The following is a 72,089-nucleotide window of genomic DNA, read 5'->3' as shown; positions in this document are numbered from 1 at the left end:
CATTGGGTCAGGTGTTAGGAATGAATTATAGCTTTCAGGGGACAAAGATTCATTGTCTAGTTTATAGTTTACTACGACCATATCAGCCTATAATAATCTACACAATTTCACTTGTTTCTCACTCACCTCTATTGGATATTGGGGTCATAATATGTATGCCTACATAGGATAAGCAGTTTGAGTTTGCTATGTTAGTTTCATAATGAGTTTCACCTCGTTTTGCTAAGAAAACAGCAAACACGCATTAAAAATAAGATATCTTAAGCAGTAGGCAGGTAGGTCTGCTTGCTGTGACCGTGATGAACAGTGGCTTGCTCCTTTGCAAGGTTTCTTCAGGACAAAATATAATAAATACTTCAGTTCAGTCCAGTAATCTTCCACTATTATCTCAGGCAGGAGGAGAGATTCCATGAAGATGAGGCTGTGGACATTCAGGTTTAATGATATGTAACAGCAAAACAGAGGTTGGTTATGAAAATCTATGAAGAATCTGAAAAGCTAGAGGCAACGTGGAGTTTAAAGGTACATGGAGTTGTTGGATTTTTAAGATGCTGATGGGGTCTTTGGAAGGTCAGTGATTTTTAGAGACGAGAAATTCGACAGCTGGTTTTTCTTGAATCCTCACATCCAGACAGATATTGAACATTGATGCTGTCTCCCGTATCCATTCTACTCTTTCCTCCTTGGACATCCATTAATGGTTTATCTGGGCTGACTCCATTCTTTAGCCAACCGGATTAATCCAATACTGCTTTTCATAGTTATTAGCTTACTGGCAGCCAAAGAAGGTTGCTTAAAGAAGCACAATTGAGCATTGGAGAGAATGTCAATAACGGCAGAGACAATCACAGGGTTTAAAAAACAAAGAAACTTAATCCCAGCACTCGGGAGGCAGAGGCAGGCCTGGTCTACAAGAGCTAGTTCCAGGACAGGAACCAAAAGCTGCGGAGAAACCCTGTCTCAAAAATAAAAAAAAAAAAACAACAACAACAACAACAAAAAAAAAACAAAAAAAGAAACCAAAGAAACAAGAACATACAAAATTGACTCAAGGATTCTGAGCAAGTAATTTTTTAAACAAACAACAGCAAAAATATTGTACTGTTTTTATCTCCCAGGACTGACTTGGTGGTTAAATTCAATTCTTACATTCAACAAGCAATTATTGAACGATGTCTAGCAATGCACAAAGAAATAAACCATCTTCAAAGGAACTTCCTTTAGGTTGAAGGAAGTTTCCTATTGCAAAGATAAACCCATTGATTTTTGAAATAAGAGTTCCTTAGAAATAATCTAATACAAGGCATCCATTTTCAAAAGCATCAGCTGAAGCTGGTGCAGCTTAAGCAAAGGAAACTAGCAGTAGGTACAGGAAAAGGCACAGGTTGTGACAGTCATTTAAATCTTCATACTTTAAAACCTATCTCTACCAAAGTGGCAGTATTAGGAGGAGAAACTGCAGGTGGGATGCCTGGAAATTGTATATGGAAAGCCCCAGGCATATAACTGATGCTCAATAAATTTGGTTTTTGTGGTCTCACTCTGCTTTGTCAACAAGGAATTAGCAATTGTGTGGCAAAGTTAGAGGTAAGGATGTCTGCTCTACTTGTAGACCAGAACCTAGCATGGCCATCATCAGAGAGGCTTCATCCAGCAACTGATAGAAGCGGATGCAGAAATCCACAGCCAAACATTAGGCTGAACTCTGGGTATCCTGCTGAGGAGTGGGAGGAAGCATTGTAGGAACCAGAGGGGTCAAGGACACCACATGAACAAGGCTCACAGAATCAACTAAACAGCCTCACAGAGACTGAAGTGACAATTGGGGAGCCTGTGTGCATCTAAACTAGATCCTTTGTGTTATGTGTAATGGTGTGTAGCCTGGTATTCTTGAGGGACTCCTAACAGTAGGAGTGGGAGTTGTCTTTCTGACCATTTTGCCTGCTTTGGGTACCCTATTCCTCCTACTGGGGTGCCTGGCCCATCCTTGATGTCAGAGTTTGTACCTAGTCTCATAGTAACTTGTTATGCTGTGTTTGGTTGATGTCTCTAGGAGGCCTGCTTTTTTTCTGAAAGGAATCAGAGGACAGATGGATCTAGGGAAGAGGGGAGGTGAGAAAGAGAGACTGGGAAGAGTGGAGGAAGGAGAAACTATGGCTGGGATGGAATATATGAGAGATGAAGAAATTAGAAAAAAAAAAAGAAGTAAGAATGTGGCTAACCAATCCTAAACTATGCTTCTTAATTTTAGCATGCTCACAGTCGTGGAAATTCTAGTCTATCAGATCGTAGGCAGAGCCTGAGATCCTGGAATTTTAAGGCGGTTTCAGCTGCTGCAGCTCCTGCTGCTGACTTGAATCTCCTTTTCCAAGCGGCAGGAATCCTTAAACTTTTCTGCCTGCTTTAGCCACGTTCCAATCCTAGGGTTGTATGAACTGTGAAGCTGTCTCCAGAGCTTTCAGAAGTGGCCAGGCATCACTGGGAGACACGTCTCCTTGGCTGAGTACATATAGCTCCTCGGAGAATGGCTTTGAATGCAAAAGCACATTTTAATGCCCCCTGGATAGACATATTCTTTGCCTTTAAGGGAATTTCTGAAACTATTTCCCGATTTTCCTTGAACTCCTGTGTATTGAGCACCACCAGAAAATCCATTAGTAACAGCACAGTAGCTAATAGAACCGCGGATCAAGTCAAAGGGCTCTAAACACAGCGTGCTGCCAGTGTGGGATTTGTTTTGGACTATTTTTGAAAAGTCTCTTTTTTAGGAATTTTCAAGTTTGAAATTTGATTAGGAGGCAGTCTGTGAAGTCTTCGTATTTTCTCCTTTTCCTTTGTTCCATTCCATACACTTGTTACCATATATTAACAGTTTAAATATTCCTTGGGCGACACCAGATTGGGGAAATAGCCACATTGTCCGGGCTAAGTTTGTGGATTAATACTCTTCATGACTTTCAACACTGTTTGGTCTTCATTGTGAGGTTCCCTGATCTCTCTTGCAGATCTCAGGGAGGTTTGTCTCCATCCATGGTGCTAGTGTGGGTTGGTTGCAGCTCCGATTTCTCCATCACTCAGCAACAGACCGACATGGCTGCTCCATTATCATAAAGCTCCCCAACAACGGTGCCATTCTCTACACATCCACTTCCCGCGTGGTGTGGCCATCCATCCTTTCCATCTTACCTGTAAAATGAGAATCATTAGTGTTCTAGCATTACAAAGCCGGTGAGAAAATAAAGCGATTCATTTGAGCGTGTGGAACATAGAAAATGTTCAGAGAATGCTAACTACTCTGTACTGCATTTCTGTGTAACCACGAACAAACTTCACTTTAATTTCCCTGCAGCACAGCCGAGTGAAACATGACATGGCAGGCAGCTCAGGGATAATAAGGAGGAATTGAATTCAGAAGAGCGACTCCTGCTTAGCATGGATACTTTCAGACATAATGGCCTCAAATGTGTCTCTGGGGTCTCTTTTGAAGTGCTTTTAACCTCACTATAGGACTCTACCAGGAGACTTCTGCCTCACAAGTCAAGTGCCCTTAAACATGCATAGATTTCTCTGAGTCTAGACTCAAAGATGATACTGCCATTCTGGGCTCATTTCCTTCTCTGGTCCCATCCTTCGCAAGGATGCTGATACCAGGCTGTCTGCTGCTTTGAACAAACTTCCTATGGATCTACTCCCCAGGTCAAAGGACTTGTCACTGGCTTTACATCTCCCAAGAAGTCATGGTTTCCTTTGTGCATAGTAAATTACTGCTGAAATCCCTCTCAGTCCAAACAGTCTTCAATCTCCCATCAAATCAACGGTTACAGTAATACTAACTAATGTATTCATTGTGTTCATTACCCCCACAATCTATCAAGTCAAACTGCAGGGCTACTATTTTAGTTACTGTTGTATTGCTATAAAGAAACACCATGACTTAGGCCTTATAGGAGAACAGATTTAATTGAGGGCTTGCTTAAAATTTCGTAGGCTTATTCCTCCATTATCATCATGGAGAGAGACGTAATGGTCTGGTGGCTTTTGAAACCTCAAAGTCCACCCTTAGTGACACAGTTTCTCCAACAAAGCCACACTTCCTCCAACGAGGCCTCCCCTCCTAATCCTTCCCAAAAGTTTAACTGATTAGTGTCTAAGAATTCAAATATGTGAACCTATAGGGGCCATTTTCATTCAAACCATTGCAAACATATTTCCTATATCACTTCATATTTAATGCTAAATGTTGGACTCTAGCATTTATTAGACAAATTCCAATTAGCTTGAAAGGCTTTCTGAGTCTGTTTCATTCCTTTGTTTTGATACAGACTTACTTTGGCTATTTTCTTTGACAATGTTCATGAATCTTTGTATCCTCCTCTTATCTGAACTTGCTCTGTGGGTATTTCCAAGTAACCTGAGTGATACCCTGTATTCCAAGATCCTAACCAGTATCCTTCCTCAAGGCTGTACATGGCACTGTGGACATTGCTCTGTTAGCCTTGTAATATTGTGATCTTCCCATCCTGTAAAGACATGAGAGCTATGTGAGAAAGGATACTTTATGTTAGCAATCACAAGGTTTTAGACATTGAAATATGCATTCAGCTACTCTGATCCTGGTATAGGTAAAAAAAATAAATAAGGCAAGTATTAGTGAGATCCCCACTTCACATGTGAGATGAGGCAATTAAGAGAGTCCCATGAATGACCTGTAACCCCTGTCAGATAAAGAAAGGGGAAAATAAGTGTTGACTTTGCTCTTTGAATCTTAATGCCAATTCTATTTTTTTTATTGAAAAGAAAAAAATTTCCGCCTCCTCCGAGCCTCCCATTTCCCTCCCCCTCCTCCCACTCCTCTCCCCCTCCCCCCACTCTTCTCCCCCTCCCTCTCCAGTCTGAGGAGCAGTCAGGGTTCCCTGCCCTGTGGAAAGTCCAAAGTCCTCCCCCCTCCATCCTGGTCTAGGAAGGTGAACATCCAAACTGGCTAGGCTCCCACAAAGCCAGAACATGAAGTAGGATCAAAACCCAGTGCCATTGTCCTTGGCTTCTCAGCAGCCCTCATTCCGCCATATTCAGAGAGTCCGGTTTTATCCCATGCTTTTTCAGTCACAGTCCAGCTGGCCTTGGTGAGCTCCCAATAGATCAGCCCCACTGTCTCCGTGGGTGGGTACACCCCTTGTGATCCTGACTTCTTTGCTCATGTTCTCCCTCCTTCTGCTCCAGTTAGTTCCTGAGGCAGCTGAGGATAGGGAACCTGAAATGACCCTATCCTATAGCCATACTGATGAATATCTTGCATATCACCATAGAACCTTCATCTGGCGATGGATGGAGATAGAGACAGAGACCCATATTGGAGCACCGGCCTGAGCTCCCAATGTGCCAATGTCTATTTTGACAGGTTGTCTTTCTTCATTTTGACAGAAACTAAAGGGCAAACTCTCATCAAAGACAAAACATGGAGAAAGGGGGAGTTAGGAAAATCACATCTACAGAGCTCCTTAGATGTTCAAGCAAAGTGGTTTGGGTGCCCTGGGTTTATTGCCAACTGACAAAAGAGGAGAACAAACCATGTATGTGGGAATGGAGGCATTCAGGGAGAACCTCCACAAAACTGGTTGTTATGAAAACCAAGATTATACTCAACATCTAGTACCAAGCATCACCTCTCAGAACGCCATTCCTTTTAGCAGCCCTGTGGGATGCTGTAAGTGCCAGGAAATAATCTTATAGAAAGTTTCAAAGTGTTAAGAGTTCTCTTCAAAGCTTAAAGCAAAACAAACACAAAGTCCTATGGAGCTGAGAAAAGCTCTGAAGAGAGGGAGGGAAGGTGAAATAGTCACTGGGAAGGAGGAGAGCACAAGGTACCTTGGTTCAGGCCCCATGGGCAATGTCACCTCACCCATTTGCAAATCCTGTGGCTGTAGCAAGCTTAGCTAAAGCAGGACACAAAGGAGATGTCAGGGGAGGAGGGCTCAGAGCTATTTCAGGATCAAGGCCAACAGCCTGGAGACCTCGAGTTGCATCACTGAAGCTGTCTGAACTCTAATGCCTTCGTACCAAATGTGGTTTTCAGAAAAGGGATCTTGCCTGCTATTTGGAAGTCATTTGCTGCGAGTCATTTCATAGCTTTGTGCAGGGGAACTTTTTCATTTGTAAAAAGCTTATTATTTTGTTCAATTATGGGCTTGGAGGGGATGGAAGAGAGCAGTGGAAAAGGCATGACCTCTGGAGTCAGAGCATCCTAGGTCTGAGCATGGCTTTGCCATCCACAAACTGTAGGCCAGTGATGCTGGCCTGAGTTTCCTTATCCATGAGCACAGAGCATCTTGAAATCATGAACTGTGCGGTAGAGGAGGTACTAGGACTAGATGATGAGCGTATGTCAAGAATATTAAATAGTTTTGATAGTTAGGTATTTTATTTCTCACTAGTAGTTATAAAGTACCTGACTATTAACATGGTGACATTTGCTAAGTGGAACTCGACTGGAAGATTCCATGTTGTTATTGAGTCCAGCCTGTGTTGCCTAGCTGGTCTTAGGATTGAATTCTGTTCTTGTGCTTCATCAATCCACCTGGAGTCACTTCACTAAAACACAAAATAAAACCAAATGAGCAAATAATAACAACCCGACTCTCACTTTTCCAGCAGCTATTGAATACTAATAGTTTCTCACCTGGTGATTTGCTTATGTGTGCACCTCGTCCCCCTCTGTAGGATTTTGTCTGGATGGAACTTGCATAGACCTGTGCATGCTTTCACAACTGCTGCGAGCTTGCATTTTGTCTTCCTTTTTGTCCTTGGAAAACACTGTTTCCTTGAAGTCATCTGTCACTTCTGACTTTTACAGTCTTTCCTTCCCCTCTTCTTCCAAGATCCCTAAGCCTCAGAGGAGGGGTATGGTATGAACATCCCATTGAGAGCTGGCCACTCCATAGTCTTGTTATGCATTTAGGGGTCTCTGTGTTCCCTGCCAATTACTGCAAGTATCCAAAATGTGAGCAGTTGTACCTGTTTGGTCCCGATCTGAGTTTTCCCTTCCTACATATTGTAATTACCTGAACAGTCTAAAAATATATTTGTTTGCCAACTGAGTCATTATCTTTGTGGCAGGTGGATCCTACACTTGATTTCTTTTAAAGCATCAAGTGATTCTATTATGCATTCGTGCCGAATATATTCGGGAGGAAAAGAAGAAAACTACCCTAAAAATAAAATAAATGTGATATCTGGCTCAAAGGGCTGTAATTTTGTGGCTTGGCTATGCTTTGTGTTCTATTCATCAAATAGCAAGTGTGTTCTGAGAACCACAGAAATAAAAGAGTTGGTTATGTCTAGGTGCCTTTGAAGACAGGATGAATGGCCACAAAGATTTTAGAGATCATACTTGTTGAAACATTCTCTGAGACATGTGTGGTGCTGAACACTCTCACGCTCCATAACTTAACCAGTGAGGAAACAGAAGAATCAGGTGATTATTTGCTCCAGTGTAAGAGCTAGCTAGTACTCACATACGAAACTGGGATAGTTGAGAAAGAAGACTCCCTCTTTTAATCATTGTGGCACATCCTACTCTTTAAAATGACAGATAATATTAAAAAAAAACATATTAGAGCAATGCACCGATTGAGATATATGACTCTCAATCTTGGCTGCATAAAAGAATCATTGAGAGAAGTCTTTGAAAAATATAATTTGCTCAGGTTAAATATTTGAGCTCAATTTAATTCACATCTTAAGAATAGGATTCAGACATTTACAAACTACTTCAGATGTTGTACGATATAATTAAGATACATGGGAAATAACTAAAGAGGAGGACACAAGACAATTCAGAAGAAAGTCATCGGGAAAAGTGTCAGTAAGATGATGGGTAATTGTTAGTAGTAATGTGTGGTAACTCACAAGAATTTGACCTGCAGTAGCAGAACAGTACCCAGTTCAAATCCAAGACAACAGCCTCCTAGTTTCTTGCACTCCTCATATGTTGCCTTCGTGTGGCAAAAACAAAATAACATTGTAGATAGAGGGAGGCTGTTAGATTGGCACAGCTTCTCTAAATTACCCCAAGGGGAGTGACATGGGGCCTTACTCCTGAAAGGAGGAGGCATAAATAGGAGAATCAGAGATATGGGAGCATGAGGAGGATGTGGGCTATTGTTCTAGGCTTTGAAGATGGAGAGTGACGATGGTGGCCAAGAAGAAGGTCAGGAACGATGCGCCCTCCCAGAGCATCTCCAGTAGACACTACCTTGCCGACATCTTTATTATAACACACTGATGCCCACTTGATGATTCTGATCTTTAGTACTTTAAGAAAACTGGCTACCTTGTCTAAGTCATCATCCATGATCATTTATTTCAGCAGAAAATTAATACAGTGTCTTCCTAGAAATAATTTACAAAAGGCATGGTAAGAAGGAAAATGAGCAGTTAGCCAAAGATTAGATTTTCTGTTGATGTACATAATACAATAATTTAGAGAGGGACATGTGGTCTTTGCCTGTCAGGACAAGAGACGTGGCCATAACACTAGAGGCGAATAGCTTATAATTAATAAAAATAAACCAAGCTATAGTTGGGGCTATCTGTACACTGCATTACCTATCTGCCTTTGTAATATATGTCATATTCTTGTCTTAAGACCCTTTGAAACTGCATTAGTGGTTCCTCGGGATTCTTTGAATATAAAGCAAGGAAGTATGATGTCATGGGGGACCTTAGTATATAGAGAAAAAGGATTCATATACTATATGCTTGGGAGAACAAATCTGTGATAATTACCAGAACGTTTTCAAATGTTTGGTCCCATAGTTGTGTACATGAAGAATTGAAGGTGGTAAATCTAGAGACAGGAAGACAGACAGACAGTCAGGAAATTGGACTGACAGATTCCTGAGGCTAGAACCTGACTTGGCAGTGACCATGGGAGTGAAGAGGATAGAATACGGGAAGCCTTAAGAAGAAAATCACAGCTAATCCTGGGCTTTAGTGTCTGACACGATGAAAGAAAAGGTACTTAGCTGTACCTCTAACTGGATACTAGGGATTTTAGGGATATTAGGAAGGAGAACAATTTTGAAGGGTATACTTAGGTTAGATGGTTTGATGTAATAGAGAATTTATCTATGGACAAAATTCAAGTTTCCTTTTACCAATGGAGCAAAAAAGATATTAAATGCTATTTGTAAATGCCTGTTTCTTGATTGTAGAATGTCTTGAGATTTGGGGCCATCATGACGAAATAAAATATCAAGTGTTTGTCTTGTGTGGGAACAGGAGTTAGAGTCTGAGTATAGTATGTGCTATTCTTTACAACTAAAGCTATTTCCTGGGCTTCCTTTTCATTTTCCATTTTGAGAAACGGATACACTAAGTTTCCCAGGCTGACTTTGAACTCATTTTGTAGTCCAGACTTGTCTTGAAGTTTCAGTCTGCCCACCTCAAGCTCCAGAGTTGTTAGGATTCCAAGTGTGTGCCACTAGGTCTAGCTATGATCAGGTGTTGCAAAGACAGATTCTTACTTGCTGTGAAGTAGTAGGGATATAACTTACACTGTTTGGACTCTAACTCAGTCTCCTAAAATGGGAGCACCAGTGGTATCAATACCCATATGTGGAGGTGAACATAGAAAAGAAAGTGTGGTGCCCAAGAGATGCTTTGTAAATGCTGCTTTCCACTGCCCTTAAATTACTTCCTGTTTGGGGCTTAGCGGTGTGGCACACGCTTTAATCCCAGCACTCAGGAGGCAAAGGCAGGCCAATCTCTGTGAGTTCGAGGCCAGCCTAGTCTAGAAGCACTAGTTCCAGGTCAGTTAGGGCTATTACACAGAGAAACTCTGTCTTGAAATTGATAAATAATGAATGACTTCCTGTTGGAATGAGTCTTACTAAGACTATTGTTTTTAGATTTATCAAAGTCAGTGTAAGTGATGCTATGCCACTGAGCACTCAAGGAATTCTCTTCAGGATGCACTTGCTCACTCAAACGTCAGTAATTAGACAGCTTTGACTTGAGGAGACTTTCTACACTGAAAATATTCACCCCTTTTGCTGTGCATGAAAAGAGGCAACTCCCGTGTTGTGCCCGATGCTGCTTAGTGCTGTATTTACTACACGCTTTCCAAACTGTGCTTCTAAGGCACTTAGAAGTGTCCTTTGGCATTCTGAGTAGCTAGTATCTTGGTTACATAAGCTTCAGCGACTTTTCCAGGGAGACAAAGCAAGTCTGGAGCCCAGGAAACAAACCACACCTGTGGCTACTTCCTTGTATCCCTGTCTTGCCTTGCTTTCCTTTATGGAGACAAGGTTGCAACTTGCAACCAAGTTAGCAAGCAGGATGTCCCTTAATCATACCCTCAAATTTCTCCCATGAGGTAGCCAGTCACCTTCTCTCCATGCATTCATCTCGAAAAGGAAAAAAATATATAAGCATGGTTTACTATATAAAATACAGTGATATGACCTCACAGGGATTGCCCGACTGAGTTTCTATAGTTTTGTTTCTTCTGTCATGCAGATGTGCACACTAAGCTCCAAAGCAAGTACCCAAGGATGTAATTATTCAGGAGAAAAACTGCTGGGTTTCCTTCCAAGCCAGTTCCTTCTACTTATTTTTCTTGTATGCTCAGGTCTTGCTAGACTTTATTTTTGAGAAACTTTATTATGACATTCCCTATTTTTAAAATGTGGCTTCGTCAATAGAGTTTATTTATAAATCCTTCGGAAATAATATAGTGCCAGCCACACCCGAAGTGGAAGTCTAGTGGTCTTAAATTTTGTTTTATTCCCATTACCATCTTCAATGGTTTGGGTTTTACAGAAATTTATTTATTCTGGAAGCAGTGACAAGACTTGTTTCTTTTACTATCTCCCCTTAGTAGTAAACAAATCCCGTTTCTTCTCCATGATGTAAGAGCTTAGGGAAAAATGTTTCTCTACACCATCCGAGGTCACATTTTCTCCTGCTTGGAGAGGAAAATTTCATCCTGAACTCCCTCAACACCCCAAAAACAACAGTTTGAGTTTTCTGCTTAAAGTTGTTAGTGCTGGACTTGTGGATAATGCATTTTTGATTCTCAGATTTGTAACGTTTTCTTTCCTGATATCTGATGCTACCTTACTTCACGAGTGGTGTCTGATTTCCCTAGCTTAAATCCAAAGGCAAAATTAAGAGTGATCATTGTTCTATTACACAGTGCCTGGGCTATTTGAAGGTGTGAGGCCAGGTGCACTTTGTGCCCTGACCAAGCAGTGGATAAGAGTAGAGTCCAGTGGATGGAGGTGAATGTCACAGCCGTCTGCTGCTAAAGCTGTTAGGATCTAATAAAGTGATGATGATAGAACAAATGAGTAGTGGAGGCCAGGGGAGTATGATAATTGGAACATTGGGATTCAGAGAGATGATGTCTGTGATGGTCTTAAGTGTTGGGCTGTGCTCCTTGTTAGGGCTCAATAAATGACATTTCCTCTGAGTACCAAGGTCAGCATAGAAGCAATAGCAGATAAGTAGAAGATGAGCAGGTGATGTCCAGGGATTTAGCTTTGCATAATGTTGCTTTCCAGAAATGTAAATAAGCCCAGAGTTAAGAAGTAGGAGGGGTTAGGAAGTGATCACGACTAGTCAGACGTTCAAGTGTGAGTCGGTGCGTGTACCCGGAAAGGGTTTACTCTTTATTCCTATCTATGTTTCCAGATACCCAGGGTTAAGAAGAGTCTAAAAATCTTAAATGATTGAAGATAAAGAAGAAAACTGCTTTCTTATGTTGACTTATATGAATCCAGCACCTCGCTCTCTGATCAGTGTAGTCAAAATCAGCTGGAAGGAGTCCTGGGAATGTAGATTTTTATCAAGCACCCTGAGTGATTTTTAGGAGCTACTGAGATTCTTATGAGGTGCATGCATGTGACCAGAGCAATCTGGAGAACGTTACTACCCTAACACCTGCTCTGAAATTCCTAAAGGGTGGCTGTTTCTACAAGTAAGATAATCATTTTGGCCCAAGCTGCTTCTGAATGAGAGCTCTTAAGACTTGCAGTTGGTGTGCTTGACTCGGGGCAAGAGTGTGCATGTGTTTGTAGAGGAAGGAGACTTGAAAGTAATGCTCTCTGATAAAAATTTATAGTTCTTCCATAATTCCTTAGACTGGATGGACCAAAGGAGGAGGGATGGGCAGATGATCGCATATTATCTCTTGAAGACCTGCGATTCTATGAGAAAGATGCAGATTTTATATATTCTCCCCCAGCCCGTTTTTAAACTTTCATTTTTCAGCAGCCTGTGAAACATGAAAAACCAAAGTTGCAATAGAATTGTCAAATTGGTAGCCATTTCTGTTTTAGTTAACAACAATTTTGTGGAAATACAGCTTAAGCCTTGGTGTCTCTGAAGATGAGTTAGATTTCCCTGGGGGAAAAGACTCATAAAAGCCCAGGAAATGGAAGATTTATTTTGTATTAAATACTTGGAAAAAAGGGAGAAGCCTCAATCCATTAGTCATAACCAAATGCCAAGGGATGTTGTCCCTCCTATTAGACTCCTCCATAAAGATGACCTGTCCTTGAATCTGATGCACATCCCCATTCCGTTCTGGGCTCCCACATTTTGTCCGAATTGTCTACATCATCTCTTCCGATTCGTTCTATTTTCCTCTGCCAGAAAACTCTTTCCAAAATGCATTTTTGCAAATAATCTACGTGAATCTTAAGATCACATTGGCTCCCACTATGGTTACGATAAATGTTCCCAATGGTTCCTGCGACAGCGTTAACATTACATGGGGGATAGACTTCACAAATCAAGACAGACAGCTTCTCAAGTTCAAATATCATTGACTTGTTTTCAAAACCATCTATTTCCTCTGCATGGTCATCTTGGTTCTTATTTAGAAATGAGAGAAGCTGGCTGGATTGAGAAGGAAAAAAAAATATCTAATGATTGGCAAAACAAAACATTAAGGAAGCCAGCTCTTCATTCTCATCAGGATTCATGGTCTATCTATGTCTGTTTTTTCTATTTCTTTTCTTTTTTTTACATTTTTTTATGATTTATTTATCTTTATTTTTTTAAGTACATTGGTGTGAAGGTGTCAGATCTCCTGGAACTGGATTTTCAGACAGTTGTGAGCTGCCATGTGAGTGCTGGGAATTGAACCTGGGTCCTCTGGAAGAGCAGTCAGTGCTCTTAACCGCTGAGCCATTTCTCCAGCCCCCTGTCTTTTCTATTTCTTTGTAGCCTTGTTTTACATGAACTGTTTTGTGAGTTCACTGAACACAGAAAGTCCACTGAAAGCAATTCCAAATGCTTAGATCCCGAGGAAAGCTTCAGATCTCTTGAATGAGGGATGTGGAAGGTTTGAGGGTTATCAGACCTAGTGAGGAACACTAGGAAAAAGAGTTCCCTGGGGTAAAATGATTCTGGATTATCAAAACAAATGGATTTAGCTGTTATAATGCAGTGTTTTAGCAACCAGTGCCTACAAACTTATTTTATGACACCTATTAAATTTGTATAGAAACCACATGGGCCCAGGTAATGTGTCCTAGCATGCCTTGTACTTTTGGCGTTAGAACTCTTCCTGTGCAGTTTCACACGCCACTTAGAACTCTGCCTACCAGGATGTCTTTGGGGTTACCCTGAGGTTCAGACATGGCCCTTGATGCCTTTTCTGGGTTTGTTCATCTCAAAGGCACTTGTACATGTTGTATGGTTCTAGCAATTACACTTTCGGTTGTATCTGCCATTTCCTCAGACACTGAACTATTTTCAGGAAAGGTGCATTGAAGCTTAGCTTCATATAGTATTGCTGATGATTATTATGATGGTAAAATATCTGTTGTCTCTAGTTTGGGGGCCAGGATGCAGAAAGCCAAGCAAGGAAGACATTGAGAATTAGAGCATAGTGGTAGTCAATATCAGCAATCATAAGTACATTGATTAGACACAGAGCAGACCACGTGTTACAGGAAGAGAATAATAGGAGCTCATCTCTTAGATTAAATTCAGCTCGAGAAACAGCTTCAAATAAATTAAATATGTATTAGAAAGATGCTTCCAGGGCTCCCAGGCTTCCCGGGCCAGAGAGCTCTGTATTCGTGGCCAAGAGTTACAACATTTCTGAGTTCTCATTTTCCTCCACCCTCATCTCCGCTCTCACAGATACACCTGTGTTTGACAGTGACCCTTTCCCAATGTCAGACTAAATCAATGGATCACATAGAGATAACCACAGCCCTTGGAGGCGGAGGCAAGATGGTTGGTAACAGTCTGAGGACAACCAGACCTGCGCAGGGAGATGTTGTTGTAAAGAGAGTGGCAAAGACAGAGAGAGAGGCAGGAGCACAGGTATAGAAAGCAAAACAGTGACAGACTTGATTGGTTTCAAGGCAGTGATGGTCTGTAGCGGTGTCTTTTCTTAGAGCTGAGTAGGAAGTGCATCCTCTTGAGTGCCCCACTTTGTCACTGAGAACCTTTTGTAATATAGCAAAAAAATTCAAGATGGCATAGTAAATATGACTCATCGTAGGCTGAAGAGAGAATAGGTTATGTTAATAGGTTTGGCTGACACATATGGAATAAAGACTTCAAAATTTGTTTCTTTATATTAACATTATAGGCCATAATATGATACCATCAAGAATACTTTGTAGTGTATCTATGTTCCTACATTGGGCAAGAGAAGATAACAGATCTAGATTCATAGGGACACTTTTTAACTCCAATCCTTTCTTCTATATCAAAATTTAAATTAAAAAACCTGACAATACATTTTTGGCTTCCACTGTGGTAGATACAGAACAGGAAGATGTAGAGAGAGGATTCAAGTTCAAATTCATGAAAATCAAAATCCACTGGAGACCTGAGATTATAAAGCAAATAAGTGGCCTCAAATCTGAGATGAGACAGTGATCTTAGGGATAGAAGACATCCAAATACAAGACTCCTTGTAGCACAGGTGACTGGATGTTAAGAGGAACGATTCAGCTGGATGAAAAACTGAAGACAGCCAGGATAGGCTAGTGGGTCCTTGTAGAAATCTTTGAAGGCTACAAAAAAATGGAGGCTTCTTCTTGAAGGTTCTGCTTCGGTAAACTCCTCTGGGTACTCACAGAAGGTTTTCAGAGAACTCAAAGAGCTGAACCATTCTAGAAGAAAGAGGAGGAACCGTAGCCCTAAGTGGAGAAGAAAATACCTACTTAGAAAAACAAAACTGTTCAGCCATCAGGGAAACGGGCAAAAACTGCAGGCTTTTCTGATTTCAGTAATCACTCATCAAAGCTGAAAGCACACAACAAGGCAAAAGCAAAAAAGTCTTTCTGGGAAGAGAGAAGGGATTCAGTACTGAGCCCAGAGCTGTAAGAACTGAAAAGCCCACACACATACCTAAGACAGAACCTTAATGAGAACATCAGAGACTTTACAAACCTCCTGCTCTCCCAGTGAGGCCAAGAAGCTCTGCATAACTAGCAGCAAAAGCAAGGAAGAGCTGAGCATAGGGTTGTTCCGGGAAGCCTTTTTGAGACGCAGCTCCAGGAAGAGACAGAAACTCAGAGAAAGACATCACTCTTCAGTACAGTCAGCCACCACCCATGAAACACCATTGCCAAGAAGGCCAAATCCATGCTACTGAGTGTAATTGTAGCAACAAGGAAAAAAAATCACCGAGTAGGTCATGTTATTTAGTAGGCTAATACTAAGTCCTCCATTCAAGTTCCCGCAAGAGGGAATAAAGGAGAGCTAAGTGCCAGGTCTACAAATCATCCACGTTCCTGCTCACTTAATGTCCCAGCCAGCGTAGCTTTTAACAAAACCTTGAAGGATATAAAAAGGCAGGAAAAGAAGGGAAAACACTAAACACCGATAAACCCTACCACATTCCCAGGCAACAGAATTGGTACTGAAAATAGTTTCCAGATTTACTAAAAGGTGCTAACCAAGACTTACTAAATGATGACAGTCATTATTAGACGATGGTACCAGGAAAAGGTTAGAGTCAGCAAATTAATGGAGCTAGTGGTGGATGCCTGCAGTCCCGGACTCTGGAGGCACAGACAGGGGAATCAGAAGTTTAAGACCAGATTTGGCTACAAAACAAGTTCAAGGCCATCCTGGGCTATATATTAAAAAAAAAAAAAAAAACTTAGGAAGCAAATGGGCCAGCAATATATGACTCAGCCTGTGAAAAGTGTTTGGAGCACAAAGCTGATTCATGACCGAAACCTGCTTTAAGCCAGATTTGTTGGCACACATACACTGTCTCAGCATTCGTAAAGTAAGATGGGAGGTAGAAAAAAACCAACCAATCAACAAAAAATCAAAACAAAAGAAACGCAAATTAATGGACTAATACAGAGACTCAGAGCCAGGAGCATAGATATATTATAAGTTAAATATTTTAGAAACAGGCTAATGTAACTCAGTGGGCAAATGCTAGCCTTCACAAAGCATGCTGCTGGAGCAAGTAAAATTCAACACACATTTTACAAGACGTAAAGTAGTTGATAAATTTGAAGTATAAAACTGTAAAAGAAAACAGAAGAAACACTGTTAAATTTGGATCTGGTATTTGGATATAAAATATTCACAATTGCATGGTCATAGACGCACACACACACACACATACACACACACACACACACACATACACACAGAGAGAGAGAGAGAGAGAGAGAGAGAGAGAGAGAGAGAGAGAGAGAGAGCGCCAGGAGGATTGCTACAAGTTCAAAGCCAGTGTGGCCTGTGTAGTGAGTTCCAAGGATACATACTAAGACCTTGTTCCAAAAATAAGAAGACATTTTATTTTTTTTAATAACAGCTAAAACTTTTCCTTTTATAAACTTACAACAATAATATTAAAGCTAAGATGCAGACTAAGAAATGATACCTGTAAGCTGCATACAGGCCAGAAGGTTTATACTAAGAATATATAAAGAACTCTTAAGTGACATCTGGAAAATATACAATATGATTAAAAGATGGGTGAAATATTTGGACAAAAACATGGCTGTAGAAGGTTTATAAATTGCAGCAATACACGAAAAGAGTGTTGCAAGGAGCGGCTTATTTGTCCTAGCCTCCCAGAACCAAAAAAACCACACAGAAACTATATTAATTCAAAAAACTGTTTGGCCAATTAGCTCTAGCTTCTTATTGGCCAATTCTTACATTAATTTAACCCATTTCTATTAATCTGTATATTACCATGTGGCAGTGGTTTACCAGCAAAGATTTGGCATGTCTGACTCTGGCAGCTCCATGGCATCTCTTTTCCCTGCTTACCTAAGTTCCGCTCTATCAACAGTCCCAAAGCAGTTTGTTTATTCATTAATGGTAATTACAGCATACAAAGGTAAATATCACATCAAAAGAGGGAAAAGGAGATGGCTTAGTGGTTAACCGTGATTGCTGCTCTTCCAAAGGACCCACGTTTGGCTCCCAGCACCCACACCAGGCAGTTCACAACCTTCTGTAACTAATTCCACTGGATATGATGCCTCTGGCCTCCACAGGCAGCTGCACTCACCTTCACAGATACATACAGAACATGTACAGATGCCTGTGTATGTATGTATTTATGTATGTATGTGTGCATGTATTTATACATGTAAATATACATGTATATGCTTACACAGATTAATATTCATGTATGTATTTACTAACTATTCCCATTGAGAAAGGCCTAGAAATAGTGACATCACAGTGGCGAGGACACACCTAGCACCCAGATCCTGGTTTTTAAGTACTAGTTTTAAATTGTTATTAATTATTATTGTATGTGTGTATGATGGATGGGACACGTGGGCCACTCACTGCACATGTGGAGTGAAGAAGACAACTTTGTGAAGCAGATCTTCTCGTTTTACCTATACTTAGGCTCCAGGGATTAAATCAGTCATCAGGTTTGTACAACAAGCACTTCTACCCACTGAGAAATCTCACTGGCCCCTAAACATAATTTTTTTTTCTAAATGCCATTTTTAATGAAAGGAAAAAATACTCGGTTATAGGTCTGAAGAAATGGTAATTTTATTTCAGAATTATAAGCATAAAAGTGAGAGAAAATAATCATAAGACTTTTTCTCTTGGAAAAGACAAAACTTGGGATAAATCAACCCCAAAGGAGCAGCTGGTGAGGCTCATCCAAAAAGAACCCGAGTTATTTTGACTTGATGCCTTTACCTTTCAAACTAAAGTTTAGCTGGGGTTAACTTGGAGGCACGCACTCCAAGTTAACCCCTGGGCTCTTGCCTGATCCTTCAATATTTGATTTCCACAGTTCTGCTCTAGTGTGGCAACAGTGGGATCCCACTCCTCCAAGCCACTTGCCTTTGCCTTTTTTTTTTTTTTTAATTTCTTCAATCCTATGAGTCTGTGTATGCTTACACACTTACGCAGCTCCATTCTTCTGGTCCTCTATGAAGGGAGCCATGAAAGGATGGGATTTGTATCAGCGTCACATTCTAAGTGATAGGGAATGAGAGAAAGGAGGGGTAGGTGGACCCTACTCACAACGTCACTTCTTGGAGAATGGAGTTGATGAACAAGTGAGAGCATCTTTTGAGTTTGTCTTCCCATCAGTTCTAGAGTCAGACAATTGAGGTCTCTCTGGGGAATTTGACACTAAATTGAAAGATGGACCTGTAAGTATGGAGAAAGAGTAGGAGCATCCCCTCAAACGAAACTAGATTATTTTACATCCATCCTTTCTGAAGCTCTGATACCATCAACGTATGGAATGGGTGGGAAGAGCAGAAGCATTTGCTCACAGAGAGGAAAGACAAGGGTTCCCCCACTAGCACACCCAGGGCTCTGGGAGAACTCCCTGTGTGGCTCCACTCCTGGCTTTCTTGACTTGAGGCCACATCTCTTCCATTTCTGTCTTCAACTATTTCCTTTTACATCTCTTTGTGCATTTCGGATAAAGATCCTCATCACCGGAAAGGGGTCAATGGGATAACCCGGGGTGATCTCATCATCTCAAGAATCCTTACTTTGACTGCATCAATATTTTTTCCTTAATAAGGTAGCAGTCACATGTTCTTAGTATTACAGTATAAATAAATGGGTTTGAGAACTACTTACAACCCATCAATATACCACCCTTCGAATTTTCTTCTTTCTTTTGAAGAGCTAAGCAGCGCCATTTTTCATTTGTTTATAGTCAGAAGTACTTCGTTTGGTCTCCTGATGTAAGGAGTGTCACCTGTGACCTGTTCCACGTGTATACCAATCCTGACTTTGGAAATTGTCCAATGTTTTGTATGGAAAGAATCACTTTGGAGTTAGCCCTGGACCACATTTGTTCATCCCTATAGTTTTCAACAGTGTGGTTCAAGAATTTGCATTTTAAACAACTCTTAGATGTTTGTGATGATCAAAGATGAACAGGGAAATTGGGAGTGTATAAGCCCATTATTGTCTTGTTGAAATAAAAGCAAGAGGGAAAGAAATGAAAAATAATTTGAAAACTTTAATGATGTTATTTATATAGTATTATCATAAAATCTTTTAAATAAGGTACATTCAATTTCTCAGAGCATCTAATATTCAGATAATTTATAGCCCATATACTTTATGACATTAAACAACTGACTATATAATGCATTTTTCTATAAAATGATATTACATCTTACACAGATAAAATTATATTATAAAAACATTCCACACTGGAAAACTGGCAGTATCTATTAGAAAACCCCACAAAGTTTCTATTAAAAATATATTTTATCTCTTTTGTCATAACAATAAACACGAATATTTTTTCTTTCTAAAATTAAGTCTTACACCATTTCTCTCTAGGATGATAATATGTACAAATCTTATATCTGAATGAATATAAATAGCAATACTGTAATAGTCTTACAGATATATTAGTAACTTTTACCAAAGAACATTGGCTTTCTAATAAAAGCCTCTGACACAACTGAAATCTCAGAGCTTTTTAAGTGTGAGATTCCCATATTTAGAGAGATTCAATGGAGTCTAGATTGTATTACTATTACTATTATTTCCAGTTGAATTACTGCAAGCAGTAATAAGAGAACATGTAGTCAGTAGATACGGGGCCAGAAATGACAGCTGGATAAACTACTGGGGATTTGTTGGACGTTGGGGGAGACATCAATCCTTCCTCCATATCCTAGTTTCTTTTAGTGCCCTGCAACAAAGTCAGTCATGGTTGGTGCAAGAAATAAATTTCGGTGGTTATTTTCAAAAGAAAACTACTTTGAGTCCGCTTAGGTCCAACTACAGATGAACATGAAATACGGTTCTTGGTAGCAGGCTGTTAAAAAAAATACTCCCGAAACCTACCCCTGGTTGTCTAGCCAACTCCCCAACCCAAATTAAATCTTCAGAGGGGAAACTGTCATCTTGCCTAAGAACCTGAAAATGTGACAAGACCCATGCACCTGATAACCATTCCAACAAAGAGCATGCAAAAGACAAACAGTATAGAGTAAAGAATAAGACATGGCTGGCATGTAAAATAGCAGAAACCTTCTGGTTACTCAGCCATGAGGAAAGGCAGAAAGGGACCTATGTGTGGGGCTATAATAAAATACCCTCCCCTCTCAGTCAGCATGGCTGCCATTCTGTATTGACACCTGGCTTTGCAAAGTTACAAAACAGCCTGCCTCACTTCATTACTCAGTCCCCAATAGTCTTAATACGAAGTGTGTGCTTGGGGGTGTCTTCATTCCCACCGTCGATGTGAAAGGGATCACTGTGCCTTTTTAAGAGCCTCGAGAAACAGTCTTCTCCATCCATCAGAGTTGGCCCATCCTGAAGAAACAGCACAGCGACCATTTCTAGTTACAAACAGCTTATTTTCACGGACTGGACCTGGTTCCCTATCATTTCTAAAAACAACTTCTGATACAACCTGTACATAGTGAAGCTGTGCAGGAACCTGATGGTCTTCCTCAGACTGTGGGTGACCGTTTTGGGAAAGTGGTGTGTTTTCAAGTGCTTGAGGGCATACATCAAGCCCTTCAAGGAGTCTTGGTCTCCATTTTTGATCCTCCACAAGCTGAGCAGCTTGAGGAGCTGCTCGCTCGGTTTACATGTCTTCCTCGTACTCTCTATGTCCTCTGGGCCAATCTTCTTCCCAGGCAAGCTCTCCATCAGGACGTGAAGCTGCTCTGCAGTGAGGTTGGCGTGGCCGATATGCCGCTGAACACTGCTTTCGCAGAGGTCAATATCTGTATGAACCAAAGAGATGCTCATGTCATGCTTACTCATCTAAGGCCCCAGACAGACACTCTCACGCAATTTGTAACTTCAGATTAGCCTCTCCAGCTCTTCCTTAGGTGGCTGAAGTGACTCTTGTTTTTTTTCCTGATTGCTAAGATGATATTGTTTTATGTTATAATAGGATAACATACAATCTCCTTGAAGCATCCAACAACAGTCTTTGTGGGAAGCCCCTGTTTTTGACATTAAGCAATGGAAAATTCCAGACTTATCATCTTCAGCTTTCCAAGCAAAAGCTGCAACTTTAAAAATCGCAGCATTTCAGGGAAGGAAAAAAAAATAAAGCATTCAGGCTCTTCCTATTATAATGGAAATTTCACGAGTTGGTATCCAACCTTGGCCCTCTTGACAAGAGACACTTTAGTCTTTAATGAATATACGCAGCACTGGAGAAGCACCAGAGTGTGGAAGATATGGAAAGCCAGCAACAGGAGTCCAAGAATAGCAAACACATAGCCTGGAAGGCATTTCAGCAATGAGCTTGGGCATAAACATAAGAAGGAGTAACTAATGTCTCTATTAACGACATGAGTCATTTACTATCTGTGAGCCTTAAGGCAACTCTGTTCATCTTTCTTGGCTGCAATGTTTTCATTTATAAAGCAGGGAATTGGGTCCCTTCACATCCTGACAGTCCCTGACTTTCCATTTCTTTTTATTTTTGCTTCAGGGCTAATTATAGGTTCAAAGAATAATTTTTGTTTTGCCAGAAACACAAGAAAAGTTTACTCTGCATAAGTGAAGGCGCTGGTCTGTCAAAGGGGAAGTAGTTCTCATGAAATCCTTGCTCTGACTTCCCATGTATGCGCTTTATGGGAAGTGTAAAGAAACTCTGTCAATACCAGGGGATAGCAGGGTAATTTCTGCTCCATGCTGTCTGCATTAGGAAAACCCTTTTTCATCTCTGTGGCATGTCCTCAGAAATGGTAGCTGAAGCTGGAATTCTTTCCAGTGTATATCATAAAGTGTCTAGTTCATGTGGACTAAAATTGATTTCTTTCTGTCCCTCCATGCCTTGCTTTTTACCCTCCACGCTATTTCTAAAATAGATCCTTCAGGAAGTGCTAGCACATTCGAGTATATACTTTTAGCCAGTCCTTTCTTCTAAGAAACTCAAACGCTTATTGGATCTTCCTAATTGTTACCACAGATGCTACTAAGATGGTAATTTGGTTGCAGGCTATAGAGTTCGGACTGATGAGAGGTTACCTATAGGACACGTGGTGCCCCTCTGAAGAGAACTGGCAAATACAGCAGAGCGTGAAAGATGAAGCAAGGGCGGAGGGACCAAGGACTTTCTTCCAGGCCACCAGGGCTGGAGGCTGAGGAAATCGCTAAGGAATCCGGGCACAGAGTCCCATCACCCCCAGCAGCTTAGTCCTGCATGGAAGAGTTCACGCCTCTTCTTTCAATTAGTGCAGAGGTGAGAACAGGACCTTCCTTAGCTGTGACAGGAATCCTGTCTACACTATCACTTGGTGAGAAATTGTCAGTTCCATGAGGATCCCAGGGAGGGGGAGCGCTCGCTCCACCACGTCGACAAAGAGTCCCTTTCATATTTTATTACAAATATGTGTGTCTGATTGCCGGTTGCCTTATTTATTTCAGGAGATGGTACCTTGGATGATCTTCTTCACCAGGTCTTGGTCTTTGTTTTGATGCTTCCATAGCTTCAGGAGTTGGAAAGTTTGTTCTTGTGAGCTGTGTCTCCGCTTTATCCTTTCGACGCTCTCTGTGTTCACTTTCATCCCAGGCAAATTGTCTACCAGAACACTGAGCCAGTTCGGCGTGAGCTTGGTAGGGACAGCAAACCTGAAGAAGGCCTCTTCGCACAGGGTGACATCTGCAGGAATGTGGAAAACAACGGAATTCACTGAACACTTTAATTTCCCACAGTCTTTCCGACAAAATAATAAACAAAGCAAAACCAACCACAAAATGAGCATGCGGGTTGAGTTTTCTCTGAGACAACATGCCAAAACAGGAAGGTTGAAAAAAACAACCTTCTTTTGGTTTGCTCTTAGTAGAAGAGACCAACTGGACTTGTGTGTTGTCTAACGTTCTTTTGTTTTCCTTCTCATTTTTTTGAGGGAAGGGGTAACTTGAGAGATGATTAATGAGAATTTAATGTGGATACTCACAAATAATAGACAAAAATTAAATGACAATGTAAATATTAATAAATTTGCTAAAAGTTTGCTCAGTGACTACTGGGTAACACAAGGTCAGGGTCAAAGAAAAACCAAAACACAAAATCAGTGCCTAGAAGGAACTTAAACAATAATCAAAATAGTGTATTAGTTTATGTGCAATCACAATAGCATATTATTTTATGTATATGTGGCTAACGTGTAGCTTATTGGTAGAACAAAGCAGGGGACATATAGATGAGTGTTAAGTCATTAACCATCTACATTTATCCTACACAAATTTCAGTTTTTCATAAATATCAAAGTATATACAGTAAAGGACTTGACATATACTAAATACTCACTTAATTGCAAAAGTAAAATGCAAGCTGAAACAAAGCAATGTTAAGACTGAAATTAGCTCTTTCCCTCACCCTTTCTTCACTCATGTTACTTTTTAGGTAAGAGAAGATAAAGTATAAATTAACTAAGATATCTGATATCTCAGTGGAACAGTGGAGTGTCTGGGGCTATAAAAGATGCCTGTATCTATTCCTGTATGTCTCGCTTCTATGTAGTAAAGAAAGACCTTTGGAGAAGGTCACATTGGCTTGCGTCATTGTTTGTCCTGATGCCTGAAAACACAGAGCACTGGTGTGTGAGTCCCATAGTCCCTTGTTGAAATCAAAGTGGCGGGGGTGTGGGGACAGGGAGAGAAAATATACCAATCCCATCACCAACAGGGAGTGGTTTGCTCTATATGCAGGGACTACAGGTGAAGAACTTAACAAGACTAAAGCTTCCTGGAGCTTCCTCGCAATGAAGCTATGGACACGATTGGTAACGAAGCTAAGTTTTCACTTCCAATTTCTAATCAGTTTACTTCATGTTTCTTATTAGTTGCCAACTTATTCTCCAGCTAATATAGACGTTCTTCGTCAGGATAAAAATGTGTAAGTTAGTTCTACAATTTGAAGTTTGTTTGGGCACAAGCCATCAGCTTGATACCACCAATGGACTCTACTAAATTTTAGTATGGAAGAAAGCAGTGGGAAGGGTCCAGGGCTCGAGATGCCCTTGTGATCAGTGAGGAGGTGCAGATTTATTTATTTATTTATTTATTTTTTGAGTTTGAGCTTTCAGAAACTGTTTGGCAAGTTAAGAGTCAAGAAAGACAAGACGTGAGTTTGTGTTGCTCTCAAAGAAGGAAGATACACTGGCATGGTAAGAAGGCAATGTGGTTTGGGGTATAATTACCTATTCCGCATTTTTGCGATGCTTCTCTGTTTCCAGAACATACGTTGTCATGAGATGCATTTCCTCTCTGAATTAGCAAAAGGCCAAGTGCACTGCAGTTCGTGTGTTTCCTACAGGGGTCTTTCGATGATGTCTCATTTGAGAAGAACCCATCTGGACATCTTTTGCAAACTGTGTTTCGCTCCGGGGTTCCTGTGGAAAAATACCCCGCAATTTAGCGCCTTCTTCCCCAACCCTTTCTCTGCAGATAAGCACAGTCCTGAACTGAGTTTTCACTGCTACCACGTATTGCGGGAAAGTTTCCGAATCTCCAGTTTCCTCTCCATTAGACAGAGATAACAAACCATCAACAGTCAGCCCCTCCGGCTCTTTTCCCCTTCTTGCAATACCCACGCAAGTTTGTAGTGCTGTTACCTACAAAATGCTCCTGAAATGGGAGATGAAAAGAGAGGAGGGTGGGGTACTCATTAGTCCTGCCTCTGATGAAGTGCCAGTAAGGCTTGTCAACCATATTCTTTGCACAATTGCTTCTGAAAAAAAATCATCAAGATAACGCTGTGTGTCTGCTTTACTGTCGCTCTTTGAAATCAGCACCCATTGAAGGTTGCATCATTAAATTCCAATCATTTCTTGCAGGAGTTCTTTCTCTCCTAGCTCCTAATTGCGAAACTTGCTAACCTGAGGAAGAGCGCATTATAGCAAACTCTGGAAGGTGCTGGTAAAGTTGACTGCTGACTCACAAATGTAAGCCCGGCACTGAGCTAGATAATAAACAGATGATGAGATAACATTTGCTTACAGTTTGGAGTAAAGAGCGTGGTTAAATCTTTAGGAAGGGTAGCTACAAGGGTATTTTACTTTATGCTTTTAAGGCATTTAATACCTTTGAAGACATTATTGGTTTCAAAACTCTAATGCAGAGACTTTCAATAGAGAGGCCACTGAAAATAAACATATTCAAACCCTGCACTCTATTATGCATGGACGCAGCACACATTATAGTGTATTTGCATATGAAAATATCTCCATCTAGTGTAAGCTGGCTGAACAGATTCAGGCTTCAGTATTCAAATGTAGATTGCCCAGGCCAACTCTGGCTCATGCAAGATACCAAACACAAAGGAGACAAATGAAAGCTACCGAAAGTTATTAAATTTCATTTATGAAAAAGCCCCACCTCCCATTTCCTTATGTCTTTTACCCATCCTAGAAAGAAAGCAGTGAAACAGGTTGGTTCTAGTCTAGTCTCCTGCCTCTTCCTTTATAAAAAGATTGATGATTCATTGACCTGTAAAAATGACAAAGGACTAGCGTAGGCAAGGAGGAGGAGAAACCACAGGCCTAAAGTCTCACGTCAAGGCTATTTGGAGCACTGCAGTGACATTGTCTTAAGAACCACCCTCACAAAACAAAAAGGAATTCACTTATTGTTTGGTTGTCAGCGTACCTTCTTACATTCCTCTCCTTAAGCGGAACCCCACTGCACACTAAGTTCTACTTATTTAGGCATCCAGCCTCTGCCAGCTTGCTGAGAATAAATGACCCGAGTGTATGAATCCAAAGCTCCATTTGCCAACTGCCACATTATCTATACAGAAAGTGAACCTGTCGTTCTTCAGGTACATGTTTCTGGCTTAAGTTTTCTGAGGTCACGGGAACAAGAAGACCATATGTAGAAAACTGTTTCTTAGGCAAACTGGCCTTTCCAATTCTTTAACAAAAAGAATCCAAGAAAGACAGATACAGAGTTTCTATCTCCTTGGAGGCTTCCTCTCATAATCTCTCTGAGTAGGGCTTCTTTTAAAAGGGACAACATCTTTGGGCCTAAAACAATGGAATTGTCTAAATAATGATTTCTCCTTGTTAGTATCAATAGAAATAACAAACATCTAGTCTGGCAAGCAAAATGTGAAACACAACAATGAGAAGATGGATTGCGAGTCACTAAGACAGCCCTTACTCGACAGGAAGAAGAGGGCTGGCCAGCAGGCAGATAGGAAGAGAAGAAGATGAAACAATCTTGCCTTCAAAACAACAAAACAGTGGGGCTGATCTATTGGGAGCTCACCAAGGCCAGCTGGACTATGACTGAAAAAGCATGGGATAAAACCGGACTCTCTGAACATGGCGAACAATGAGGGATGATGAGAAGCCAAGGATAATGCTGGCACAGGGTTTTGATCCTACTTCATGTTCTGGCTTTGTGGGAGCCTAGCCAGTTTGGATGTTCACCTTCCTAGACATGGACGGAGTGGGGAGGACCTTGGACTTTCCACAGGGCAGGGAACCCTGACTGCTCTATGGACTGGAGAGGGAGGGGGAGAGGAGTGGGGGGAGGGGGAGAAGGGTGGGAGGAGGGGGAGGGAAATGGGAGGCTGGGAGGAGGGCAAAACTTTTTTTTTTCCTTTTCTCAATAAAAAAAAAAGATGTAAAAAAAAAACAAAAAAAAAATTATCAGATATTTTGTAGAATAACACCACACCATTCTTGCTTCCCTTCGGCCTAGAAACCTCCTATTTTCCAAGCAGAACCTCCTTGCAGGTCTTGGGAGAGAAAAAGTTGAATAAACTCCTGTATGTCCTTTGCTCCAAGTCTATTAACTATCTCCTAGTTCCACCCTCAGAAATATTTTCATGTTTGTGAGGGCAACAACCTTATTATTTCTAGTATTTCCACAAATTTCAGCTCTTGGAGCTGCATAGTCCATGCTTAATTTCTGGATCTGCATTGACACAGCTCACTGCACTGGAGTAAAAAGGCTCGCTTGACTTTTTCTCGCTGTTGGTTGATAGAGTATTGAGTCCCAAAGTGTCACTCAGTAAAAGTAGGACATGGTAGTTTCTTCTCATTCAAATGCTTCATCCAGCAGTATTACTGGGGGTTCTCATATAGCACACACTCCTCACACTCCTTTAAAGATTCGTTACAAAAGAGATGACATGGGTTCCAAGTTTTTGTTTGGGGTTTTGTTTGTTTGTTGCCTTGCTTGAGACATGGGCCTCACTCCATAGCCTAGGCTATACCCTAGGTTAGCCTCCACCTTGGAACCATCCTGCTGCGTCTTTAGGGATGGGACTCCCCAGGCCTTTGCCACTAGACCTCCGTGAATGCCTTCAAACTGAAAATACTTGTCATCTAAACTTAAACTTATCACAAGCAATGAACTTGTACTAGGCGAACAAGTACTATGACCTCTCAGCCAGGAGTGAATTGGCTCCCGCCATGGAGGGAGGCTTGCCACTGGTAGCTACTCGCTAGACACCAGGGCTGCTGATTGGCCCTCACAGGGCTTAGAGAGGCACGGGACAGCCTCCCACGGAAGAGAATGATTCAGCTTAAGTCAAGTGTGCTGAGTTCAGGACCCTGCTTAAAAGTGAGTTAGCAGAATTTACAGGGATCCCTCCAAGTGGCTGCTCTTCATTTTCCTTAGCCACAACCGGCTGTAGTCTACAGTTCCACTTTGTGTACGTGCTAGAAAAGGAGAACGGGCTTCGCCTTCCAGAGTTTCACGCTAGCCCCAGCCCATGCTGCTGGGAATGCAAGAAGAGAAAGTCCTTGTTTATACACAAGGACTTCCTGTTGGTTTGACAATCTGTTTTGTCTAAGATAAAGAATAAGCTGGTTAGAGGCTTGCTACTGTCTTTATCCCCCCAAACATTCAACTCCCATGCCAAAAGGAGAACCCGCTTCATTTTTAATAATGAAATGTATTTCCCCTAGCCGTTCCCATTTTTACATAATTAATTATAACTGCTCATTGTTAGTGCTCCAGAGTCTCATTAATATCAGTATAATTACTCTCTTGGTATCGATTAACATTTCTGATGTTTGTCAAAAAGCCCAGCCAACTGAATCTGTCCACGCCGAAGTGAGACACGGTGGTGTATAACAGCTACTCGTGGCACAATCCAGACAGCGGGCGTTTACAAGGGAGCCATCCATCACGCGTCTCATTAGGGAGTAATTTGCTGCATTTGAGATTCCTCCCTAAATTACACTGTAGTGCCGAAGTATTCCTTTGAGAAAGCTCCTTTGGACACATCCATATACACAGCACATAGTGAACAGGTACTGTTATCTCTTATCAGGACAAGTGTCCCCTAAACTAGCTACTGTCTGGCTTTGCATGGTCCTCATTGGCGTTGTTAGGTGTTATAGCAGATACCCACCTGCCTGCACCACTCCGAACCCTGGGGCGCAGCTCCTATGCTTCAAACAGAATTCCAACTCCAGGTAGCGCCCTTCCTGACATTCACACACACGGTTGTGGGTGCGGTTGCACTCCTGCTTCACGGACTGCAGTTCCTTGCACACCGGGCTGCAGTACACACACTCATCACTGGTGTGCCAGCTGTCTGAATAAGAGTGGTCAGGGCAGGGGACACACAGTGTCTTCCTTCTCACGGTACAGTGCTGTTTTAGGTAGGTACCAGGAGGACATTTGTCACATAGGATCTGACGCTCGCTTTCTCCATCATAATGAAGGTACTTTGGAGGAACTGGTTCCTGGGTGGTCCACTCAGGTATGTCCAGGAGCTAGAAGGGACAACAGTGGTTAATTAGGATGGAAGTAGGGCGGTAGTTGTGTGCAAAGACAACACCTGAGTCAGGAGTCACTCACTACCTAACCTTAGTCAGGCCTTTCCAAGGAGATCCAGCACAAACAAGGTTCTAAAGCCATAGCTTTGCTTCCAGTGGTTTATGCCAATTTCCAAGAGGATAGAGAAAAACAGACAAAGCAATACATACTCATACACAACTGAAATTGAAAAAAGAAAAATCTCAGGATAAGACTAATGATACTTGGGGCACCAATGAGTAACCAACCATCTGAGACATCATCTCTGGGTCAGTAAGTGGATCATGTCCGGAAGCAGTATGGTTCTATTGGTGTGGAGTTTGGCTTGGCCATTAGCAATACAAATGAGCCAAAGTCACGTGTTGATTCTGATGTATGGAAAGAATGAACTAAGAATTACTTTCTTGTTGACTTGACAGCTAGTTTTTGAACCTTCACTGTGAGCCAGACTTTGTTCTGACTACTCCAGATATAGTTCTAAGCTAACTAGTTCAGAAACTCTGGACCATGAAGTTTACGGGCCAGTCAGAGAAGAAAGTACATATAGTAAAATGAAGTGGAATGTTAGAAATCAAGAAATATTTTAAAGATAAATAGTAAAGCTGATTAAGGAGTCAGAAAATGTGGAATGGAAGATGCGGAGTGCATAACTGCTAATGTGGTCACAGTTACTGGACTCGGAACCAGATAGTGGCTCATTCAGTTTCCTTAATTGCTACTTAATGATAAAAAGCAGTGGAATAAAATATTGATGCAGTGGGACAGTACAAGATTACCAGTGACCATTTATAGTATTCATTCACTCATTCATTCATTCATTCATTCATTCATTCATTTATCAACGCAGTAGATCCACATGAAATGTCTCCTAGATGTCAGGAACTAGGAATGTCCTGCTGAGTCTCACATGAGCACACAATCCACTGGGAAAAATTTTAGGACTTTAAGGTTGAAATTTTCTCCAATAGGCTTGTGGGCTGGCAACAATCTTGTCTCATATAGGTAAAACACACTTAGAAGATGAAATGTGGACTGGAGAAACACTGGGGGACAGGCACGGTTTCAGAAGTTGCCATTCATCATGGCTAGAAGTCTGAGATGAGGAGAAAAGATCTGGCAGGCTAGGTTCTTTTCAAAGGACCAGCTGCACACAAACTCTGTCTCTTGTTCTGCATCCCCAAAGGTCTTCCGAGAACATTGAAGAACAACTTCACACTAATTACAGGAAACACGTTCTCAGAAGCATCGTCCGTGTGTAGATAGTGGCTTGCTTGGTTTTTTATAGTTTGTTTTTGGTACAGGGATCAACACTGACTGCTCAGAGGTTTGGGGAAAGCAGCAAAACAAACATATTTTTTTCCCTCCAAACTCTCTTGCTTGTAGAGCTCAGGAAAAGTCCCCCACTCACTCACCACCACACACACCTGGGAAAAGCACACCCAGCTAGAGAAACAGCATTCCCTATTCAAATCAGACGTGGCCAAGGTGAAGACTAGCCCCTTTCATAAGCCTTCAGTATTTTAGTCTAAGTGACTCCATTCATTTCTAGTGGAACACAGCCAATATCTCAGACCGTATGAGCTGATAAAATGAAAGAAAAAACAAAACAAAACAAAATATCTCCTCCAAGATGATGGAATTTTTTAGCAGAGAGGATTTCTCAGAGGGCTGCCATGTGAGACACTCAAATCAACATGCTGAGGGGGGAGGAGTGAAAAGTCAGACCTGCTGCTTCAGCAGGGCACCCCATAACTTGAGGGGTTCAGAAGAAAGCAGGTCCTTTCTTTTCCCTGAGGCAGTTTATTTGGCTTGAAAGAAGCAAAGAAATGACTGGCTGGCTGATTGGTCATTTGAATATGCTATGAGACATGTTTTCAGGATCTGGTTCAAGTATTTCTCTAATCCCCAGTGCTATGGCATGAGGTTTGCCTAACACAACACACAAACCCATATGAAAGCAATGAGACACACTTTTCTTTTCTTTTTTTTTTTTCCTCTTGCTGTTCACTTTAAGTTTCCTGGAAAGTCACATTTGAGGGTTCTGCCTTCAGGAGGTCTGGCTCAGAGGTCCAGAGAGGCTGTTTATCTCAAGAATGCGTGTCCTGAGCCCATTTGCACAGGGATCAAGACGTCCATGCATGCATCGGCCTCATGATGATGATGACTCTGTTACTCAGCTATAATGAAGATGCGAGGGGGTCAGGAAAACAATTACAGCTGCTCATGTGCTTTACCCTCCAGAGCCACGGAAACACCAACAACAGCTTAGTACTTCTAACCTGGAAATACAAAATCTGGAATGCTCCAACACCCAAACCTTCCCAGCTACCATGTACAAGCTCAAGAATGTTCAGATTCTGTAGAATTTGGGGCTTTAGAATTTGGGGATAAGGGGCTTCAGCTGGCAAAGCATACGCGGATATTTTTAAAACATGTTTAAAAGTCAGAATCAGAAATATTTCAGACTCCGAGCCTTTCAGGCGTAGACTCTTATCACCAAAAACACTAATACAGTTTGTGTTTTCCTGGGAAGTTGACATGATATTATTGCTGTTTCCCTGTACCGATACCATGGAAATTAATCATTTCTTTACCATACAGGAAAATTGAGGTGGGAGAGGAATTTAGAGACAAATGAATAGACAAGGTGTGGATTTAAGAATTAGGAAGTAAAATAGAAAAACACTATCCTGAGTGAGGTAAGCCAGACCCAAAAAGAGGAACATGGGATGTACTCACTCATATTTGGTTTCTAGCCATAAATAAAGGACAGTGAGCTTATAATTCGCGATCCTAGAGAAGCTAAATAAGAAGGTGAATCCAAAGACAAACATATAGGAATCCTCCTGAATATTAACCTTCATCAGGCGATGAAAGGAGACAGAGACAGAGACCCAAATTGGAGCACCGGACAGAAATCTCAAGGTCCAAATCAGGAGCAGAAGGAGGGGGAGCACGAGCAAGGAACTCAGGACCACGAGGGGTGCACCCACACACTGAGACAATGGGGATGTTCTTTCGGAAACTCACCAAGGCCAGCTGGCCTGGGTCTGAAAAAAGCATGGGATAAAACCGGACTCGCTGAACATAGTGGACAATGAGGACTACTGAGAACTCAAGAACAATGGCAATGGGTCTCTGATCCTACTGCACGTACTGGCTTTGGGGGAGCCTAGGCAGTTTGGATGCTCACCTTACTAAACCTGGATGGAGGTGGGTGGTCCTTGGACTTCCCACAGGTCAGGGAACCCTGATTGCTCTTCAGGCTGATGAGGGAGGGGGACTTGATGGGGGAGGGGGAGGAAAGTGGGAGGCGGTGGCGGGGAGGAGGCAGAAACCCTTAATAAATAAATAAATTAAAAAAAATAAAATAAAAAAATAAAAAAATTAGGAAGTAATTAGTAGAGACAAGTTTCTCAAGACTGCTGTGTGGAACTAAAGCCCAGCAGGCATTGAAGAAGGATGGGTTTGTTTTCAGTGAGTTCAATTGGACCTCTGTGCTTCACGTGGGAGAAAAATTCCACGTTAGTGAAAGGACAGAACTCTGTGTGGTCAAAACTGGACAGTTAGGCCACAATCTTTGGTTAGCCCCAATCCCCACACAGAATTTCTGGACTCAGTGGCTGGGCAGAGGTTGGTGGAGATGAATACAGCTCTTCTTCCTCATTTTTCTCTCTTCCTTTTGCCCTACCTGGAGCAAATGAAAGGGTCATGCTCCTAACGTTAGTTATTGCTCCTTTGCCTACTGATAAGATTTCGAACCTAACCAGGGTTGGAAAATAAAGTTCTGTGTAACTCAATCTCCAGATATCCCTGAACGTCTGCAGAGGCTGAGACACATATACACATGTCTGCTGAGACTTAACACACTTTTTATAGATGGGAAGATCTTTTTTTTTGTTTCATGTTTGGTTTGTAAGAGAAACTAAGCATAACTTTTCTTTTTCTTTGTATTTTCTCTTTTGCCCTCTTTCCATTCTCTATCTAACCATTATCTGATCCAATCACCTGTACTTTAAACTAATCTGTAAGTCCTACAGTCTAGTGCTTCTCATCAGTCTGGGATTTCTTCTGAAAGCTTCCATACTATTTTTCTTGAAAGCATAAAGTGCTTTCTCTAGAGGCTTATTACCCGCTTCCATGCTAATGTTGTTACACCATTAAAGGATCTTCTATGCAGACATATTTTCTTATCTACCAGATGTTTACAGAGGCTAGAACAGAGTGATGCTGGTGAGGAGATTTAACTCACTCTCTAGCTTCACCATTGCTCTGTTCTTGGATTTGGCAATTTAGTTAGTAATGAGCTAAGAAGCAAGTTTCCTAGTATCTCTCCCTTCAAATTTTTGCCCTCTTTTATATAACTAGCAACCTCTTGGTATGGAGTCTTTTTATATCAATGGCTGCTTTTCAGGTTCATGATCACCTATGCCTTCTACCCCCACTCAAGCGACAAGGGATTTGACTAGAACCTTCTATCGGCTTATTTGGCTTTATGACTTCCTAAAGGACAAAAGAATACACTTCCTCTGGCTGGTTTATTTTTGCATTATGCAATACAGACAACCCCGTACTACTGGGCTTACTCTCTGGTCTGCAGAACCATGAATGAGCCAGTGGGTTTCCATTTATAGAAGATTCATTAAGAGCATCCCACGCGAGCCTGGAAATAGTCAGTTGGTTTGGGAGTTCCTTTTGTAATCCCCCGTCATGATCTTTGCCACAGAGAACTATTTGAGGATTGTCCAGAGTTAGCTAAATGTCTGGTCAGTTTGTAAACCATGCCATATTGGAGTTCATCTCAGCAGTTAAAGGAAACATCCAAGTTACGTACAATTGAGATTTTCATGAAGATTGTTTGTAGTATAAATAAATTATAAAAGTTATTAAAATTAAACTCTTTTCACAATAAGTTTTATTTATTAATTTTTTGTTATTGTTTTGTAGTCCCCCATTTCCCTTCCATTCCTTAATTAATTGGCTCATTCACCAAACATTGATTAAAACAATCATTGTTATCTCGAGGTGCAACAAGATGAAGGACCCAGTACAAACCCAGACTGATGTAAGGCATGTATAAGCTACTCATTGATTTTTTTTTAATGGAAGCAGTAAAAGAGACTGGAGATGAAGGAAAGGATTGAACAGACAATTTGGTCAGAGATTATGAAGAGTTGATGATAAGGGAGGGAAGGGTAAATGAATGTTGGCTGATTTGGGCGGGAAGGGATGATAACCAACGAAACAGCTGAATTTTGAGTTTCCTGAGGTCTCTATTAATTGTTGAAAGCAGAAGTGTGAGTGGGCATGAATAAAGGGAAGTATTTTAGGTAGGAAGATTCTTTTTTTTTTTTGTATGAGATGCAAGTAATGATGCTAAGCAAATAGCTGGAAATACATACTGGATTATCCAAGGATATTGTATACAAGCAGAAGAGGGAAAATGCACAGACTTTTAGTATTTGCAAAAATCTGTGAAAGGAGATGGAAAAGAGAAAGTAAAAATGTATGGATATTGTGTACAGTTCTAAGAAGCATATGGAATGAGTCATGACTAAGTTGTGAAAAGCACACAGCCTGGCAGCCCAAATGTGAACTAGCATGTTCTTCCCACTGGAAAGTTGGAGAAGCTGCATTTAGACTATGTTGACCAGATTGTGAACTTAGTTCTCCCACTACCTTGGTGACCCAGTAATTCCTAAAATAAGAATGATTCTGAATCTTATGTTTCCCAAATACTCATTTGCAAATTATTAGAAATATAGAAACTTCTTTTCTTTTAATGGTTAATATCAGTTTTTATTCCCTTAAGCCTCCCTCAGCTCCATCTCCAATCTTGCACAAACTCTCAGGTGTGTGGCAGGGATTATGGGCCAACTAATCAAACTCACATTGCATCTTCACACCTTAACTTTCTGATTAACTTTGCTATTGGGTAAATGAACCTTAGAACAATGTTGGGGCATCTCCCCAGAAAATTTATTTTTTATGTTTATTTCATTTTTCCTTTTACTAAAAATACATTCTTTTCTCATTCAATATAAAAAATATAAGACTCAGATAACCATGTGGCATAGCTATGTGTGCTGATGATACAGATAGTAGGAAATGAAGCATTTTGAATCAGATCTATTACTGGAGATATTTTGTATTTTATGGTCAATAGAGAATTGCACACCTAACATGTGCCCAGAATTAATTGTCTATCTGTCCTTTTTTTAAAGATCTCCAAAATGTCCCTTTGACTTGTTAGTAAAATTAGTTTCAGGTTGGGATAGTAGCTCACTTGGTAGAGCGTCTAGCAAGCATAAACAAATCCCGGTGTTCAATCCCTTGTGATAACAAGTCTTCGATGTATCTAGATATTTACTCAATCTTGTACATAGGTTGAATGCTTTCTATATAAAACTCAACAATTGGGGGTTACACAACATAGATAACTACCCAACATGTAAAGGATACATTGGCAAGGACAAGAACACAACCTGCATTTTCTTGTCTGTAGAATGACAGGGGTGAAAGATTTGCTTACAGGTTTTTTTTTAAAGCATATTTCATTTGCATGGAGTTGTGTAAGCACTGTTTCTTTGGTACTTAGCCTCTATGAACAAAAGCAGTTAGCTCATTGGAGAGGTTTATCTGCTGCTGCCAGGTCCCTTCCTGAGGAGCAGACTGCCTAGTAATTTCCCCACTAACCAGTTATTTGGCTCAGGGTTATGTCTCCAGGTAAGGAAGTAAAAGCAAATGAATTGAATCTGTTCATCGCTACATCTGTGCTCTGATGCCAACTGCTCTCCCAGGCAAGTGGGGGAAAGGAAACACGAGCAACTATGATTTATTAGATGAATCACCGGGCCAAATTTGTCTTGAACTTGCTTCCCCTGAGGCTGAAGAGCAATCTCCAGGTAAAATTTAACTTTCAATGTAATTTTTGTTCACTTCAGAAGTTTATGTTAGTTTTCTGAAGGCATTTACATTAATTAGCAAGGTTTTGCTAGACCCAGCCAGAATGAATAAAACAGATTTGCTTATGAGACTGTGCTATAATGGAAAAGTATTACAGGTGGCTAACATTTTATTGATTAACCAACATATAAAAGAAAAAAAAGTCCAAATGAATAGTTAACATTCAGGAAGGAAAAAAAAGAGCTAGAGTTATGGCTTAATACAAAAGATACAAAGAAATCTCACATATTTTAGGTTCCTAGATCCTAATATTTCTTTGCTTAGTCTTATGATAATAACTTTATTGGAGACATAATATCACTTCTGGAAAACAACTTCACCATAGCACTGGCTGCATTTTTCCCTGGTTCTTAATATTCAGCCTACCTTGAAAATTGGCAAGCAACATTAGGCCTTAAAGTCTCTCCAGCTCCAATCCCTGACATCAGAGCCTGTGAACTGGTGGTATATTTTGGTATGTTGCTACTTCTGAACAATTTTAAGATTACATTTTCTCTTTATGGTCCTTTCCTTGGAAGATAACATATTGTTGACAACGCTCTGTAGAGCCTTTTGCTGACTAATACAACCTGTGCTTACTTAATTGACGTAAGGCCACAGGTCACTGTTAGGAGAGACATAAGAGAAGTTCTGCAAGCAGAAAGAGCAACCAAGTGCAACAGAAGCTTAAAGGACAAGGGGACTCAAACAACATCTGTGTTAGTATGTAACCATTTACTGTCTGCCTGAGGAAGCACACTCTCCATCCTGTGTGGTATTAAAAAAATAACAATCTTTCATTTTATAATATCACTAGATAGCAGTCTGTAGCCGAAGCCCATTCTTCACATGCTACTGTCCGCCGTCCACCTACAAGGGGACATGATTAGCTCCATTTTAAACATGAAGACTTGAGTCATAGAGAGTTTGGTGATTAGTGAGAAATGGCAAAAATTCCAAACCTTCAAGGGTTCAAACCTGAACTTGCTTGGAACTAACCCTTTAACAACTGAGTCTTCGGACTGTAGTCTTAGGAATAAGCTTTTCAGTCTTATGAATGAGACAGACAAGGGAGTAACTGTAATACTGATGTAAAACACAATATAATCTGCCACTTCTCTATCCACTCATCTATTGAACTAATTCTGTCTCAACCATCCATCAATGTATTCACTCAAGTTGATGCAGGAATTCTCTCCATTTGCTACTGAAGCAGCTGACAAGACGCTCTTGTAGAAAGGCCTGTGAGACTGGAGAACTAATTGCATCGTATGCCAAGCAGTACATTCTCAGTAGTGCATCTCCATGCATTGACCCTCTTCCTTTTCCCACCCTTCCCATTGTGTGCTTGATCTCTCATCTCCATGCTTTCACTGTCTAATAAGCCATAGACTTCTTGCCTTATATTCAGTTACTTAGAAAATTTGGGCTTACATTCACATCAAGTAGAAAGATCATTGCAAAATAAAACAGCATCCTCCTTAAGCTAAAAGCTAAATGGGTCCAGGAAGGAAAGAAAGTATATGTAACCATTTTTTTTAAGGATTTGGCCCTGGGGTCTCTATTCTATTTATCCTTTACAACAGCTGAATGTTCTGGGGTGAAGGTACAAAGATGTCTTCTTCTGACTTGCTGGTATTTTCCCACTGGACTTGGTGGCTAGATATTAGCATGTTCTATAGCAGAAACTGAAAAAAAAGTCCTTATCTGGGTTATCTTAGGAAAAATAGAAATTAGTGAATACTACACAACTTCTCTGAGTTCCCCCAACTTCTAGTCTGTGAATCTCTGCACCCTAGGCTTTTTGTTTTTTTTAAATAAAAGACTATGTAGAATGTGACATGTAAATGTGATAGTTACTGAAAACAGTACCAATGTCTTTCTGTTTTATATTTGCACCCTTTGCAGGCATTTAAGTAGGTTGCTAATGTAGATGAATGAAACTTCAAAGAGGAAATTTCAGCTGGAAGTAATGAAGGAGCACAAGCAAAGTCTGCTTGGTGATGCTCCAGAGTCGGGTATCTAATTCAATCTGCTACTAAACATCCGATAACTGCTCTAGTTTGCAGGCTTTCTATAATGTTTGCTGCCTAGAGCTTTTAATTTTCAGCCAAATAAAGATCTCCTTATTTTTGAGTCCTTGTAACTATTGGCTTTGTTGGTGACACCCTTCACCATGACTGTGTCTCAGACATCACACATAATGGGGTGTTGGATGGTGAGTCAATCAGCAACTGTGCAAATAAGCAACTTCACAATCTCAATGGCTGTCATCAACACCAAAGGGACACTTTTCACTTGTGCTGCCGTGCCTGGTTGGTCTGTCAACAGTCAAGCAAAGATTCTTGTCTAGTAAGTAATATTTGGAAACTGTTCATGTGTGTGTGGAAGTATGAGGAGAAAAATCAAACAACCAAAACTACAGAAAATTTAGTGAGCAACACTGGCAATAAGAAACTTGGTGTGGAAGTGAAGAGGTCATTTTAATTCACGTGAAGTGCCCATATTCCTCCTATTCTATCCTCACTAGATGGGACTCCTCCTTATCATGCTTTGGAAGGAAAAAGAACTGAGAATCCCTGTTTAAAAAATAAAGAATACAGAACACTAATGACTATCCCATCACACAGTAAACATCACTCACATCTTCACAAATCAGTTATTTCTTATTTCTTCCTCTCTACTGGACATTAAAAGAAGAGATAAGAAGCAGAGTGTGGGGTAGAGTTCTGCTGTCTCTCAGCTGGTGGATTATTTAAGTGTACATTTAATGGCCTTGCCAGGCTGCCTATTACCATGTTTAGAATGCCTCAAGCTTTGACATTTATTCCAAAGAGCAGTGTGCAGATGTCAAGTACTTTTTGTGAATATAGATTCAAAGAGAAATTTTGCTCAATGACTCTAAGGAGATGGCTTGTGACCATAATTACACCTCTTCAGTAAGTCCTAGGGGAATGTCTTGAACTTGGCTTTTAACTAAATGGAGGATGAAAAAAAAAAGCCCACATTGCCAATTTCTATGTATACCAGCTGATGACAAGAATGAGGAAATGGGAATGGTTTGGGTTTAAAAGAATAAGTTGTGACCCTCCAGAATAAGTTATGCTTTCTAAAAAGTTAGATAATGTTTCAAAAGCTGCTTCTTGGGGGACTTGCCTGACTTCAGCAGAATTTCTTGATTTCTTATGTATGACCAATGGAGCAAAAGAAACTTTTAACAATCATAACAAAAGAGATTATAGCAAAATATCCCGGTAATGTTTCATAGGTGAGTGAGTCTACTTGGTTTTTGATTTTGGGTATATGCAATAATAGATAATCGATTCTTTTTTTCTTTTTCATTTAAATTTAATTTATGTGCATTGTTGTGAAGGTGTCAGATCCTCTGGAGTTACAGACAATTGAGAACTGACAAGTGAGTGTTGGGAATTGAACCCTGTTCCTCCAGAAGACAGCCAGTGCTCTTAACCACTGAGCCATCTCTCTAGCCCCTATACTTGATTCTTTAAAAACAAATCTTGGGTGACAAGACTTTGAAATTATAGCAGATGTTCCATAGATCACCTGGCACAGCTCCTCTGTTTAGCAGAGGCACAAATGGAGGTCACTGATTAAACCTTAAAGGAAAAGACAGAAGCAGGAAATCAGGGCCCTTGAGTCCTGCCTGGCTTACTACTCAGAGTGTTGATTCACTGCTCTGCATCTGTCTTCCAGATGCCTTCTGCTTTTGGGAGTGTTGATGCAAAATGATGGGGAGGGAATATTGTAAGGAACGGGCTCTTGCTATCAACATTTACTAAGGATAAAACACATAAGCTTGTAACAAGAAAGGAATAAACAAAAGAACTTGCATTTGAACAAGAAAATAAGATTGAGTGGAAGCCCAAGATGGGGCAAAGAGCAAGACTGAAAAAGCAGGAGAGTTCAAGGGCAAAATCAGGACCAGGAACACGAGGACGAGTAGACTAGGAGGAAGAGCAAGACAGAGACCAAGAAAAGCATAAGGACCGAACAAAACCACAAGAACTAACGTCAGAGGAAAACAGGAAGCAAAGAATGACCAAGGACATTGGGACAACAGATGGAGGAGCAGCCAACTAACAAGAAGCATGGCAACTAAGACCTTTTTTTTTTTGTATCAAAAACTTCAACAGGAAAGTTAATTATCAAAGGCAGTGAGCATGCTCAGAGCAGCTGCTGCCTTACCCTAAGTCTTAATTAGTCTTCTCACCCATTTCTCTGCTTTACTGATGGTTACTTAGGAAATATTTGCAGAGTGTTGCCAAGGCCCAGAATGAGTTGAAGTGAAGGCCTGGGGGACTAGTCTTGATTTTCAAAGATGGCGGTGCACTCCCACCGTGAGTAGAATGTTAGTTACCAGGGGCAGAACAGAGTGGGGCTCCAATCCAGAGACCTCAAGTTTCAGTCACATTGAGTACAACCTAGCAATCTCTATAATGGATAAATAGCAGTGCTTCACTGTGTATTTGAAGTTTGTTCAGACAGTAGATCTTGCGTGTTCTCAAACACAAAAGTGCTTTGGAGAGCTGACGGACATATTAACTAGCTTTTGTTTAGAAACTAGCTGCATTCTCTCTCACTTTTATGTATGTTTTTCTTTCTTCTACTTTTCATGTGTATATATGTACAGATACACATGTATTTGTATGTGTACAGACATACATGTGTGTGCATGTGCATGTATGTATACATGTGTGCAGAGGCCCGGCAATGAAGTCGGATGTTTTTCTTGGTAGCTCTCCTCGTTATCCAATGCTGTAGCAGTTTTTCAGCTTAATTTGCAGCTTGGTGTCTTGGCTTCTCTGGCTAGCCAACTTGTTCTGAGGATCCCATCTCTACCTTACGTGGGCTCTACACCTACATGTCATCATGCTCTGGTCCTTGTGCTTTTGTGGCAATCACTTTAATCGCTGAGATATCTCCTTCATTTTACATTCCCTATTATCTGTCTGCAGACTCAGATACTTGTGAGAAATTTCATGAAAAATGTATCTACGCAAGCCCTTGAATATCATGTCACCTTATACTTGTGATGAAATATTTTATTGTGCCTGTAGAGTGCACATCTCTTACAGAGGCCAGAGGAGTTCTCTCTCTCTCTCTCTCTCTCTCTCTCTCTCTCTCTCTCTCTCTCTCTCTGTGTGTGTGTGTGTGTGTGTGTGTCTGTGTGGGTGATGGGGCAGGGTACCATACAGCTTCTTACCTAATGTGTTGTAACACTATTCTTATCCCTTACAACAGTCTAAACGTATTCCTTTTTTAGACTTTCTATGCTAGTTATTCTAAAATATTCTGTGGTAGTGAGTTCCAAAAGCTAATTATATGTCATATAAAAATGCCTTCTTGTATCTATTTCAAGTTGGCCGGACCTCGCTCTTTCTTCTTGCACAGATAGTTTACAGCTGTTGCTAGGATTTCCGATTCACTAGTTCCTGCTATTGTGGGTTGCTAAATTTTGTTTTGATTTTTGTTTTCTTTTCTAAACATGGTTGCTACTGCTGCTTTTGTTTGCATTTTCTTTGCAAGACTCTCCGCATTAGAAACAAGCCTGAATGGTGTCTTCACCCCTCCCTCTCTCGCCATGAAGTCAGCTTTCTCTATGGCTCTCTAGGCTATTGACCTGGGTTGTTAATAATATTTTTATCTCAAGTCCAGGCTCCTTCTGGGGGCTGAAATTTCTTGAGTCTAAGACTCAGCAACTGTTTTTGAATCTTTTTTAAAACATTTAAAATCGATCAGGGAAAAATCCAACTATCTAATGATCCAATTGAATAACACGAGGCCGTGTTCTCTAATCAGCAGAAAGCAACACTTTAACAATGTGGGGAACTGAGAACAGAGTCCAGCTCTGTTCACACTGCACATCCAAGAGTTAATATGCCAATCCAGTTGATTCTGTTGCTCTCCCAAGAAAAAGCTTTCATGAAGGTTTTGCTTTTCCATATCAGAAATGTATATATCCAGTGATGTTTAAAATATCGGTCAGATAAGTCAAAGGTTAGATTAATATTTTGAAGGGTAGTCAAGCCAACCGTAGGAGGTTAAATCCCAGTCACGCATTAGGTAGGTAAACTCTCTTGGAACATCCATGGAGATTTCTGATAGATTGCCCAGTGCTCTACACAAACGTCACCATAGTCCATTTCCCTCAGCAAACACATGCACCATGATGGTGGAAACCTTGAGGGTACAAATGAGGACGAAGGAAATCTGTGTTTGCAATGAGTCCATGTTTTGTTTACCACTCTTTCCTTGGAAAAGTCTAGGAATGACAGTTACCATTAGGAATCCAGAACAACCAAGAATGATTTTATGCCCTTCAATCTTTCAAATGTTCTGTTGGCAGCTGATGAATAACAAACCAAATAAAAAACATACACACACACACACAGACACACACACGCACACACACACACATCACTGTGATTTAGCTTTAAGTGTGCACTTGAAATCACCTAAGATCGCCTGGGTGAAAAGAGTCTCAATGGAGGACCACCTAGGGCTGGCTAGACTGTGGGTTATGAGCATGCCTGTGAGAGATTTTCTTACGGGTCTGATTGCGGTAGGAAGAGTCACTCTGAATGGGAATGTCATCATCCCTAAGCAGGGTCCCTGGGCTGTAAGTCTGGACGCAGCTGAGCATGAGCTAGCAAGCCAGTATCCATGCATTCATTTCTTTCTACGCCTGACTGTGGATGTGACCACAGTAAAACACTGATAATTTTGATAATTTTGGCAGCTTTGCTCCATCAGAGCAATGTAGGGGGCAGCCAAACACCATTAGTCCAGGCCTTGAAAGACATAAAGCCTTTTTGCTTTGTTTTATTTTATTCTGTTTTTATGTACCTTAAGCAACCCTAACCCTGGCTGCAAAGTAGAAATTAAAGCTGAAGGAAATTCTCTTGATTAATGCCATGCTAAGGAAAATAGGAATTTTTTTTTTTTTCACAGAAAGCCTTTATGCAGAGGGAGCATGTAAGGCTGGGAGCTGTTGAGAGCAAAACCCAGAAGGTAAGGTAGTGAACAGGAAAGCAAGACCAGCAGACTGTGAGCTTAGGGTCCCTTTGGAAAACATGGCCATGACTTCTAGAACGCTCTGAAGAAAATGTTTGGTACAGCCTTCTTCGTCCACCAGTGGTATTCAGCAACTGTGGGTTTTAACCTAAGTAAAATTTAAAACTATACTGAAATTAGGAATTACACTGAAGATTGCTAGGTGACTGAGGCCAGGAAGGTTGCTATGGACACCTGGCAAACTATTGGGCAGGGCTGCCTGAGTGGAGTTGGGTATATATCGGATATTTCTAGAAACCATCACAGCATCCACATTCTCAAGAAAAAGAAAATGCTAGATAAGCTCAGGAACTCAACCACTGGGGAAAGGGGAAGGAAGACAAATCCAAACCAAAAGTCAGAAGATCCAAGAGTGTTGTTATCCTATAGGAAGCCAGAACAAGGGCACAGTTTTCCTGAGCCAAGAGCAGCTGCCTCTCCTCTCTTTCCCTCCACTCCCTTCTGTCATGAAAGGATGAATTCAGAGCTTGGCTTGGAGAAGTTCAGGGTGGGTTCTGACACTGCATGATGGATGATGGGAAGTTCCAACCACAGCTAAAGCCTAGACCTAAGCCAGGCATGTTGATAGTCTCTGCTCTCCTAGTAACACATGGCAACCAAGCAGGAAGTGACTTGTATTACGAGCGACTAGCGGCCTCTGCTTGCAGAACAGCTCTCTGCTTGACTGTGCTAGTGAGCATTCTAGGAATGCCCATGACCACGGACCTCTCCTGAGGACTGCCCTCCTCTCCCTTCACTGCCTAACTACCAGGGTATCTGCCGCTCTCACGGAAGAACACGGAATATACTTTGCGAAAAGGCTCGCCGTCTCTCGCTAAGATGTCTTGATTTCATCTCCAGCAATAGCATACCCCATGGCTCCCTCGGGGTGAGGTTAAGAGGCCATCCCTTCCTCCTCTGTGTGTTGTCAGTATTTCCTGTATGTAGTTGGTTCCAGGTCCCCCTCTGCTTGTCTGTTATCACACAGATAGAGCTAATGAGAAGCGGAGACTTCAAAGTGATGGAATTAATGTCTGCTCATCCCAGGTGAGAGAAGACAGGAACTCCAGAGGGGAAAAAATGCAGTCACTATTGTTCCGCAGGAAAGTGGTGTGTGGGCACCTGAGCTGGGCCTAGCAGAGAACCACTGTGCGGTTACTTCCCTTATGAGCTCACGGGAGGCTGGTTTTGTTTTATTTTTCAATTCTTCAAGCATCTGAAGCTTCCTCTTTTGAAACCGTTATTACATGGCAATACTTGGCCCACATTTTGCCTCTTCCAATAGGCTGTTGGGTCCAGAAAGCAGCAATGATACCTATCTGGCTACTCACTTTGTTCCCAGTATCTAGTGGAATGCTTCATACAAAGAACCAAATATCTGTAGTGCTTCTGGTTGCTACAACCTTTCTTCTCTTTTTACTAAGGGGCCTCTTTACATATAAGTGCAGTATGGCCATTTCTCACCATTCATAACAAAACAGTCAGACACCAAAGAAAGAGCAAGAACCTTCTTATTCATTTATATATTCAAGAAGCACTCAAGGCTTTTCTCTTTTTATAATGTTGTATTATTGAAAGCCAGTGTTATCTATGTATATATCTCTTTATCTCTTTATAAAGACCACCTATATAATAATTATCTTTCTACTATTTGGGAAGAATTAATGGAAGAAATAATTCAGTGAGAAATCTCTGGGCAGATCTTTGAAGGGAGCCAAAGTGAAAAATACATAAAGTTAATATATAAAGTTTAAATAGAAACAAAACCAACTTTTGCTGTTGATTAGTCTGAATATGAACGTAGTAGTAAGAGGGGATATAAGGACCTTTTTGGGGTGCTGATAATGTATTCGTAGATCTTTCTGCCAACTCCAAGTGCTCAATTTAAGAAATATCTTTAGGCACTACCACTTGTACAAGTTCTAGTGTTCTTTTGATGGTTCCATTTAGTGTGTGTGTGTGTGTGTGTGTGTGCGCGCGCGCGTGCGCACGCGCGTTCAGGTGCACATGTGCCAGGGAATGGGAGCGGAGACCAGAGAGCATCTTTCAGGAGTCAGTTCTCTTCTTCTGCACAGAAACCCAGGGCTCGAACTCATGTTGCTAGGTTGTCAGTGGCCTTGACTCACTGAGTCATCTCCCTGTCTCCCAAAAGGTTCCCTTTCTGAAATGGTCTTCAAAGTGTAACTGGAGAGATGGCTCAGCACTTGAGAGCACTGACTGCTCCTCCAGAAGACCCGGATTCTATTCCCAGCACCCACATAGAGCTCGTCAATGTCTGTAACTCCAGTCCTAGAGGATATGATGCCCTCTTCTGGCCCCATCCTGCCCCAGGCACACGCATGGTGCACAGAGACATACATACAAGCAAAACACACATACACCTAAAAATAAATAAAATTTTCAAAATTCTCCATGTATCCATACTAGTGGATGTCTGCTTTACATGTGCATATACATCTGCTTATGTACACATGCAGCTAACAGACTCGTGTGTAGTCTCCTGCCCACCTTTTCCTGAGTGATTTATTGTACATGGATGTTTCTGTGTTCCTGGAGCTAAGGAGACAGTTACATAGCTTTCCATTCTCAGTGTGTGAGTTAGAGGTTGGAAGCCAAACACTGACTGTAGCGCATCCCAGACACAAATATTTCTTTAAGACAGACTTTTCTGTCTGAGTTGTAACTGCATGAGTCTCACATGCTGCTGATATAACGGAAAAAAAGATTTTGGCAGAGAAAAACTTCTACATAGACGTTAACAACAATTTCTCCAAAGCCTAAGCTAAAATGTTTTTGAATAAAGAAAGGGAAGGAAAGACATATGCTATGTTAAAGAGATTCCTTTATTTTCCAAACAGCATTTCAAAGCAGCCTTCAGCCCTATTTAGTGTTGAATTTGATCTGGTTATTTAAATATGTTCTAGAACACAATTATCAGTCTATTAATATTTTTTATACTACACTGATGTTGAGAACTAGAATAGCAAAACTTTATTAAAATATGAAATTGCCCAGTTAAATGAAAGAATGTTTTCTTTAATGCCTAAAACGCGTATGTGAAGTCAGATTAACGATGCACCAGACTGTACCCCCACCCCCACCCTCAGATCCAAACTCTTCTACACAAGTTTCAAAAACGTCTGCCTTCTCTAACCTACAGTCTGCTTCACCTGCAGTAATAAAAATGTCAGGTCAAGGAAAGGCACGGTGCACCACATAAAGCCTAAGTAAGTAAATACATAAGGTAAATGAAACGGCTAACATCAAGCAAAGAGTCTAAGTCTCTCTCCCCTCCGCATAAACTCCGCGGGAACTTTTCAGGGAAAAGCCACTCACCCTTCAGACCAGCCTGGTAAGGCTAGAAAAAGGCTCCTCGGGTTTTGGAGAGAGCCCGGCTTGGTCTCCATCAGCCGGAGGGGAGGTCCCCGAACCCAGGTGGCCAGCAGCCTCCTGCCCACGACTTACCACCAGAAGTGCACAGTACAGCCACTTGTTCATTGTGGTCCTCAGAAAACCTCAGGCTGCACTCTCTGGGTCAGTGCTAGGTGCGTCTCTGCAGCCAAAGCGATCATGACGTTTTTATATAAGGTCTGGGCAACAGGAAGTATGCCCTGCCTGCCTTTGATCTATGAAGTCTCTCATCTGAACCAACCTTGTACCTTTCCTTTTTAGGAACCCTGGACTCTAGTGGGGATGCCTCTTCGGTGTTAACGCTTTAGGCGCCGGAGTGGGAGGATCCTGCGTGGGTCAAAGGGAGTGGGTGGCTGATGGGGGATAAAAAGAAGAGGAAACGAAGGGAAAAGCCACCTCCAAGCTGTGGATCAGGCGGCAGCTGTCCCACTGTGTCTAAGGTTTCCTAGCCTCTTCCCGCCCGCGGCCAGCCTCGGGGCAGCTGAGACCTGCTGTGAGAGGCTGGGTAGTCACGGGGGAGCCTCTGGGCAGCCTCCGGGAGCGGGATCCTCCACCCCAGGTTTCAACTACAGCAAATGCTTGCCCACTGTAGCAGATACTGTTCCCTTGTTGGGAGAAGTCTGGAGTTTTCCTTTGGCCTATTGTTTCAACCCCTTCCCAGACATTCTTGGAGTCCCCCAAACAACCCCTCTCTTAAAGGCATGGCATTGTCTGCGGCTCTGTTGGGAGAGTTTGTGCAAAGTGACCCGCCGAAGAAGGCTTTTTTTTTTAAGTTATATTTGCCCGAGGTTATCAAGAGCTAGGGAGAACCAGAAAAATAAATTCTTTGTACCTGGAGTATAAAAGCCTTACAAGCAACACTTCGCTTGCCAGCAACCTCCCTAAAGGGCTGTTGGTGCCTAAGAGTCCTAACCACTGGGCTTCTACGCTCATCCCTCCTCAAAAATTAAACCGCCTCTTCACTGCCCTCTGCTGTTGGCACATTTAAAGATTTGCAAACAATGTTCTTATCCCGCCTGCCAGTTCTCCCACTGCCTGTTTGGAAGTTGTATATGATTGTTTCCAAATTGAATTCTCATTCCAAGGTGCCACAGGCAGTTCACAAGTCAGCTGTAGGTGGGTACACAACGCTGGTTACAGCAACAACTGGCAAAGTTCCTGGAGAACTGGCTTCCTTATCAGGGGCAGGGTTAGTAAGACTTCTCCTCAGTAGGGCAAAATTTTATGTCAACAAGAATCAGGGCGTCCACCTCTTCCCAGCAGGATGGATCCTATCCTACCATGAGTTCAAAACAGATCCACAGACCAAACAACTAATTCCTGGCAAAAACACACAAGTTCCTTAAGTGCGGCCGTTAACACACCATAAAGGAAAGCAAAGTTGCATGATTCTATTCCAGACCCCAGTGCTTTAGTTTCTACTTCTAAAATGGGGAGATAGCAACCCTTAAGCCTTATTGTAAGATCCAAGTAAATCCAAAGGTTAACTTGCAAGCCCTGTGTTTCTAGTTGCTGTCTTCTCTGATACCAGGGGTTTGCTGTTGTTGTGAAAGTAGACACAGGCTTAGAAAGACATGGATCTTTGTATAGTTGACATCCATAGTTTGAAGTTTCTGCCTTGGAGTTTCCACAATGATATGTTATAACCTGGAGTTATAAATAGATGGGAACTCCCTTATTGCCCCCTTTCTCTCCACAAAGAATTATATTCTTAAATGTCAACTATTCAAAGATTCATGTCATTTTAAATCATAGTAAATATATGCTCACATTCACTTAGTTATAATCATTAAATAAAAAAATGGATGCAAAGTAAATAGTAAATTAGTGCCCAGAAGGAAATATTTACAAAAGTCAGGGTTTGTGGTGTGTGTGTGTGTGTGTGTGTGTGTGTGTGTGTGTGTGTATGAAAGCCAGAGTTTTTTTGTTTTGTTTTGTTTTGGATTTTTGAGACTTGCTCTCTATATGTAGCCCTGCTTGTCTTAGAATTCATTCTGTAGATCAGGCTGTCCCGAAATTCACAGAGATCTGCCTCTGTCCCTATCTGCCAAGTGCTGGGATTAAAGGCATGTGCTGTCATGCCCACCTCATCCCTCAGGCTGACCAACATCAGATCTAGCTGAATGTGAGTTTGGGGGTATCATAAACATCTCTACCATCACAGTGCTAGAATCCCAGGCATGGACTACCTCACCTGTGTTTTTAACTTGGGTTCTGTGAGATCAAACTCAGGTCTTCATGCTTGTATTGCCAGCCCTTTACTGACTGTACTATCTCCCCAGTTTATGAATTCTGGATCATCGTCATTGTAGTGTGATCTTGCTGGCCTGGATGTCATAACCACTCACACACATCCTCATCAACCTACTGGGGGTTAGGACAATGGTTTTCATCTCTCTGCTTGGCTTCAACTCCAGCTATGATTGGTCTATAAAAAAATATGGATCCTTCAGTCCAGATCCTTAGTCTGAAGCCTTAGTTCCACATCTTCCTACTTCACTAACCTTAGACAAATGACCTAAGCCATTTGTGTTTCTTTATCCATACAGAGAAATAATCAATCTGCAAATTGAAACTACTTACGGGGAATGGATAAATCACAAAAACCAGTTCAAAGAGTATGGCACAGTTTTTGTTGTTTTTAATGTCTATTAACATGTGGGTGTGTAGGGTGTGTATTACTTATTTAACTTTAGACAGTCTTTTGTAGTACAGATTGTCTTGAACTTTCTACATAGGCATGACTAGCCTTGAACTCGAGATCCTATTGCCTCTACATTCTTAGTGATGGAATCATAGCCTTGTGTCAACTTCTGGTTTCTTAATTACCATTATTTGAGGTCCTTAGGAAACTTGTAGGAGTGCAAGGTGAATTGATGCTTCTGAGGGCAGGAACCATGTATTTTCCTGTGGTATGCCCTGAAGTTTATAGCTTGGCCTCTGGCTCCCTGTAACTACTCAGAAAAAAAAAAATCATGATGATAAGCATGATAGTGGTGGCTGTGGGAATAAGGTAATTCACCGAAATGAAATGGCAATGCTAATTTGGTTATCATTTGTCACTTGACACAAACTGAAACATCATTTATCTTGAATCACAAAATAGACCAGGTATTGACTATGTATCTCAGCCTTTGACTGTGGGCTGTTCATTAATCACTTGCCTGCAGGAAATGGACAGAGACTGTGAGTTATCGGTCATTTCATTTGTTATGTTCCTAGACCAATCTGACTGACCCCCTGGGATATTCCCAAGTGATCTTCCGCTGTGGACAGCAGGCCCTGAACACTTGAAGCTACAGTTCATCTCAAGGATTAATTGGAATGTACCTAGAGGTATGCACTCATCCCAAGGGGACACATTTGAACAGTAACCTGGAAGACTACATTCATCTTCCTGTGACAGAAAGGTCCCTTACAAGCAGAGGCCACTGGTATAGCAATCAGAGTCCTGTAAATGTAATCTCTATTTCTGGGCACCAGGTACACATGATGCTAGCATTCTAGGCAGGACCTCTTCATAATCCATAGATTATCTCTCCTGAGATCTTTAAAGCAAGTCCTATATTGAAACATTTCTACTGCCTGTGTTGCTGATTATCCCCAATAGCACTGCCCATCCCTCCACCTCCATACCAGTTATTTCTAACACTTAGAAAAATGGTGTCTGAATCCTGGGTCCTTCCCATGGGGAAGCAATTCATCTTTTTAGCACAGCAGCTCAGTACCTGATACTGAAGGTCGTTTATAACTATCACCATAATCGGAAGAGCTGAAACGCAGACAGCGATTGATTTAGGTGATCTGAGGGAGAAGTCATGCTCTGGGGTAACAAGGACTCTGAGGTGACCGATCACTTGTCATTGTGTGCTGAAACTTCCTCCCCTGAAAATCAAAAATACTCATTTTGTATGTATGTGTAGAAAATGGCATTAACTTGAAGAATAATAATATATTTCTTGTTATTTCCCTGTTACCAAAAAGTATCTTCATTCTGAAACAGAGTTGCAGAAAGAAAATTACAGTGCCGACAGGCTACTGATCTCATCTTTTCACTTATGTTTGCAAGTGTCTTCATTGACAATATCTTAAGCTTCAATTTTCTGACTTGAAAGGTGTTGCGTAGTAGGTTGTAGTTGTGTGGGAGCTTTGTTTGTTCGGCTTTGTTATTCATTTATATACAAAGCATTATACAAAAAAAGAAAACTTCAACTGAAGTCCTTTGGAATGGAGTTGGTCTCTAGTTGATCTAGGCTCTGTTCTTAAGTGTTGGGTTACGGATAAGTAGCTATTACCTTGGCATTGTTCAAAGTTTATGTGACTTTTACAAAAAAAATAATGCTTTTTTGAAAATTAAATTTAATCAGGCAGTCACAGAAAAATGTAACCAGGGCTATGTGCCAAGTGGAAAGAAATACATTGCTAAAAGGACCTTTGACCTCCAGTGACTTTAAAGTTGAGGTCTGAAAATTGAGCTTGTTGTCAGGTGGTGAGAAAGGCCATGAAGGTCACAGAGACAGAGCCAACACAGCTTCTTTATTAACCAATGGTATTCACAGCATACAGAGGGGAATCCCACATTACCTCCCCTTTCTGTTTAAATAAAAAAGAAAGTTTTAACTTTAACATAGTAAAACTACATTTAACAAAAGAGATATCAAACAAGAATTATAGTTATAAATACATCTACTTTATATTTTATCATAACTAAGGAAAACTATAACTATAACTATATATTCTCCAACTCATTAAAGACTCCAGAAGGATATAATATTACCTAAGTAAACAGGAAGTTCATTGTAAGAAACTTCCAAAACTCTAGATTGACAGAGACATCTTGCTGCCTGGACAGTCACCCAAAGTTCTCCTGGACCATTAGGGTATCCATCTTCAGCCTACTGGCCCATAGTATCTGACAGACTTTTCCACATAGTAGGAAATTTCAAGGACATTTCCACCTATAGTGGGAGTTTGTCAGCCCCTTTCTTTTGTGTCCTGCACAATGTCTTGCACACCCTTTTATGAAGAAGGAATCCTGAAGGACAATCTCACCTTTAGACAAGTTCAGCAGTCATTTTTCTGTGGGTCCTGCATGTTCATTTCATCAAGCAGTGCAGGCAAGAGTAGTTTCTTGCCCAATGGCTAACAAACTCCATAAGGAGCCTCTTTGGTGCCCATCTTTTTCTTGAAGTTATTGGTGTTGCCAGGAGCAAATGTGTCTCATTGTCATGAAAAGTCTTAACTTCTGAAAACATTTTGAATGCCATATTCTGAAGATATCTGAAAGGTTTGAAGAATACTTATCTAACTTAAATATATCTCAATATATCTAGAAAACCTAACTAATATCACTACAAGCTTGACTATTATAGATGATTATCTATTTACCTATATTTCTTATACATTACATTTAAAAATGAGCTGCACAAATATAATACCTTAATCAAGATCAGAAATACATATATACAGTATTACAAAATTGACCTTAAATTTGTATCAATAAGCCAAGATCCATACTAATGCAAATCTCTATAGTATAATAGTCCCCTTTAAATGTAAATAAACATTTTTAAACAGTATTTAGGAATATTCTCTCCAAACTACTTCCTGCTTTTTGATGGGAGAAGTATTTGGGGGGTATTCATGGCAACCTTTCTGTGGAATTGGACCATCAAACCACATTAGCCTGGAATGAATCCACAGGTTCTCATCTTCTGTGGAAACAAAAGAAGAACTTCTTTTCTAAAGCAACAAATCCTTAGACCCAAATTCTGGAGTCAAGATACCTTTAATGTTTAGCTTAGCAGCCCATACAATGAAATGTCTCTTTGTACTTAGCTCACTCATAGTCAAAAAAATTCAAAGAAAACACAAAAATATATATAATCCAGACTCTCTGTGTATTTTCCATCTTTACATAGCTTATTTTTATTTCTTTAATTTTTGACTGTTTGTACTCTGTCTCCTTAAAGGCTTTACCTTTTTTGTGAATCATTTAATTCTTTTTATAGCTGTCTGTATTTTTTTCTTCTCTCTCCAAGGCCTTTGTACATTTATTCATCACTGTGACCCATTTAGAGGTCTTTTCCATCTGAATTTGTCTTTATTGTGTATATGCAATCCTTTTCTGACCAGGACTGCTTCTTAAAATGCTAAGTGCTTCTTAAAAAACAAAACGGTGGTATTGCTAGGGCAAATATGGCCTTGCCTGCTTCTGCCCCGTCCAACATGGCAGAAGCCTCTGAGACTGCCGGGTGGGAGTCTTCCTCACCACCTCAACTCTGATAACCAGTTGGTCCATGCTGTCACCAAGTAACTTGCATCACACTGTCCACAAAACCCATTTAATTGCTCAGTCTCCTGAAAGAATCAGAAGTTTGCACTGGCAGCACAGCCCAGAAACCGCATAGCATTTTTTCTGCTACCATTGAATCAGGAAAACCTCTTTTATAGAATCCATGGAGTTAAGCCATGCTTCACTGGTTTTGTTTGTTTGTTTGTTTTGTTTTTTCTTTTTTCTTTTGCCAAGAATCCTTCCCAAACGTTCTCAGGTTATTGCATCAATTTGTTGTAGGAGGTTTCCATCCTGTGCAGTCCCATAATAATCACAAAGAAACCATATTATTTGCAATACTGTTTGGCCAAAACTTAAGCGTATTTCTGGCTAACTCTTAAACCTATGGATCTGTGGATTCTATCCTCCTGATTTCCCATTCTCACCTCTGCCACCTCTTTCTAATATCACTCCATTGGGGATGGTCAGATTCAAAATAAGAATCTGGAAAGAAGATATGACATTCAACCTGTAAGAGTTTGACATGGCCATTATAGTTTCTGTGGGTTACACTTTTCTATATCTCCCCATGCCTAAGTAGGAGACCAGACATCCTAGCACAGACACATAAGAGGAAGCACTGTTAAGTTACAAATCATTTGCCAAATTTATGGTGTCTCTGCAGATGCATATTATAGAACCAGGACCAAAAAATATCAGCAGCCAAAAATGTCAGCAGCCCTTAACACAGAGCTTTGTTTCAATCAGCTAAAGAGGTCTGACTTCTTGCTGACAAAACATGTGACCTTTGCTGCCAATCACTGCAATTACTTCAACTGGAGTTTCTTGAAATCCAGATATATACTCTAGTCCCAAGAACTGGTATCTTAATTAAACAGTGGCATGCTTTTCAAATAAATATCCAACCGAACATTCATTCTGAGCAAACAAATATTCATAACCATAGCACATTAAAGAAACAAGCTTATCCAGGGTTCCTTCCAATATAATTGTGGAGATCTGGTCATTCTAATTTAACAATTCTTATTGTTTGAAAACTCATGTGAAATTTGTCTATGCCTTACCTAATGGAGACAAGATAGATGGGAACCCTTAGAACTACTTTTTTAATGGACAACTGGCTGCTTCTATCTGGGAAAGAACTTTCCTTAACTAAATCTAACCTTGGGAAACAGAGGCTTGGAACAGAGGATGAAATAGTTCTTAGAGAAATTAATCTATAAGTCTGAATTGCTTCTCTAAAACAAAGGCTTTTCTATAAAATCTTGAACCTAAAAGAACACCTTCATGTAAATATTGAGTTAAAGAGGTATGGCGGAGACTTTTCCTCGTCAATCTGACTGGGTTTAGAATTACCATGGAAACTACCTCTATCTGATGTGTCTATGAAGATATTTCCAGAAAGATTTACCTGAGGAGGGAAGCCTGCCCTGAATGTGAGTATAGCCTCTCATGTACTAGGATCTCTGACTGGATACAAAAGAGAAACTGAGCTGAGCATTGAGCTTTCTTTGCTTTCTGATTATGGACACAATGTGGTTAGCTGTATCATTCCAACTATCAATACTTCCTGCCCATGACAGACGGTGTCTTCAAACTCTGAGCTACCATGAATCTTCCTTTCTTAAATCACTTTTTATCAAGTATCTTGTCAAAGGAATGAGAAGAGAAACTATTACAAGCAGGGAACAAAGTCATGTAATGTTCAATGAATAGACACCATAATAAAAAGGAGATAAAGTCTATCTAAGGTTAAAAATTCTATCAGCTTATCCAGAAAATGCTTACTTAGTATCTACTAGGTATTCAAAAGCCTGTCTCTCCACTCCAACTTTGACCACTCCTTCCAGAGACAGTGGAAAGTTACTGGTACATCTTAACCGTGAATGAAGTAGTTTGATGCCCAGGCACAAGAATTGCTTCCTATGATGGAAATGTCAGACATGGAGCAGAGGGACCCCTGAGTAGCTAACACCAGGACTAACCTCATTAAACCCTCAGGTTCTGAGAGTTGGGAAAACGAGTTTCAGCTCCATCACTTGCAGTCAAAATGACTTTGGCAAATTCACTGTATGTCTCTCAGTGTTTCCAGCCTCTGAGGTTTGGTTTAGGAAAATGGATCTTCTAGTCACTAAATACATCTGCACGCGCTGCTAGAATCAGGATTCTAGCAGTACCAAATCGTGTACCAGTTTATGAGTCCTAAAGCATTCTAAGTTCCTCTAGCTGTCCTTGACAATTAATATCCTTGGTCCTCCTTTTATTAAGACTCAAAATGGACAGAAAAGCCTTTAAAAAACTAAATATAGCCGGGCGGTGGTGGCGCACGCCTTTAATCCCAGCATTCGGGAGGCAGAGGCAGGCAGATCTCTGTGAGTTCGAGGCCAGCCTGGTCTACCAGAGCTAGTTCCAGGACAGGAACAAAAAGCTACGGAGAAACCCTGTCTCGAAAATAAAATTAAAAAAAAACCTAAATATAAAAAAGAGCATTTAATGTATGATCTATTCCAGTCTTACCTGAAAGTAATTTAAATGTTTTCATACCCAAGAAATAGATCTGTTTGAAGAGATAGACAAACTTAGTTTGGTTTGACTATCATACAGTATAAACATGTATTAAGGCATTATATGGTACAATATAAATATGTATAATTTTTACTTGCCAATCAAAAGAGAAAACACCAAGACATGTTGGTGATATAGCTCAACAGTAAAGCATTTAATTCATGTTCACACGGCTTTCAGTTCTGCTCCCAACACAACAAACAAACCAAGTAAGATAAACAAAGCAAAATAATAAGAAGATAGACACAGGGAAGCATTTCTGCCAGGTGCAGACATGAGATTTGTAAGTTTTTTTTAAGTATTACTATATTTTCTATATATTTTGTGTTTATTGTTTTCCCAAACAATAACAATATCTTGAATGCTCACAGTCTGTAAATGCTGCATAAGGGTTTTACACATAACACACTGACATGGATACTGTTGTTTGCGTTTCTGTGATGAGAGCAGTTAGCTAACTTACAGACCGTCAACAGTTAGATTTGGGGTCACAGAGTCTAATTTCAGAGTCTATGTTTCTAATTATCTCCACTGCCTTTCCTAGATGGACTGGTTTTTTTGAAGCTGAAATTCAATTAATTTTATTATGCAGAATCGCAAAGTGTTTGGGATGTCTTCAGAGCACCCAAGAGTTAGAAGAAAGTAAAGATTAGTTTCTCTTATTGGAGAAATGGACATATTCACATATGCTTATTAACAATCAGTTCCCAAATTGTGACCCAGTATGAGTTAAGAACTTTGATGAAGTTATGAGCACTACTTGCAAAAGTGATTCTCCTGTAACAGGACCCAGAAGAAGAGTGCAAACTGCAGTGGTTCTGCCCAACAAACCAGTATTTCTAGAATCAGAATGGAATCCAGGACAGCTGAAAATCAAGCCTAAAGGAGTGGTTTTAAAAATAAAGGGGGGTGCCTTCTGTATTTAGACAAAGGCTTAGGAAATATGAAAATGCTTTAAGCCAGTGTTTACCACATTTTTGGCTGCTATTACCCACATAGAAGAAAACGTTAATTTAACTTATTACAGTAAATGCTAAGGCGTAGGCTGCCTGGTTAGCTTGGTTGGTAGAACTTGGGACACTTAAATACTAGGGACTAAGATTTGCCAGGCTCAGATGCTCCTTCCTTGTCACAGCAGTCAGGGGGTGGCCTCCGACTGGTTTTTAGCCCTCTTTAACTCGAACCATCAACTTCTGTCTCTTGCAGACAATATTTCCCCCTTCACAATGTATAATTTAATATCCATAATTTCTACAACGTTGACCCACTTTGTATCATTAAAAAACAAAGCATCTGGTGTTACAAGACTGACTGGCTTTTGGACTTGTAGTTTCTTCCCTGAGGAGTATACATTACAAATAAATCAAATGTTATCCTTGCAGCGAGTAGTTCAACAACATTGGAGTGCACACAAGGTCAGAGTGTTTATAATTGAGAATGTGAAGATGTATTACAGTCACACAAACCAAGCCCGTAATTCCAGCACTCTGGAGACTTTGGCAGAATAATTCCAATTTCCAGATCTACATGGACTATGTAGAAAAGACATGAAGAAGGTGGGGGAGAAGGACAGAAGGAAGAAACAGGGGCAATTGAGAAGTGAGCAGGAAGAGATTTGTGGGGGGAAAAATAAAAGCCAAGGCTAGAATCTGGGAAGGAGAGGAGGTTGGGGGTTGACTCTGGATCGCAACAAGCAATGTACAAAAATAAGGCAAACCAACTTCTGTCATGGCCATTCCTCCTCAGAGCCAATACAATCACCTCTGACAGCTCATATTACCCTGAGCACCACAAGGCACTGCTGGAGGACTAGAGATGGGAGAAGAGAGAAACCTGAGGAGAAGTCAAGGTCACCTCCTGGTGTTTGGTAGGTGCTATCCGGGCTTGGCTGCTTTCTTCCCTCAAAAGACACATTGCTTCTCTTGCTGGGATGGGTTCCAAAAAAGACAAAGGAATATTTGAACTTCGAAGCCACCTGGAAGCATTTTGCACAGAGAAACCAAAGGCTGGGCTCACAATAGATGAAGTATTTGTTTCAACTTCAGTTTGCGACAAAAATGTTTTCTTAGCAAGATAAAGTTTGAAAAATGAGAGGTTTTCTGCCTAGAAAAAACAAAAACAAAACAAAAAACAAACATGTATGTAAGCTCATACCAACTTCTCATTCAATTTTCAGAAGGTTCATGGCCGATAATCCAGAGAAGAAATTGATTTAGAATGAGATGAGAATATTTGCTGTATAGAGGTCTTGAAGGGGGGTGCTTAAAATTTTCTTTATTTTTTTTTTTAGCTAATTGGGAAATTTATAGATCCATATAATGTACTTTTTGGGCTGGAGAGATGGCTCAGTGGATAAGAGCAATGACTGCTCTTCCAGAGGTCATGGGTTCAATTCCCAGCACCCACGTGGCAGCTCACAACTGTCCATAACTTCAGTTCCCGGGGATCTGACACCCATAGCAAAACACGGATGCCCATATAATGTACTTTTTATTTAAAAGAAAAAAATATACAAACTACTTTGATCATATTCTTTCCGCGCACTTCCCTAGATCTTCCCCACCTCCTAAGTCACCCAAAGTTATGTTCTTTCTTCCTTTGTCTCAGAAGGAAAAAACAAACAAAAAAATCAATTAGACCAAAAATAATTACCAAACAAAACAAAAAAAATCACTGAAAAAAAACCATGGAGGTTGTTTTGCGATGATTGGCTACCCCTAGGCATTAGGTCTGCCCTGGAGTGTGGCTGATACACACAGCGACATTCCACCATAGAAAACGGATTTTCCCATTCCCAAGGGCTATCAATGGCAAAGAGCTTCTTGATTAGATGTTTGTCTGTGTGTGCACTTCTGCTTGCCAGGGCTGATGTTTGTCTAGTTTGAACATGCTCAGGGCTTGCGTGATCCCATAGATTCGTGAGTTCAAATGTGTAACAGCCCTGTTGGGCTTGGAAGACGCTGTTTCTGTGGAACACCACCTCTGGCTCTTGCAATCTTTCCATCATCTCTTCTGTGGAGTTTTTCTTTTTTTATCATTAATTTTTATATAGGCATACGGGTGTATGTCTATATGAATGGGTGTCGTGGGGGGGGGGGTACTGGAGGAAGCACTGGAGTTGGTTATCCAGAGAGTTGTGAGGGACCTGACAGGGGTGCCGGGGGCAGAATTCGGAACTTCTGGAAGACCAGGAATCATCCTTAACCACTGAGCTATCTCTCCATCTCTCCAGCCCCTTGCTATTCTTTTAAAGAGATGTTTTTATGTTGGTTCATAGCAACATTGTTGTGTCATTATTTCTCCTACTTCAATATTTATCTCTCCAGGGTTCCTCTCCAGGCTACTGAATTTTCCACAGTGAGGGTTGTGGTCTACTCCCAAGTGCATCATGTCTCTAAGCTGGTCTGTAGTTGGTTTTTACCCTTTAAACTTGTGTGCTTCCTGGCAGCTCAGAGATTGGACAGCTGATTTCTGCCTGGCAGGTGTGGGAGGTGTGACTGAATCACTCCTGAATCTCAAAGAGATATTTGTTAGAGGAAGCGGCAAACAGTGACTGATTCAGGAGCTGTTTGGATTCCTAACAGCTTGGTACTTACCAGTGTTTGTGTTTGAAGGAAGCTGTGCCCCTGCAATAGTGGCTGTTAGCTGTAGGGGAGATGAAAGAGAAACAAAAGCAGAAGTTCCAACAGCAAGCCCATGGGGAAGTGTGGAAGAGGGGATTTTTTTTTTAAATGTATGCGACCTTTTACATTTTTTTTTCCCCTAAACCAATAGGTATAAGAAAAGACTTGGACAACATTGGCCGGAGAGCTGGCAGTTCAGCAGTTTAGAGAATCAAGCTATATGGAGATTTTGTAGACGAAGGACAGTAGGGTGCAGTGCTCATGAGTTCAGACTATGGTGCTAGATTGCCGGCTTTTGCATCTTAGCTCACTGGTTCAATAATAGCTCCATCCTATTTCTTTGGGCTTCCATTTCTCCATCTTGAAAATGGAGAAGATAATGTCAGTACTCACCCTTTGTAACTTCTCTGCAAAAAGGAAAAGAATTAAAATGCACGAAGCACTTAAAACAGTGTCTTTAAAACCTTAGGTACCCCATCTTCAATAAAAATTTATTGCTGAGTTATTAGAGAATGGTTGTACTTGGTGTTATGTCAACACAACTGCCAAGGTCATTGTCCAGGAGAATTTTATAATTGTAAAGAAAAGTCATTCTGCAATTCCCACCTGCATAACAGGAAAAAAAACTCGATTTAGAAAACATAAATTATTTGAGGACCCTGAAAGTCAAGCCACTTAGGACACACGTGTCCTCAAGTGACTGCATGGCAGAAGCCTCTCACTTGCCGCTGGGTTAGACTGTGTTAGATGAGTATATATGTTCATTTCCTCTTATCTGATCTCTTCCCCAGAGTTTCCCCTAGCCCTTACATGCTTTCCAAAAAGATTCATAAATGTAGTTGAAGGGCTCTCTAGAAGGCCCAAGCATGGCGAACATGGTGCCGACAGGTTTGGCTTCTTTAGCCCTTTCCCTCTCCCTTGCTAAAAACTGTCACATTCCTAAAGGCAGGCCCCACATTCCATTCCCTTATTGGGCCAATGACTCATTACTGAGACAAAATACCAAGGACTAACAATTATAATTCATTATTTGCCTAATAATGTCCAGTCAGAATTTACCAACTCACCCTAGCACAGACTCATCCTTTTTCTCCTTAAAAACTCACTCCTGAAAACAAAACAAAATAACAAAACATAAAACCATCTGCTTGGTGTTTGCTGTTTGCCTTTGTAACCCCCCCATCCCTCCACCAACCCCTACCTCCCCACCCCCGCTCCACCCTCTGCTTGCCCTTCCAGAGTAATAAATCTCATTTGACCTAGGAATTTGGTATCTGGGTGTGTCCTGTACTGGCTACTGGAGAGCCATCCTCCCTTACTGCAATGGTCAGACAGCATAAACATAGAACGTATATAAAGAGTTTGGTTTAGAAGACAAGATGGGCATCCCTGAAATGGAATGGGAATGGCATCTGCAAAGAAGGCTTCATAAGAAACAGTTGTTTTGAGGAACTGGCAGAGTTTTGAGTGGGATGCCCAAGAAGGGAAGGCACCCCAGATAGGAGAAAGATTACTCACGGACCAGGAGTGGATGGGGTATGGGGTGTGTGGATAACAAGTAACAAAGGGACAGGTACTTGGGGGAATTTGATTCCACAGGAGGGCAAACAAACAAGGCTGAAAGAGGCTGTAATCACTAGTGCATTTCATGTTGTAGAGAAAGAAACAAGGCTGTAGGGAAAGACCACAGCGCTAACAATAGCAGCTATTGTTCTTTGGGCAATAGGGGTTCAAAGGTTTTGACCAGAGATATCAGCTTAAGACACCATTTGCAAACTAATCTTTCCTCCCACCATACTTTATATTGGTTTTTTCTGGTAACAAGACTGTGTGATAGCTAAAGCAGACATGTACCTTGTTTTACCTACTGATGTCATACCCATTGCTCTTAGGATAGAAAGACGAAGAGTTTGTCTCATTCAGGAGGAAGGCCTGGGGTGGATGATACTGGACAGTCTTGATGACTGTGGTTAAGGGTTCTTCCATTCTTTAAAACAGCTTGTTTGAAATTAGAATGGGTTTCTAGTCTGGAGTCAAACACTCTCACGATGGCAGGCCCTTTCTGATATAGGAAGCTAAGGATGGTCAGCTCTAGTTAGCACTTGAATGGGAGAAATGATCACCTAGCTAGAGAAATGACTCAGGGAGTAAAATGTTTGCGGGTAGATACGAAGACATGAGGTCAGATCCCCAGAATCATGTAAAAGTTGGACATGGCATCAGGCTCATCCCGAATCCCTACACTCCTAAAACAAGCTGGGAAGTAAATATACGAGACTCCGCAGAAGCTTACAGGCAACCAAGCCTAGAGTCTACCGGCAAACAAAAGCTCTCTCAAACAAGGTGGAAGGTGAATATTAACACTGCAGCTGTCCATAAACTCTAGGTATGCTATAGCACATGTATACCTGCAGATACCACACACACACACACACACACACACACGACATATATACATTCATAAACACACAAAGACGTAAAAATGATATACTCATTCATAAAGTATTATTTTATAATTGTATCTTTACACGAATGTTATCAATTTGTCATCTAAATTAAAAGGTAAAAGATAACATTTCCATAACTCGTATAGATTGATAAATATCATGTGATTACTTAATCACCTGACCTTCCCAATAAAATAAGAGGTGTACAAATTCAAACATGGCCAATACGGTATCGGTGTGGTACATAACAAGGATAAAAATAAGGACCAAATAAATACACAGAGGATGAATGTCTAGTACAAGATGGCACAGTTAAAAACAGATGAACCCTGAATTGAAGGCAGTCTGAACCCTAGATTTTTTTTTCAAAACCTCTGTGGCCTGTCAAATGCGACGGTTGTTTTCACAAAACTTCATTAAAATCATTTTCTATTATTTGTAAGTAAGCTCTTGGGGATTTGTCAGCTAAAGAGTAGTTTTGTCTATGTTTAAAATCCTGATTTGCCTGGAGCCCGTGGGTGTGAGACCACAAATGTCTTGTTGACTCAAGAGGAACCGGTCAACAACATTGAAGGCTATGAACTAGGGGCTTGGCTGTGAGACACGCTGCACCTTGTTGATTTTGTGACCTGTTTTCCTGTCTTCCCATCTTCTGCTCTTCCAACCCAGACTAGAAGAGCCAGGGATGTCTGATGCTGGAGTTCTCCTCTGGCAGCACCACAGCTGCGTCAACGAGGTGTTGATTTTGGCACACGGCTGGCTAAATTGGAATTCTCCTTCAAGAGTTGTTACTTCTTTTTTCTAACAGTGTTTTTGACCTCTGAATCCGGAAGAAGGTTATTTTTGCTTAGAGAGAGACTTCAAGATTTCAACAAGAATTTGAGTTTGGCATATTTTGTTTTTTTAAAAAATGTTATACTCATTTCCTAAGATAGAAAAAAACCTAGCTAAGTCATTTTTTAGAGGAGTACTGAGCAAATTGGCATGTCAGCTAGCAGGCCTGGAGCTGAGCTCATGCTCCATGAGCCATGTTCATCTAAATAAGGCTTGGACGCTCGTCATGCCCATGTTGTTTTGCATTACCTAAGAACTAGACACTGTGGTAGGGTGGAGGATGCGAGCTCTGGCTCTCTTACAAGAGCATGAAGCATCATCTCCGTCTCCTTAGAACCTTGTAAGGTTAGCAACTCATTGTGGGCTGCTGAGATAGACAGCTCATTGCCGAGAAGGGTCACTCCCTGTGGGAAAGATGAGGAAAGCCCAGGGTGTATGTATTCCATAGGATTTTCCTGTGTGTTCCCGAAAACAGTAGTGTTTTCCTGTAAAGCTACTGCTGTTTAGCTCCCAAGTGAGGCTTCAGTTGAGTGGATGGATGGATGCCTCTACTCATTTCGAAGGCAGTAATGAAAATGTTCCTTATATACACCCGTGACACTTCATCAATATGGCTACCTAAGCAAGACCGGGAAACACATGCTAACGTGAAAGAGAGAAACCTCATGAAACCCTTCTACTAGACGAGGAACTAATGGCTGCTAATCACTGTTTAAAGAGTGAGAATTCATTTTTCATAGGTGTGTGCCCACTAACTATATTTACTATTAAGTAGTCAGCCCTAAAATCATATACACCACAACACTAAGAAAACTTAACAGGTCATATTTATGTGTGTGTTTACATATATGTGTATGTTCACATATAATGTGTGTGTGTGACAATAGTAATCAAAGAAAAAGAAATCATCCATTTGAGAGAGAGTTTGGGGGGAACATGGGAGCATTTGAAGGAAGAAAAGGAAAGGAAAAGAAAAAAAGAAAAGAAAGGGAAAAGGAAAAGAAAGGAAAGGAAGAAATAATGTATTTATATTTTAATTGTTTTAATTTGTAAAGAAATTGAATGAGTTTCATTTCTGAAGTTATTCAATAAATTATACAAATAGTTAAAATATCCATATACAGAACATCTTTTAATTTCATTGACTTTGGTAAATATTGCCTATTAACAAACAGAGACTCAAAAAATTGTTCAAGTACATAGAATAAGAATTGTCATAGCTAGTGTTAGGCTGTATCTGCCACTGAAGTCACAATGTGCCTTGTGAATAAAGGGTTAGTTCCTGCTCAATATATCTACGTTTTTCCTGATGACTCACTTCTATATATAATTCATTCATCACGGCAAGGCACATACATACTTGATAAATACTGCCTACGGTATATTTCTCATTACTGCTTGTCACCATTTAACATGCACTCTGCTGCATTTCATCAATTTTAAGATGCCCTTTTATTGTGTTTTTCCTGTCTCAAGATTTAGTATGCATCAGAATATCAATAGCAACATCAGGACAGAACCGAAATACTATTTTCATTGTTTAATGTAAAGTCTACAGTGCATCTTTGAAATGGTGGCTTCTGATAGTCCTCAAATATGTATAGTTTTAGCTATGCATATATTGCTTTTTTTTTCTCATAGTGGATTAGAAGCCCCCAAAGGGCATTATTTTTGCTTGATTTTTTTCACCTTTCCATATGCTGTTATTTGAAATATTCTGTAGCTAGCTGATGGCTGAATAGGTATTGTATGCCTACTGTGTGTTGAACGTCTTCTGAAGTGCTGGATTTAGAGTGAGGGTGAGGAATAGAATAGACATAGATTTGCCCTCTGGGAAGAGATGCAAACAAATAGGAAAAAAACACACAAAGCAAACATGTAATTTTGTCTTGTGGCGCTGGAATCAAAGGGTCAATGTTCTACCCCTGGAGTGCATTTCCAGCCAACAAATGTGTAATTTTCTGTGGGGAGTTGAGAGGAGTGAAAATATTGAAAGTGATGTGAAGAAAATAAACGGGGCTGGAGTGCTTTCCAAATTTGGATTTGAAAGTCAGGGAGGAAATCTCTAAAGAGATAGCAAAGCTCACATCTGACAAATAAAGATCATAAATCTGGGTATCTTGGCTATAGGCTGCAAGACACCGTAGGCAGTCTTGACTATCATAATCCAAAACATTGTCTCTCAGATCAAAGTTGGACATTTGTATCTGTATACGCTCATACTTTTATCTTTTAACTTTATTTTTTTTCATACAGCGTATTTTGATCATATTATTTCCCCTTCCTCAGCTCCTTTCAGATCCTTCCCACCTCCCTACCGACCCAATTCCATGTCTCTTTCCCAGAAAAACATAGGAAAAATAATAAAAATGGAAATCAACATGAAGATATAAACACCAAAACAAAACAGAAAATATACACAAAAGGAACATGGAGTCCATTTTGCATTGTCAGTTACTCATGGGGCCACCTTGTGGGGTAGTTGATGTACCCAATGACTCTGTATTGGAGAAAACTGATTTCTCTTTCCCAGCAAGTATCAATTGCAAATAATTTTATGGTTAAGAGTAACCACAGGATGGTAAGGCACATTCACCTTTTCAGTGATGATAGTTTGTGCAGTTTGAACTCTGCAGGTCTCTTTGAGTTCTTTGTTTTAGTCCATTGTGGAAGAAATTGTTCCCTTGAGTCATACATCACCTCTGGCCCCCTTTATCTTCCTGGGATCTCTGAGCCTCGAGGGAAGGGATTTCGTAAAGACATCCCATTTAGAGATGACTGCTCCAAAGTTTCGCACTCTGCTGATGGGGGTTGAACAATGCTCTGCTCAGTGGGTAGAGCAATATGCCATTAGGAGTCTATATGGGCTATTTTCAGGGGTCCTTTATATCAAATAGATTGCAAATGTGTAGATTACATGTAGTAAATTAAAAATAAACAATAGACTAAGAGACAGAGTAATGCATCTGACTTTGTTCCTATTGTATAAATTCTGACAGTTGTATAATTTTACTAATCCTCAGCATCTTTACCCATTTAATTGAGAAACATCTACAGATATCAATGATGGTATTGAGCTTTAATGCTTAAATATAAGACTTATTATTCCCTTTAGTGAACAGTTATTGGAGAGCTGTTAGGTACTAGGTCAGGTTGTAGAAGATTTTAGAAGAAATTAAGGAAAAATACAATCCATTCAGTTACATAATTAAAGATGTTAAAAAGAGGAATGACATCTGGTGACTTCAGTGTCATATGAAGTAAAATTTTCCCTGCTTCAACTACTAAGATCATCTTTCTAAAAAAGAACCAGGCCCAGTGCCCACCTAGCCTTCTAAAGACACACAAGTCCATTAGTTTCCAATATGTAGCACAAGTGGTTTCATCAAGTAGATGATGTTCCACTGAACATCTCTTAGGGATAAGAAATGAGTTAGAGATCTGAAAACCCAAGGCTTTGTTGGGTTTGCTTTGCAAAGAGCAGGGGGCAGGTATAAGTCACAAGACGGTGGAAACTTGACAGAAAGATATACTTGGTTGTTCTTGAGTTCAGATGGAACGGGACTGATGTGGGATACCTCAAAAGATCTAGGAGAGAGACACAGTGAAGCACTGCTATCAAAACTACACCACAAAGGGAAGGGTAGACTAGGAGGTTCCATCCCATGAAATGCCTTCCATGGCAGAGGCATAAACTTCTTAAGCAAAGGTGAACTCTGAAGCTGCAACTATATTTCCACTGAGAAAAAAAAAAAAAGTTCCACACTCAAACGGGATTCCCATGGCTCAAAATACCACTGAAAAAGCATCAGGTTCTTTCTAACTCCCTTTGTTGGCTTTTCTTCTGAAGCCTTTTCCTTTTTGATTGAAAGGTGACTGCCAAATCTCTTGGCATAGCTTTTTCTTTAGTTATTTATTTGTTATCAGCTTATATAGAATTAAGACTCATCATAACATTTTCCAAACAAAAATTGTTTTTGTTCTTTCATTCCCCACAACTTCCCCCCAGCATACTTCTTTCCCTCACACTCTCCCATCCATTTCCTGGCATGTGGCATAAATGCACAATGGAATTTTACCCAGCTGATAAGAAAAGGAAAAGTATGAACCCAGCATAGTATCTTTATACAGCTACACACACACACACACACACACACACACACACACACACACACACAAGGAGAACAGCTTTCTCAAAATCCTCTCTACCAAAGAGAAGAACGTTACCCCTCTTCCTCCGCTTCCCCACTTCTCATCCGTGTCTCAGCAGATTTCCTTGTATCTAGTAAAGATAGCTGGGCCACATACCCGTGTGCTAAGTACAGGTGAGGCTTGCAAAGGGTTCACTTGGCATTTTCGCAGGGGCTGTTCACTAGGAGGAAGCATGTGTATGGAGAAACACGTGGCCTGATTGCTGGGTGGGTCTCCAACATCATCTCTCATTGATCAAATGCTCAGAACCTGGCAGAACTTGCTTTCTGCGTTACAGGAACTCAATTCATATTCTGTGATTCTGGAATCTTTATCGTGGAACTAGAAAATCTATATAAGGCCAGGCAAATGAATGGTGAAATCAGCTATTCTTTCCACGCCACGGTCAGAAGAAAAACTAAATTTAATTTTGTCACTTGAATGAGTGGCTATTGATATTTCCAGTGGGTGGTTCGAACGGAAATACTAATTCAACATCATAGGAAGCAGTGGTGGCTTTTTTTTTTAAAAAAAAAAAAACATGTCTAATTTGGCAACAGTTATATAATCTAAAATCAAATGAGGGAGGAAGCTGAGTTAAATGGAAAATGACCAGATCTTAAGGAATGAAGTTTGCTGAAAAGATCGTGTGTGTGCTTTTAATGAAAACAACTGACGGTATGGTGACTCTTGGGATGTGGAAAAGGTTTAATAAACCCTAACAGGGCACTCACTGTCTGATGATTACACATGGAAGCTCAAAACAAGGAGCAGAAGAGGACGACAATTTAGTCCATTTTTAAAAATCAATGACATTCACAGGCAAACAATGATAAGATTTTAAATTTCTCCCTTTGCTTTTCTACAGGTTGTTTGTAGACTATACCAACAACACAAAGAATGTCACATATAGGCTAACAGAAGAAATGGGTGAAACCATTGAACTCTGTAGTATAGCTTCTGTAAAGTCATGCCAGGACTGATCCTTTAAACCAACATTTCTCCGAATCTTTTGAGCCTGTCAAGTCCTTTTGCATAACTGTGAAAACTTTCCCAGAGAATGGAAAACATTAGCGAGGAGCATCAGGTGACTTACTGCTGTTCTTCTTTGGATGCAATTGCTCATTTGTTAATGGCTGGGGCTATTTAACTTCAACCATAATGCATTTTCCGTGGTTACTTTACCTAGAGTTTTATTCTTGGCACCCTTCTGCCCTGTCTTTCTTCTCATGAATTCATAGACATATTGTAACAGATCCAGCAGGACTGTGAAAGATTGGAGGAGGCTGGTTCATCTTTGAATGTTGCCTGCATCACAGTACTGTTTAAATTTGTGATCTCTACGGGTTTTGTTCTAGGTCCTTAGTGTTATAAATGTTGGGTTTGTGTTTCTTCCTTTTAAGATTTCATTTTATTTTGTATATGTTTTTGTATTTGTGTGCATGCAATGCCAAGGTGTAGGGGGGAGGGGCAGTGTTCATAGAAGCCTGAAAAGGATATGGCACACCCTGGAGCTGGAATTACGGGCAGTTGTGAGCTTTCTGATGTGTGTGCTGGGAATCAAAGTTGAGGTCTCTGAAAGAACAATAAGGACCTTTAACTACTAAGCCATCTCTCCTGACCCTGTCGTCATGTTTGAATTTAGTGTATTAGTATTGAGAATACCACAGTCCTCTTTAATGACATCAGTAAAACACTAAGGTACCCTAAGTGACATACAGAAATTACAGATGTGAGAAGGAGAAGAAAGGCTGTTTTTTGTTGTTGTTTGTTTCTTTGTTTGTGTAGGCTGGAAATATTTGGGGCTGGTTTCCAACATTTATTGCAACAAGATGTAAGTATTTGTAAAGAAAATTAATTAATTCTATTTTGAACAGATGCCTGGCAGGCAGTTAGAGTCATGCTCACTGCACTTCTCCCATGAACTAAATAAACATTCTATGTTTGTTTTTTAAAAGAAAATATTAAATATCTATTGTAGCCTTTAATATTTGCTGGGCTCTAGACATGTTTTGTTTTATTATTGTTTGGGGGGGCGGGGCTGAGGGTTGGGAAGGTGTCACAATGACATGTAGAATTCAGAGAACAATTTGTGGGTCCACCATATGGAACCTGGGGAACAAAATCATATTGTCGGGCTAGTCAGCAAGACCTTACCTGCTGGACCATCTCGTAGATTCATGTTGTGGTTCTTCCTTACAAATGAGAGAGAGAGAGAGAGAGAGAGAGAGAGAGAGAGAGAGAGAGAGAAAGAGAGAAAATACTCTTAGGGCTTGGGATTTGTAATGGTTCTCATCAGAGTTTGAGTTCTTCTTAAACATCTTTCTTAGACAGTGTTCTCTTGCAGTGCTGCCATTTTTTCTTTTGTTTTTTTTTGTTTTTTTTTTTTTGTTTTTCGAGACAGGGTTTGTCTGTAGCTTTGGAGCCTCTCCTGGCACTCGCTCTGTAGACCAGGCTGGCTTCGAACTCACAGAGATCCGCCTGCCCCTGCCTCCCAAGTGCTGGGACTAAAGGTGTGTGCCACCACTGCCTGGCTCAGTGCTGCCATTTTGAAGGTGAAGTTAATATAAACTCTATAAATAAAGCTCTTGTTCTCTTGAAATGATTCTTGACATGAATCATCTGGTTCGTAAAATAGACAGAAACCACCTAACACATACGTTTTTCTCTCAGTAACTGATTTTATAGAATAGTTTGTTTTCAACATTGCTTATAATGGAATATAATTTCCATAGACCCCCATCCAAAATAACTGTCCATTTGGGTCCCCAATCTCTGCACCAATAATTGGAGCATTCCAGAGTGGCAGAATTCCAAGGATCTTAGGGAAAGCTGAATTGTGGTTCTCATGAACATTCACATTCAAATACTCAACCTCCAAGTGTACTGGTTGTTATGGTTAAAAAGATTTTCCAGGCTTGTTCAAAATCAATGTCATGTATTAGAGCTATAATTTTGGATTAGCTAATGAGCCAGAATTTTTAGAAGATAGTAGCAAGAGCACAAGTTAGTAGAAGGTATTATGAAATAGAGTCATAGATAGAACCCTAAGTCAAGGAATGCCAAGAAGCCTTTAGAAAGAAGCTTGAAAAAATACAGAATAGATTCTCCACTGGTACCTCAAAAAGAAGTCAGCCCTTGTAGGTATTGATTTAACCCCATAAACCCATTCTAAATTAGTGGTTCTCAACATGTGGGCTGCTGCCTTGTTTGAATCTTGATGGTACATCCAACCCCTGGAGTTGTACTGTTAGCATTCCATTTAAAAGAGTGGGCTTCTAGTAAATATTGTATTGGATTGATGATATCTTTCAACCATTCAACAGCTTGTGGCAGCATTTTTGGGTCTACGTTTCAATTTTAGAAAGGGTATTTTGCTCCACAGAACAACTCTACATGTTACTATCCAACTGAAGCTTCATCTTCCACAGGCTAAGTGCACATTTTTATGCCAGAATTTGGGAAACACTTTACTCATCTATGTTGAAAGTAGAGTGTGAGCCAGCAAATGAATTTGCAGTCCTCTGGTGGCTGAGATGCTGAAAGTTGTTATGGAGAAAATAGTTTTGTTATGAATACGAAGTCTATAATAATGTCTATGAATATTCTCTATCATCAGCAAATAAGAAAGGTAAATTTGTGGGTATCTGTTAGCAGTGGTCATGGGATGGGTGCTAGGTTGCCATTTGATAAATCCCAATTTAATTAAGAAGGCCCTGCCCTACTTAAATAGTCACAAGTTTTTCCAGTAAAGACAGGAAGACTACAATAGACAAGGGAGGCATTGCCTCTAAGAGCACAGATCATCTGGGGTTGAAAGGAAAAGTTCCAAACACAAACTTTGACAACTCTAGACTCAGATACCCTTAAAGTTCTACCATGTCGCCTCATCACCAACTTTGCCAAATCCTACGAGTAGCAAAATGCAGTCAGAGAAGTTGAGATGCAATGTACATGAAGGCCATTTACTTCCTTCCTTTCTGAAAAACAAACAAACAAAAAAACCCAAACAAACAAAAAACCTTTGGGGATTCTTGGTGAGGATCCTAGGATCCTAATAAGCCTTCTGGCTAAGGCCTGAGCTCTGTGGCAGAATTCTAACTGCTCAGGAATGAGCCTCTTCTCTGTTATGAGAAACAGCCTGACATCAAATGCTCGATCTTTTTGTGTTCTTGCTGTGAAATGAATGCAACGTGAAACGGGATGCTTGAGACAGAAAAACACTGGTGAGAATCAGTGTCTCTGTGCGAATGCCCGTCTGTGAGCTAGCAGAACACGTGACTCTGGGTGGAATGTTTGATCTATAATTGTAATTAGTAACATCAATATCTGGTTTTCTTTTGGTGGCATTCAGAAGATTGAATGAGTGACATATGCTGGGCATATAGCTGTGTCTGGAGCATGGTATCTTCTCAACTGTTCTTTTCCTTCAAAAGAAGATATGAGGAAGTCTCTTCCTTTGCTTTTGTACTTGGGGGAGATCATCAGAAAGTGTTATCACTCTGAATGGTGCATCTGTCCATACTTTTTTTTTTTATTTTGGTCTTTTTCACAGTTTTGTAAGTGGTATAACTGTGCCTGTTTTACAAGTAAAGAAACCAGAGCTTGAGGAAAGTAAGTACTTTGCTCAATGAAAATAAAGATGATGCTTATCAGAAGTGAAGTTATAGTCCAGTAATGTTGAAAGTTTCTTGGAACATGACTATGTAATGGTCATATCCTAAACCAGACTAAAAATGTCTACCAGTCTTCCTAGCCTTACCGCCATTAGAAACATTTGGTCTAAGACCATCCCTAGACATTTTCAGACTTAACTGGGGAAGTTCAGTTAGTGTTCCGATGAGTGTATGTACCTCCTGCATAAAGAACTTAAGTGAAGCAGTAGAATATCACACCGTGAGAAATATTGGAGTCTATTCATCCAGGTTACAAATCTCAGCTCTACCACTTGTCAACAGCTTGATCCTAATTTGCTTAACTTCTTTTCCTTTCAGCTTCATCCACTAAAACTCTACCTGCCCGATGGATAGGCTCCTTGTCCAGCATGCGCAGTCTTCCATTCAGCCCCAGGCAGACACAAAAAAGCAAAGCAAAACAAAGCTCTACTGAGTCATTCTGAGAATTAAATGAGTTAATATGTGCCCATAAAAGCATTCTTGCAGATGGATGTTCGTGGTTGAGGTAACTACTCAACCCACATGAAAGGAAATGAAAACACAAAAGTCCTCTGAGTTTTTATAGAGGACCACGCAACATTCCTTTAACGTGAAGTGGAAACTTCAGGCCTGTCATTAGTATGCCAATGATCATGCACGATTGCTTCACAGAATGAGGAACACATCCCATCGCTGCTCTGAAATGTCTTTTATGTGCCTGTATTCAGCTCCTCCTAGGGACTTTTACCAGAGAAATGTAGCCCTTCTGGGGAAGCTCTTGGTTCTAGCTTCAACAAGAAAACAGCAGACTATTACTCTGTTATAAGAGAAA

The 72,089-nt window shown here is 40.6% G+C and overlaps 1 protein-coding gene across 1 annotated transcript; it reads right to left on the bottom strand.

Moving 5' to 3' along the window:
* Positions 1 to 19,566: 19,566 nt before the first annotated feature.
* On the bottom strand, positions 19,567 to 46,939 carry Tnfrsf11b (TNF receptor superfamily member 11b). The gene is made up of 5 exons (XM_005360523.3): positions 46,702 to 46,939; positions 28,808 to 29,174; positions 24,639 to 24,830; positions 22,871 to 23,095; positions 19,567 to 21,200 (listed from the first exon to the last, which is right to left on the bottom strand). Exons 1-5 carry the CDS (start codon positions 46,732 to 46,734, stop codon positions 20,812 to 20,814), a joined length of 1,206 nt encoding a protein of 401 aa, XP_005360580.1. The 5' UTR covers positions 46,735 to 46,939; the 3' UTR covers positions 19,567 to 20,811.
* Between the last annotated feature and the right edge of the window lie 25,150 nt (positions 46,940 to 72,089).

Source organism: Microtus ochrogaster, linkage group LG3, assembly GCF_000317375.1.
Source record: "Microtus ochrogaster isolate Prairie Vole_2 linkage group LG3, MicOch1.0, whole genome shotgun sequence".
In the NCBI taxonomy this organism is placed as follows: Eukaryota; Metazoa; Chordata; class Mammalia; order Rodentia; family Cricetidae; genus Microtus; species Microtus ochrogaster.
Note: the sequence above shows the minus strand (reverse complement) of the source record. Positions and strands in the feature narration are given on the sequence as shown.

Coding starts and splice junctions, on each gene's coding strand:
- Tnfrsf11b (XM_005360523.3), bottom strand. CDS start 46,734: ATGAACAAGTGGCTGTACTGTGCACTTCTGGTG. Junction 29,175..46,701: donor TGTACTGTGCACTTCTGGTG/GTAAGTCGTGGG, acceptor TGTCCCTTCTAG/CTCCTGGACATACCTGAGTG. Junction 23,096..24,638: donor ATCGCAAAAATGCGGAATAG/GTAATTATACCC, acceptor ACATTCCTGCAG/ATGTCACCCTGTGCGAAGAG.